Source organism: Polistes dominula, unplaced genomic scaffold (genome assembly GCF_049000335.1).
Source record: "Polistes dominula isolate Pdom_NZ unplaced genomic scaffold, Pdom_raw_medaka contig_18, whole genome shotgun sequence".
Classification (NCBI taxonomy): Eukaryota; Metazoa; Arthropoda; class Insecta; order Hymenoptera; family Vespidae; genus Polistes; species Polistes dominula.
The window spans coordinates 2521779-2593867 of NW_028301164.1; the positions used below are offsets into that span (position 1 = coordinate 2521779).

General features: G+C 31.8%; 5 long non-coding RNA genes across 5 annotated transcripts; 3 read left to right on the forward strand and 2 right to left on the reverse strand.

Annotated features, from left to right (window-relative positions):
• Window positions 1-21433: 21433 nt before the first annotated feature.
• Window positions 21434-27384, forward strand: LOC149030494 (uncharacterized). Its single transcript, XR_016178692.1, has 3 exons — window positions 21434-21932; window positions 22347-22441; window positions 27266-27384. It is a non-coding gene; the product is annotated as an uncharacterized LOC149030494 (long non-coding RNA).
• Window positions 27385-29553: 2169 nt separating this feature from the next.
• On the reverse strand, window positions 29554-33831 carry LOC149030495 (uncharacterized). The gene is made up of 4 exons (XR_016178669.1): window positions 33527-33831; window positions 33215-33428; window positions 32789-33117; window positions 29554-32658 (listed from the first exon to the last, which is right to left on the reverse strand). It is a non-coding gene; the product is annotated as an uncharacterized LOC149030495 (long non-coding RNA).
• A 481-nt stretch (window positions 33832-34312) lies between these two features.
• On the reverse strand, window positions 34313-35266 carry LOC149030496 (uncharacterized). The gene is made up of 4 exons (XR_016178743.1): window positions 35134-35266; window positions 34824-34984; window positions 34603-34690; window positions 34313-34450 (listed from the first exon to the last, which is right to left on the reverse strand). It is a non-coding gene; the product is annotated as an uncharacterized LOC149030496 (long non-coding RNA).
• Window positions 35267-37373: 2107 nt separating this feature from the next.
• LOC149030497 (uncharacterized) lies at window positions 37374-38327 on the forward strand. The gene is made up of 4 exons (XR_016178744.1): window positions 37374-37506; window positions 37656-37816; window positions 37950-38037; window positions 38190-38327. It is a non-coding gene; the product is annotated as an uncharacterized LOC149030497 (long non-coding RNA).
• A 329-nt stretch (window positions 38328-38656) lies between these two features.
• On the forward strand, window positions 38657-40019 carry LOC149030498 (uncharacterized). Its single transcript, XR_016178668.1, has 5 exons — window positions 38657-38859; window positions 38957-39110; window positions 39208-39421; window positions 39519-39847; window positions 39948-40019. It is a non-coding gene; the product is annotated as an uncharacterized LOC149030498 (long non-coding RNA).
• The last annotated feature ends 32070 nt before the right edge of the window (window positions 40020-72089 follow it).

Consider the following 72089-nt stretch of genomic DNA (forward strand, 5'->3'; position numbering starts at 1 on the left):
CTCCTCCTCCTCCTTCTCATCCTGTTCCACCTACCCCCGATTGTTGTTTATTTTTCCTCTTATTTTCCCTGGGCTCTCTTTCTATCTATTTTTGTTCTTTCCTTTCTCAAATTTTTTATTTACAGCTGTATTTTTAATGAAGATCAACAAGCACGGATATACGCACCCACGGATAAAAGCAAAATCGTTTGAACTGCTTTATTTATTTGGGGGGAATGGGATAGATGAGGCAAGGGGAGAAGGGAGATGAGGGAAAGGGGGAGGACCATCTATAGCGCGAGATTAAAAATGATGATGAACTTTATATGAAAATGGATCGTATAATTTGTTCCACGGTAAAAGTGAACGAAAGAGAATAAAATAGAAAATGAGAGAGAGAGAGAGAGAGAGAGAGAGAGAGAGAGAGAGAGAAAATGTATTAAACAGAAAGGAATATTTCGTTTGATTACAAACGAATGAAATGCATCAGATTACTGTGAGTTAATGACAATGACAACTACTAGGAGACAACAGTAAGAAGAAGAAGAAGAGTTCGGGGGGTGGATCGGGGGAGACAAGAGTAAGAAGGTAGGACATCAAATGGGGTGGTAGGAAGAAAATATACGACAGTACGTGGCGAAACGTGCTTAGAGAAAAAAATTCTCAAAAACTACGTTGGAAAAAGAAAAAGAATGGTAGTAAGGTTGTACCCCAAGATCGTGGGGTACTCATTTTCTAAAGAAACACGCGCGTGTCTTGATTTCGATTTCGTTACTCTACACATATACACATACACACACACACACACACAACTGTGTGAGCTGCATTTCTAACGAAAAAAAAAAAAGGGAAAAAATAAAAGTGGTCGAAGAGAACGAAAAGAACCAAACAAAAAAAAATAAAGAAAAAAGAAAAAAAAATCGTGAAATAAAATAAATGTAAAAAAAGAAATGGGAAAAAGGTCAACGTTCGATCCTTTCGCGGATACATTTCGGTCTCCATCGAAATCCTAATCAATTGTCGGATTTTAACCAAGGCAGAGAGGAGATCGATATATTTCATTTTTTTTTTATAGAATCACTCCCGAATACTTTCTCACGTAGGGGGAGGGATGATATTAGCTGAAAATATTACAGCTCTAAATCAGAAATTGATCGGAATTTTTCATTAATATCTTTTCCTTTTTCTTTTTTTTTTTTTTTTTAAATACTTTTTTCGATACAGATTCTTTTTATTTCATAAGAAAGAACGTTTGTATTCCTATTTTGTATTATTGCAATTATTTCTTAAAACTTATATTATTAACAATTATACTTTTAAAAAGTAGGGAATACATTTATATGTCTACTTTTTATTATTGCAATTACTTTTACAAAAACAATATTTTTCCATTTGTATAAATGAAAATGATCGAATAACGATTGGTTCCGTCAAAATTCTATCAAAGTACACAACGTGATCCCAAAATTGAACTTGTTCTATTAATATTTTTCACATATTTTTTTTTTTTTCGATATCAATTTTGTTCTCGTAGTTGCGAGGACAGGGGTGACTGACATCGAGAGAAAGAGTATGGATTGTTAATAAGTATTTCTTGTTTAATTTATTTTTTTTTTTTTTACAATACCAATCTTTTTTTAAGGGACGGTTATTTTTTGTTTCTTTTTTTATAAATGATCAAATGACGATTGGATTAGTCAGTATTCTATCGTATTGCAAACGAAATTTAAAATTAAATTAACAAGTTACCCAGTTTATTTTGATCTATCAAACTGTGTGTGTGTGTGTGTCATAGTTTATTTTAATTTTATTCGTTAAATTGGTAATCTTATAATTTTCTATTAATAATTCTTACGTTAGACGTTTGATTGATGGATTGAGTTTACTCTCTAATCTAATCAAATCTTTCGAGGATTTATTTCGCGTATTTATATTCCTGATAATATTAATATACATACATATCTATTTTTAAAAATACAAAAATATAGAAGAAGAAAAAAATAGGTAAAACGATAACAGTTACAAAACTGGTAGGTATATATCGTTTTCTCGTCATGACGTCACATTCGATCTTCTAGGGTACATCATGTTTTTTCTCCATGTGTTGGTAACGAGATCGATGATCATCCATGATCGTGAAAAACACATACCAGATAAGGATGTACCGTTCTTTCAGAAATTATGAGAATGACCATCTATCAATTTGTCATGTCTAGGTCGATCTTCTTTTGATCGATTAAATGCATCGATCCTTTCGATGGTAGAAAGGATGAGAAGAAGAAGAAGAAGAAGAAAAAGAAGAAGAAGAGACAAGGAGAAAATAAAAGGCTTCGAAATATTACGAGACAGGCGACAGTGATAAAAATCCCTTTGAAAGGGTTCTAACTCACTCCTATTACTTTACAACACAGTGTATATCTGCATTAAAATAATAAAAATAAAAACAAAGGATAAAAAAAAATTAATTTATACTATTTGTGAATTATAATATAATTAAAAAATAATAGAACGAAATTATATATTAATTATTATATTATTTAAGAGATTAATATAAAACACCAGCAAAATGTACTTTCGAGAGTTCCTATAATGCCAATTAATAATAATAATAATAATAATAATAATAATAATAATAATAATAATAATAATAATAATAATAATAATAATAATAATAATAATATAAAATATAAATTATAATGCGTGTCAAATTATTGTTATATTATAAAGTTAAAACCCCCTTTATTTTCTTTTCTTTTTTAACCTTATTTTTCAACGTAAAATTCTTATCCCTCGTTCGAATGTATCATCCACCCTCCTTTCCAGAAATATCCTACAAATATATACCTGTATTTGTATTCTTAAAATATCCTCGAATAAAAGAGATGGGAATGCTAAGTAGCTGTCGATTTAATGCTAACCTTAATGTCGAACCAGAGGATGTTGGAAAGGGAGGGTTGGGGGTTACAATAATTCTTTTTTTCATTGATGTTTTACTCAATCAAAATGACACTCGTAGCTAGCACCGATTCCGACCGTTTATTGACTCTTCGGCGTACATATCGGTTTCGAATTCGCGATACCACCACTACCATTACCACCACCACCATAATAAACGCGAAAGGGTAGAAGAGACCTGCTGTTTTATATTCATCGAATATTGCCGATTAAACATCGCGCGTCCTCGGTAGAAGTAAAATTTTCCTTTTCTCGAACAATTCGGTGTGATTGGAATTTTCAAGTGGATACTCTTGGCCGATCATCGAATCGTTGGAAAAGGGGAAACAAGAGGAGAGGAGAGGAGAGAAGGGGAAGAGGGGGAAGAAGGGGAGGAAGGAAGTTGCTTGCTATCACCCTTTTCTACTGGTCCTACCTACTACCATGCCACCTCCACCGTACAACCCACTCGTTTGAAGTACGACGACTAAAAAAAAGAGAAAAAGAACAAGAACAAGAAAGGAAGATAGATAGATATAGATAGTTAAAGATAGAGAGTGAAAGATAGAGAGAAAGAGAGAAAAAGAGAGATGCAAGTCGTCGGATTGTGACATCACGAACGCGCGGGATCTTCGAAATTAATGAAACTGAAATTCGAGGAGAGTTTTCTTTCAACGGAAATCAGGGAAATCTCTATCGATCCAGTTTTCTATAGGAAAGAGAATTCTCTCTCTCTCTCTCTTTCTTTTTCTCTGTCTCTCTCATCCTCACCAGTTGCAATTAACGAATCACGAAGACTTTACTCTTTCATGAGGCGAAACGAAGAGAGCGAGAAGGGCTTCGATAAAGGGCAGGAAGGGGTTGGAAGGTACGTAGGGGTGAGTTCGTTGAACAGAACTGGAAATAGGAGTGGGGGGAGCGGGAGGGAAGGGTCGAGGGATAGTAGGAGGATTGGGAACTTTGGCAGGGAGTCGAGGCTACTGCTGCTGCTACTGCTGCCTCTGCTGCTGCTGCTGCTGCTGGGTATCGAGAGAGAGAAAGATAGCGAGTTTTGGGGGTGGTAGAGAGAGAGAGAGAGAAAGTGGGCTTGGGTAGGAAGGGGTGAGAGACGCGAGGTTGAAACTAGTTGTCGCGGAAATCGATTTTCCCTGCTGCTAAAGGGACGTTACCCAACGGAATTTGTAACTTAATATTATTCGACGTTGCCATTCTCGTAGCGATTGTTACTTAACAATGGTAGGGTACCTTGCTTTGCTTGCTCGAGGTTAAAACTTTGTAGAAAATGAAAAAGAATCCAAGTCTGCCTTTCTCTTTATCTATTCTTTTCTTTCTTTTCATTTTTTTTTCTTTTTTTTTTGCGTGTAGTTCACCCTTTCCCTCTCTATTTCTCTCTCTTCCGATTCTTCTATCTTTTTCACTTCTTACTAGGGGTAGGGGGTTACAAAGCATTCTTCAAGCCATTATGTTTTTATCGATCTTTCACTGATTTCATTCTATTCTGAAGAGTGCATAATTGCCTTTTCAAAACTACGCGTTTCTGATATTACCGAAATTGGGGATATGTGCACACGGTTTACCGGATTGGAGAATACTCTCACGGATTTTGTTAAATATGTGAACCTGTCTTTTAATAATAAACTAATTAAATCAATCTGTTTTATTGTAATTGATAGCGGTTAGAATAATCCGTTTCATTTCGATCGTTTAGTCTTTTTGTTCTATTTTCTTCTTCTTCTTCTTCTTCTTCTTTTTTACTTTTGTACTTTACTTTTTTGTAATACAACTTTTCTAATTCCTTCTCGTTTTTTGTTTGTTTTTGTTTTCCGAGATATTGTTTTGAAAAAAAAAAATATATATATATCAAGAAGACACACGTATACGAAGATTTGATTTATAGTAGTGGTCACACTGATCAACTGGGGGATATTGTATCGTTGCTCACGAGTCACGGTTTAATCGTTTCAAATTGTTCAGATGTATCTCTCTCTCTCTCTTTCTCTCTCTCTCTCTCTCTCATTTTCTCTTTCACTCTCTAAGCATTTTCCAGAAATACCATTGTCGAGAATCAGAAATTGATCTTGCGGAAATAGGCTACATGAACGATTTATTTTTCCGATTGCCAGCAATACAATTTTATCGAGATCAACATTTCAGTCATCGTGATGTGACCTGAAAGATTTCGTCAATCCTTTTCTCTTTTCTCTTTTCTCTTTTCTTTTTCTTTTTCTTTTTATTTTTATTTTTATTTTTATTTTCCAGATTTGTTTTTCTTTCTTTTTTTTTTTTTTAAATTTTATTTGATATTATTTCTTTTTTTTTCTTGTTTGATATATCATATACGCACGCGTTTACCGATGAAACTCGTGAAATTTTCTAATTCATGAAATAATTATACCAACTTGTTAAAGTATGAAAAAAACTACCACAGAATTACATACTTTATCTAATAATGTAAGTAACATAAGAATTTATGTGAAAAGAATATTTCAAAAATGTAATTCTAATTTGATCTTTCAAATTAGATCATATGGAAATGAAAAAATTAACAGAATATTGGTTTTTTAAGTACAGGAAATATTTATTATTAAACCACAACTCTACGATGACGACGACAACGATGACGATGACGACGACAGATTGTTTTGCAAATTACATAAATGTTTTATTTTCTTTTTTCTTTCGTGTTAGCTATGCGGTATTTTAGTTAATGAAATTTCAAAGTTCATTCACTCGACTTGACTCGACTCGACTCAACTCAAACAGTTTTTATTTCATTATTTTATTCTTTTATTATTTTTATATTATCTTTCTTTATTTCCTGTTTTTTTTTTTTTTTTATATGTGCCTTGGGAAAAGAAGTTTCACTCGATGCATTATTTCATTTCCATAACAATGACATATCATTTTACACGAATAAATTACACGTTGTTTCTCTTCCATTTATTTAATATTTTAAATATTTCCTAATTCGTAATAACAATAATTAATCTTATTTATTATTAATTTAAATGTTATAGATGATAAAACAAAAGGATTATATAATTAATTTTGCAAATTATCCAAATTAAACTAAAGAAAAAAAAAAAAAGAAAAATTCTTCATTTCCTGTTCTTTTTTCTTTTTAATTTTCTCATTTTCATCGTTTAAAAGAGCATTGCAATCGTGTTTTCATTTTACGCGTCAAGAAGGAAAACTTTCGTTATAGCAGCAAGGAAGGCGGGAGTGAGAAAACTTGTTTAAAACTTGACATTTCTCTCTTGAAGATTATTTGCGTCAAAGTTAGTCTCTCGTAACGTTATGCAAAATGAGCGCACTCGAGTAGTAATTGTCATAATACGAAAAATATCATACTACGATTATCCATTTCTTATTTTTTTTTTTTTGTTGAATCATTCAATTATAAAACTGAGTGTATCCAACCCTTTTCACAGATCTAAATTGCACGTTCCAAAAAAAAAAATTTCTTTTTCGGTTTCGATATTGAAATTTTCAAATTGCTATTAAGCCAATGGGTAATTGTATGTTAGAATTTTCATGAGACATATATCTCGAATCAAAAATCTGTTTATACGAATTTTGAGGATCTCAAATCTCGACGTGAATTAACAAAATTGTTCAACTCGAACTTTTAATTTTTGAATACCGGTATTACACTAACCTATCCCATCCTTTTCCCATCCTTGGGTGTTGAAAATTGCGCAATTAAAAAAAAATCAAAAGAGAATCATGAGTGCCATTTGACAAACAAATTACAGTCAATTCTACAATTTAAAAGTAAAAAGGAATGAAAGTAGAAAAAAAAGAGTAAAAAAGAAAATAATAAAAAAAAAAAAAAGAATAAAAGAGAATCAAGTAGTAGAAAGTGTTTAATCGAGGTGGAAAATTAAACGAACAGTGGTAGGATGATGAATTTACGGTAAATCCATCGTTAGCGCTTCGTTGGGTTCGAGTTTTTGTCAAATTTCTCGTAGTACCTAAACGAAGTGGTTACAATCTAGCGAACAAAGAATAGTAACGATATATATATGCATTACTATACTGTTCATTGCTACAACTCGAAAAATCCTTTTTCTTTTTTTCTTTCTTTCTTTTCTTTACTTTTTTCTTTCTTTTTTTTTTTTTTTCGTCGACACGCTTCACCCATTTCACTGGCGTCGACTACGTCATTTATTTCTTTTCTTTTTCATTTCGTTCTTCAAAGGTAGGTAGCTACTAGCTAGGTAGGTAGATGGCCATTTTTCTATGCACATTTGACGATTTTTCTCATTTTATGCACCACAGACTGATCTCCACTTTGCTGATACCCACCGTGAAATCTTCTCTTCTACTCTGTTACGACTTTTTGTCGAACGTGATATCACATTTTTCTTTTTATTTTATTTCGAATGAAAACCAACGTCCTATGTTTGTATCCTTTGAAAGATTTTTCACGATTTAATAACATATTTTATTAAATATGTCTATTGTACCAAAAAAAAAAAACAAAAAAATGAATTTCTAATCGATATAAATATGTTCAGATATGTAAAAGAAACCTTTTTTTTTTTTTATAATACATATATTTTACTTATAAAATTTTATTATTATATTTTATTTTATTCTATCATTTCTCTAAAATCATATTTCGGGTTTAACCGGACGTATGATTTTCATTTCAACGAAAAGATTTTAATTCTACAAATCTTTTGGCAAATCTACTTTCATGGATTTTAATAAAAAAAAAAAAAAATTGTATTTCTATTGTACAAAAATATATTAACAACCGTCATATAAATCTTTCAAGAAAAAGAACAATTATATGCAAATACGAAGAACCGTTTTCTCTTATTTCATTGCGAGATTTGTTTTTCATAATAATAAGAATCCATTTTCTTTTTATTTCACTATCCATTTTTTTCTTTTATTTTTTTTTTTATACAATCCTAATTTCCAGTTCAAACTGGATAGATAATATTATTCCATAGGATATAGAAATTTTTATTTAACCGATTGATTATAATACAACACAACAAATATTTTCATATCAAAATCGTCGTGTAGGAGAGATAAAAGAAAAATCTCTCTTTCAAACGAATGATCCTTTTTATTGATATTATCGGTAATAAAATACAATACAAAAATACGAAAAGAATCCGAAAAATTTTTCGATAAGGAGAGGGACTTTTCTTTTTCTTTTCCTCACTCTTCAAAAAAAAAAAAAAAAAAAAAAAACATAAAATAGAAGAAGAAACGAAAGAAAAGGATTATCATACGTATATGCAAGCATGCATGCTGCATACATACATACGTACAAACAGTTATATAAGATTTAAGAACATGGGAAGGGGGTAGGTAGGAGGAAAAGTGCGTTTTACCTGTTACCGTAGCACATATTTTCTCGATCGTATACAAAAATCTTCAGGAAAAACTCTTGACGTGGAAAGCACTTTGTTTCAGTCTCGCATTTCATATCGTAAGACGCACCAAACGTTTCTATTCTGTATATATATTTTGTTGTTGTTGTCTTTTTACTTAGAAGAGTAAGTATAAACCTTTGCTTTATACGATTTTCCCTTTTCTAAGAACGTTCAAAAAGGGGATATGATGGGTGGGGTTAAGAGTAAGAGTAAAAGGAGGAGAGAAGCAGGAGGAGAAAAGGAATAGGATAGGTAGTACGATTCTTTCCTTTTACTTTTATTGGAAATGTCCTGCCTATAGAACGAAGAACGTTGACGATAAGATTGTATAGTAGGTAAAAAGATTCTATCGGATGCATCAAAGTGACCAAATGCATAGCACTTGTAGGAATACCTTTCAACCTCTCATGTTTTTCTTTTTATATCTCTTTATTTATATTTCTTTATTTGTATCTTTTTGAAACCGTACAAGTTCAATCTCTCAGCATACATATAGAGAGAAAAATATATATGTATTAAAAAAAGAAATTAGAAAAAATAAAAAATAAAAATAAAGAAGAAGAAGAAGAAGAAATAGAAAGGAATAGAAGAAGTAGGTGGTTATAAGTTGGCCAGGTTGATCCAGTCACCTATAACGGGGTTGGGGTAATCGATGACGTTCGTTTCCTCGACCGATCTACTCGCTCAAGTTATTGCACCTTTACTTCAAGAGCAATATTTTTCTGCGCGTATAGCAATTCGCTTCTTTTATCCTTCCTACGCTTCGTATTCATGCGATCGACGATGAGAAACCAGAAAGATAAAGATAAAGAGTGAGAGACAGAGGAGAAAAAAATAAAAAGAAAAAAAGGAAAAGTTGTTTGATAGAAATGTGTTAGAAAGAATGAACGAAAGAATAAAGAAAAAGAAAGAGAAAAAATGACGAAGAAGTCGAGACTATCGAGTATCTCGATATCATCACCCCCATTCGACGATCATCCATGAACGATCATAGTGAACGATCACGATTATTCTCTTGAAACAAGTACGAAACCTTTTCCTTGAATAACCTAAGTATGTTAGTAGTAGATTCTTCTATCTTTTTCCATGCACCTCTGGTTATGATAAAAAAAAAAGAACAAAATGTGTACGAGTTTGTTTTTCAGAAAAGAAAATGGTTTAGAAGGGTAGAAAACGTTGTCTCTTCGTGTTTTGTATTTTTTTTTCTTTTTCTCCCTTTCCGATAATAACGTCGATTTTTTATCTGATAAGATCCGATATTTCCAATTAAAGTTAACTAAGATTATTATCGGTATAAAACAGGGGAATTAAAGTTTAGAAAATAAATATCTCGATATATCAAATATTTTTTTTTTAATTGGTTCTAGGGAGTTGATAACAGTAATTGCGTAAATATTATATAAATCGTTAACAAGATAAAGGATTTTCACTGATAAGCGTTTCGTTTACGTATTTTATGGAGTGTACTATGGGTATGGATATAATTTATATTTTTACGAGGATAGATTGAAAAATTTCGAGTCTCTAAAAAATTACAATAAAACTTTTATGGTTCTTTTCTTTCTTTCTATTATTTTGTTAATAATTAAAGTGCATATGGATTATTAAATAAAATAGAGAAAATAAATACATTATATAAAAAAAAGAAAAGAAATTCAATTTTTTTAAATTCAAATACTACGAAATTTGTAAAATATTTGTTGTTGTACAACCGATAAGTATAATCCCAATAATTTTTTAAATAATAATTCAATACTACATATAAATAAATTATATGCATACCTTATAAGAACGAACGTATAACCAATCCATAATATTACATTTAAAGTTAATTTTGACAAATTGAAAAGAATACCAAAATAATACTTTTATCTATAGTAAAAACTAATAATATATAAGGAAATACCAGAAAACAACGTTTCTACATCTCGTCGCTTACTTTATAAAGAATTTCTTTTCCACGACGATTTATCTTATCTCGTTGCTTTTTTTTATCTCTCTCTTTCTCTCTCTCTCTGTCACTCTTTCTATCTATTTTTTTCTTACTTCTCTTCTTCGCATTTATTCTCTCATTCTCGTTTTGCGCCCTTCCATTCGTTTCGTAACCATCTCCCTCACTCCCGTCAACCCACCACCCTTCCTACCACTTCTTTTCGTCGTCCTTGTACAGAGAAGAGTTGCGCCGCGAATGGAAACAGGGGGGTGAAGTGGAGATGGGGGTGGAAAGATTAGAGAAGTTCGTTTCTCTCTCTCATGGATATTTCTTCAGGCTTGGGAGTAAAATGGGAAAGCAATTTTTCACCAATGCCGAAGAGAGGATTTTTACTTTTCGCTCCGTCATCTTTCAGTTCGATCGTCTTATCGAGAAATTTACGGTTCTTCTTCTTCTACTTTTTCTTTTCTATTTTCTCATTATTATTATTATTATTATTTGTTTCTTTTTTCATCTTACAAGTAATTATAATAAATTAATTCTTGAAAATTGCGTTTATAAAGCGGTGGGTCATACCGTTATTGATATTCTATGGGGGAAGTGAGGGAAGCTATTAGTTTTTTTTAATTATTCCATTATTAGTATTTTTGTTTTGTTTATATATTCTTCTTTCAATTTTGCATGTAATCAAAATGAAAATTAATTTTAATCAAAAATTGTTATTACAACGTGAAAGATGGAAATCGATAACAATATATTCTATTAGGAAATAATTATTACATTTTTTCAATTTTCTATAATTTCAATGATCATTCTCTCTTCCCTCTTTTCATTTTTTTTTTCTCTTTTTTTTTTTTTCTTAAACGAACAGCAGGAAAAAGAAACGTACTGTAAAACGGTACGTTTTGGATTTTGTTCGAGACAATGAAAAGATAATTTTATCGGTGGACAATGGGATCGACTTGATTCAATAGGTTGTCATCGATTGGCTCGTTACGAGTAAAACCGTGACCCTTTCCCCCTTTCGATTTTCCTCGAGTAAAGCTCGTTCAACTGCTTTCAAGACTTTCAATATTTTTCTCAGCTTAGCAATTTTCTTTTCCTTCCTTCTCTCTTTCTCTCTCTCTTTTTCCTTTTTTATTTTTTTTTATTTTTCTTGGTTTTAGATATTCAACAAAGAACTGAAACGCAAGGTGCAGAAATAAAAGTGATTTTTAAGAAACTAAGTTTACACATCTTTAAATACACCCTTTACAGCTTTACCAGTGCATAACTGTGGCATAAAAGTGAAATAACAGTTCATTTATTGATTTGAAGAAACCTTAGATATGCATATGCATGTGTTGTGTATATATATCCTATGTGTGCATATACATATTTGTATATAGGGTATGTAAGAAAATATAAAATATTTTGCATGAAAAATATTATCCTTAAGTCAATAAATATAAAAAGGTAGTGGGGTGTGCTGGGCTGGGAAATATATTTGTCCTATATATCTCGTCATTGGATAACTATCTATATATATATATACAGGGTATCCCAGTTTTGTTTTCACACAATATTTTATCATTTAATATTTTATAATTAAAATATACGAACAATAATGGTTCTATATAAACGTGAACTTTGAAATGTTTTATTAAAATGTTATTATAAATAATAAACAATTACTACGGAATGTTTTTACGTTCAATAATATTATATATAAGAATAGATTATCGGTGTTAAATTATTTGTAATATCATTTTAAATATTCTCATTGGTTTTAAAATTAAATTTTTCTTTTAACGTTAATCACAAGTCAAAATTTATTGGAATGATATCTGGTGATCTTTGAGGATCAAGAAATTGATCCTCCATGTCCTATTCATCGTTCGAAGGTAATGGTCGTTTAACTAGTATCGTATTGATACCGCATAATGTACTGGATAATCATCTGATTGGATCCATAAATGTTGACGAAATTATAATGGAATAATATTTCGGAATAATCCTAATTGTGTTTCATTTTATAAGAAATTGATTAGATCTAGAAATTATTTAAATAAATATCAATAATGTATTCTCTTATTTCGTGTCAATAAAATAACGATTCAGTATTATTTCGTATTATTATTATTATTATTATTATAACTTTTTAATAAAACATTTAATATCTTATATAATATTTTGTTCTCTTATATTTTTATTTATAGAATATGTTAGTAAAAAATTCTATCACACAGAGAATTAAACTGGGGCACCCTGTATATTTGCAGTAGTATTCATTTCTCTTTCTCTCTCTCTCTAGGAAAAGTAATAAATAAATAAATAAAGTAAAAAAAATAAAAGTAAGAAAGTAAAGAAAAAGATATAAAATAAAGAAGAGAAATAAATAAATAAGAAAAATGAAAAAGTATAAAATAGAAAAAGAATACCTTACGAAGAAAAATATGTCAGAGTGTCATGGTGGTGGTAGTATATATCGATTATCGATCTCCTAGCATTCAACCGATTGCATGTAAAATATCATTTCCTTCTCTCTCTCTCTCTCTCTCTCTCTCTCTCTCTCTCTCTTTATCTTTATCTTTATCTTATTTTTTTTTTAATATTTTCACTCTCTTTCCGTTTATCTTGAGGCGAGCAAATGATTCGCGTAAACATGAAAGAAGAAATAGGCGAAGTACTTCTCGCTAGGGATTTTTCTAATGGTGGTGGATGGTGAAAGATGATGGTGGTGGTGTTGGTGGTGGCGTGCATCGTGAGTGGATACGAAGCGAAAGGTAGAAAATTAAGTCAGGAGAAAATTTCCACGGAGACACGTCGTCTTTCGCAAGAAAAAGAAAAAACCCTGTTGCCCTGCCATGCGTGATTGCATTAAATGCAATGATTTTTCAATTCCCTAGAACCATCCTACTCTATTGATAAAATACGTTGGCATTTTCTCGATGATACGAAGCGAAGCCTGCCGACTTTTTTTTCTTTTTCTTTTAAATACATTTTCAACCTTCTACGTACTTTCTTTTTTTTCACTCTATATCTTGTTGACGAACGTGTCGATGATAAAAAAAAAAAAAAAAAAAAATTAAAATAATAAATTAAATTTTCATCTATCATGAATTATTTTTTTAATCCAATAAATATTTTTCTACGATTTTATTTTTATAAATGCAAAAAATTACTATTGAAAGATTTAGAAAAAAAAAAAAAAATAACAAAAAAAAATTTAGAAAGACCACCGTTGTAATGTAATCCAAAGATATCTCATGTTATTTATTTTCTTTATTGTATTTCTTAAAAAAAATATTTCTTCAATTAAATTTTATATAGAGAGACAGAAAAATAGAAACCAAAGATTTCGAAAAATCTCGTAAGACTCAATGTACCGTGTGTATATGTGTGTATGTGTATATGTGTCTAGGTATAAATCGATGTTAGTTTTTCCAACGCTTACCATCCGTTATCGGGGAAGACAAACACGTAAATCGAAACGGCAGAGTGGAAATAATAAAGTAATGTTAACGCAATGCCATATATCGGCTATAAATAATACATAAGCTAAGAAAGTATTGGTGAATTTGCTGTTGAAACGTAGAAAGGGCGGGAGGAGTTTATATAACTCGATGACTCGTCGTTGCTTCAATGCAATCATCCATATTGGATCCTATCTATTTCAGTGATATTTTATTTAAGAAACGATAAAGAGAGAGAAAAGGAGAGGGTAGGAGAGGTTGAGGTGTTAGAAGGTAATATAATAGTAAAAATGGTTATAAATAATTAAATAAAACGAAACGACTATTGTCATGAATGATAAACTACCATTGGTATTCATCAAAGATAACATTTTTAAACATGATATTATTGGTCATAATAGGACACAACACAAATAGGGGGAAAAGAAATAAGCAAGTAAAACTATGTTCATATTCCTTGTAATATACGATGATGTTTCGTTATGCTTTTCGATGGACGAGAAAGATAAAAGGAAATATGGCTGAATACATATCGATCCTATCGATATCATACATACGGTACCATATATACATATATAGAAGATACATAAATATAGAGTATAGCGCGTGTTCCTCGTACGCGTAGAATTACGTACGTGCTTTTGGCTTAGCTACTTACACGCGAGACGCCTTGCCACGATTCCTTATGTAAATTGCGTCGTTTCTGCTTGACGGATCACAGTGCCAGACTTGGAACGTTGCGTTCTCTATATGGGATATATCTACACTACCATTCAAAAGTTCCAAAATTATTTACTGATTTACGTCAAAATCTAATATACTGATCATTTTTCAAATTTATCGTCGTTATATGAAAAAAAAAAAAAATGTAGCATTTGAAAAGGAAATGTGTACTAATAACATTCTACTTTTTTTTTTTTTTAATTTGACACAAAATGTTTAATTTGTAGTTATGCATTTATTTCAAAATTAAAAATAATGTTACTTGTACTCTTGTCATTTTTCAACTATTCAAATATTAACAATTACGTTTGGTGTGTATTTTCTTTCGTAACATTTTTATGTACACTTTATATCTTAAGTTTTAACCAATATTTAGGATGAGTTTTCTTAACTAATTTTTTACAAGTTCTACATGAAAAGTACGGACAAATATTCTATTATCATACGTAGAAATGAATTTCCAGCATTTATAAAATAAATATATGAATATTGTCATCTTGTTTACTAATAGTCACTATCGTTAAAAAATAAAATTGAATTTTTTGTCAATAAAAGGACAATTTATATGATGTACGAAAAATTCTCGTTGTTCGATTAAAACTAAAAAAAAGGGGGAAAAAAAATAATATCAAATTTAAAACAAAACGAATCGATATAAAACGGTTATCACAAAAATTGCATGTATTTGTTTATATCAAAATATAATAATTCATCATATTAACGTATGAATTTGGAACTTTTGATCGGTAGTGTATACGAACATTCGTATATAACGTGCTCGAATCGATGCCGCTGCCTTTAGAGGAGTCTTCCTTCCATCTGTGCGTTTCCACTTGTGTCTCCACTTTCATGTTAATTCTCTTTCCCTCTGTCTCTCTCTTTCGTTCTCTCTCTTTAACTTTCTCGCGAATACACGCCCACGTATTCTCTTGTTTCACAAGTATACTACACTTTTGGTTCCAAGTAGCTACGTTAACGTCCCAAGTGGGGTTAGGGGTTGGGGTTCGGAGGTTGGGGGTTGTTGCCAGCTTTGAGAACATTTACTACGCGTAAGACGCGTACGAACGAGCGTTCTTTGACGCCTAGTACACATACTTCCAACCAGAAAAGCAAGGCTGCTAATTCAACGAAAACAAATTGCCACGTCGTTAGCCTCTCGAACAGAGACTACTACACTATCCCTCTCTCATACTTCTTATCCCCCTACCCTTTTTTCTTCTTTCTAGAAAGAGAGAGACTATCTCGTTTTCCCTCTGTCAAATTGCATCCAGAAGAGGCCATCCCCTCCTTCCTTCCCAGTCCTCTCCTTTGCACTCTTCCTGACGCACCAAACGGGTTTTTATCTTTTTTTTATGTTTTACCTAACATCTCTTAACGACTCGAGCATCTTTTTCCTCTCGTTTCGTTCAACTTTTCTCTTCCACATAATCCTTCTACGTCAATTTTCTTTCACCCCCACCTCATCCCTCCATTTTTTACGAACGATTCTTTTTCTTTTTATTCTTATTTATTTCATATTTTTTAATAAACTTACGATCGCGCTCGTTAATTTCAATTTGAACGGAACAACGTTGGAATAAAAATTATTGGTACTTATTAAAACATTTACCTGCTCATATATAGCCGATATTGTTCGTTATTTTAGCTGATATTTATCTCAAGAGAAACCCTTCCTCCCTCCCTTTCTTCTTCCTCATATTCCATACACGCGTGTGTATTCATTAATTTGAACAATTTTTTTCCTCTGGTATATATTATATTATACGGTATATTTTTATATACATACGAGAACGATCATCGGGGAAAATGGTTAAATGAACAAGTTAAATAGGAATGTTCGATATTTTCCCCCCTACCCTACCCTACCTTGCCTTGCCCAGCTCTTAGTTATTTCGAGTTTAACTAAATTTGTTTAACAATCAATTACTACTTTGCTACATTTCTTTTTGTCTGTAAATGACGATCGATGATTGGTTCCGAGTGCATCGAATAATGAATATCGATGTAGTTAAAAAAAAAAACTTTCATATTCCTCGAACACCGATATTACTATGGGATTACAATTATTATACAATAACTTTGTTATCTATACCTTTGTTAAAAATATTTATTATTAGATTTTGTTTGTAAAGTAATTTCATTTTTTTTTTAATCAATGTTTAATAAAAGATGTTTTTATATTTAAAATTCAATGAGTAGTTTTAAAGCGATCGTTAATTGTCAAATTTGATAAATTCAATATTTGTCAGTTATTTCACGCGTTATTATATAATAATTAGAATCCATTAGTAGTACCTTTATTTTGCTATTATCTCTTAAACGTGGTGCATCTCTTTTAAATTGAAATTTCGAAGAGTAATAAAAAATAACATTGGCATTCATTTGACGTTTCTTCTTTCAAATCAACACGTTATTCCTTGCACCGTATTATTATTTTACTTCGGCGGTAATTAAAAAAAAAAAAAAAAAAAACAGCGAACTTTTACGAAAATGCTGAACTTTGATTTGCTATTTCTAATCGGATTGCAAACAATAAGAAGAACTATTTAACGGATCGAAGCATTTATCTTTATCTATCTATCAATATCTGTAAGCGCCTATTACGGCACGTCATGTCTGATTATATATCGGTCGTGACTACTAACACATTACAACTACCACCATATTATATTTACACACATAAACGTGATCGTGCAACTCAACAATTTCCTCAAAGTTCTTCGATACTGTACGTGGCACGAATTGAATCGCGTGACGTCGAGCCGTCATTTTTATTATTTTCAGTATGTACAATGTTAAAACTAACAAATCGTATTATTACCTACCAACCGATTTGTTTTTTTGTATGTTACAGGAAGATAGAAAAATTTATTCCTCTATTCTTTTATCTTCCCACCCTTTTCTTTCTGTTTGTTTTGTTTGTTTTTTCAATTTCATCGATAGATTCTTTTACCAAAGCGGATTTGGTTTTGCCGTTCTATGTAACGAATACAATTTCTACTTTTAATCTTTCTGTCTTTCTTTTTTTTTTTAAATGTAAAAAAGCATCGATTTGAAAGAATGAGTATTTAAAAAAGATCCAAATTATTTTCCATCTCGAAGTGTCGAGCAGAGAGTGAAATTGACTTTTTTTTCTTTTTCAAATCGATTAGTTTGAAAAGTTAACAACGTGTGATACCAACTAGTCGTTTGTCTCGGTTCCTATTTGTTTGGAAACGTTGGTCGTCGAGTGGACGAACGTGTTGTCTCTTGACATTGCATTAGAAGTGCAAAGTTAATTGAAGGAAAATAAATCGTTTGTTTTTAGGGTACTTTGTCACGTTTTCTTTAGGAGGGTCAGAGATTACCACGTTTCTCTTGTTTTAGGGCCGATGAACGAGAATTAGGATCCTCTAAATTGTATCATAAATAAAAACCTTCCATGATGTATCGTCCTAAAGGGATCTTTTTATTTCTTCTCGTTGTTCGTCCCTTTACTTCTCGTAAGTATCTTTTTCTTTTGTATTTTGTTGTTGATAAAAATGATCTTACTGTTGAGAATTATTTCATATTCACAATTGTATATGATATTTTATATTATTCATAAATAGTTATAGAAATGCAAAATTATTTTATGATTAAAAATAAAAATGTTATTTAAAATATACATGGCAAAATATACATTTGTTACAGATTAATCAATAATATACGAAAATGTTAAAAAAAAAAAGAAATTATTGAGACGTCACCTATATCTTCTATCAGAATCAACAAAATAAATCAGTAATTTATATTTTCATATATCCATTTGTGACAGCTTTATAATTGCATGTATTTTAATGATTTAATATTTGTAAAAAAAAAAATATATATACATTGTTTTATTTTATTTTCAAAAAATCATAAAATATTCGTGAACAAATATTTCATACGAATAAAAATGAAACATCTTGGATTTCTATTAACGAATAATTTTTCTTCGGTTACTTTCGTCTCACCACTCTTTCGGATTTTATCAAACGATTCTCTACGTTCGTAGGGTTTATCAGTATGACAAAGAAAAAACATGACAGAAAAAAGAGTGAGAGAGAGAGAGGTAAATAGTAAGATACAGAGAATGGCAGAATACAGGTAGAAAAATTTTGAACGAGAAAAGGAGGAAAAACGTCCGGGTGATGTACGATGGCAAGGTTGTATGTTACCACAAGTGCATTTAAACGTATAATACGCGTAAACAACGGAGAACACACGCTCGATCGTAGCTATAGAAACGAGCAATATGTCATGCGGCAAACGAACATTTTTCTTCTTTTCCTACGTACATATCTATGTATCTACCTTCTCGTTACTTTGCTCGTTTTATAACAAATATATTTCTCTTCGTTTAGATATATACATATACATATATACACATATACACATATATAGATTTATATATATACATATACCTAACAGTATAGATGCATATACGAATTTGATTCTCCTATCGTTTGAAACGGACTTTTATATTTGAATAGAGGACACAACCCTCAAAAAAAAAAAAAAAGAAAAAAAAGAAAACGTAAAACCATCTTTTATATTTTTTCTGTATTTTCTTTCTTTTTTTATTTTATTTAATTTTCTTTCTCTTTTTTTCCTTTTCACTATTACACACAAATAGTTTGGAATTAGGAAAATGTAAAGAAAGATTACGCGTATGCTCAAACTTCCTTATGAAAATAATGTTTTCATCGCTAGAACAATTGGATATTTTTCGTATGTGGGTATTTAGTGGGTGTATGTGCGTGTATTTAAACAGAATGTATTTTGAAAGTTACCAATTACGTTTCTACATATTTTACATCGTCCGAATATCGCGGAGTTAGAAGAGAATTCCACAGGGTAACTTTGTTCGCGTGAACGGTTCTCGATTTATCGATGTGAACAGAGATTCTCGAACGGGATGTGATGAATGTGCAAATCAAAACGAAAGACAATGAATGGTGTGTACGGCAGCTCGTGAAGGCAGATTTGTGTATACGAAAGCGTACAGGAAGTATTTTTTTTTACTTCTCTCCTTTTTTTTTTTTTATTTGTCTTCCTTTTATATTTTTGTTTTATTTTTATTTTTACGTCTAGTTATTACAATATCTATAGTCAACGATTCAAGATCTTTGGGGAGAAAAAAGTTAAGAAAAATCATAGAAATTCTTGCGTTTAATGATACAGGTGTAATTAATTAACGATAAGGATAACAATGAAAATTCATAGATTACAGATAGATTCTGTAAACGGGTTCTAACAATGTGGATACAATGAAAGGGTAAGCTCGTTAATATCAGTCCAACGAATCGGCTCGTTATCAATCGTATACGTAATGAAAACCAAGGTGGTAGGCTCAAACGTAATAACCGATCTTGCGTGTTATTCACGCCCGAGTTTCGTCAAATTCACGGTATCGTGAACTATCTAATTTGATTCCAATTAGCGTATAACGCATGAAAATGATTGCCAATCCGTTTAGTTCCAAGCATTTTGCGTGTTTAACTTCTGAATCAAATGTGAGAAATGGAAGAAAGGATATTAACGTTGGCAGTAAAAAACAAGAAAAAAACAAGACAAATTTTAAATCCCCAATAGAGTATAATCTTTTTCGCGAGCTCTCTAGAGAACTCTTATCTCGATTAAAAGTCATTATCTTTGAAGTATTTGCATTTTCAACGATGGAGTACTCTTGGACATATTTTTCTTTTCAATACATTGGATGGTGAAAAGTGTTTTTTCGCATTTTTTGTTGATTAATAAAAATTGCATAATTCCGGTAATAATAATCGGATCAAATAATAAATAAATACGTTTAAAAGCTTAAATATCACAGAATATATAATTAAACAAAAAATTTTAGCATTCCCAAAACGTGGGAATATAAAAATAAAATTCAATAAAGTTTGCATCGCGCTGGTAAAATCGATGAAATGATGGAACAAATTGAACGATATTACCAAATTATTTTGTGTAGATAGATTAATAGTTTGAAATTGTTTTTACTATAAGGTACACATAAAAAAAATATGAGATAAAAGAAACCCTTATTTAACTTTTGTATTATATTAAAATGCGAAAAAAGTTCTTACCCGACCCAATATAATGAAATACATTTTATACGTCTCATTATAGTGATCCTACTTAAAAGTCTATATACTTTATACCACCTACATACATATTTCTCAAAAGAAAAGAAAACATTTGTACATCTTTTTAATTAGTTATTAACTTCAACGTTATATTTCGTTTGCAAGCGGCTAACAAAGTGCAATGGACCGAGTTGCATCTCATCTCGTCGACTCGTATCCCCTATTTGCATGCCATTCTACTCTGCCTTTTCTTTCTCTCTATCTTTCCTTCTCTCTTTCCTACTTTCATTCTCTTTCTCTTTCTCTTTCTCTTTCTCTCATTTGATCCTCACTTTTGTGAACGTTAGCAACACGAGCTAGCTCACTTCTTTCTGCATACTTCACATTTATTTCTCTCCAACCATTTTCTTTCTCTACCACTCGAGAACACACGAATCTAGCAGTGTAAAACAACTTACTTTTTCTCTCAACGTGTTTCTTTTCAATGCCCCTTCGACTATTTTTTTTTACCAAGTTATCTCTTACATCCCTTTTCTTAACCTTTGTATAAACCCTTTTTTATCATTTTATTACCCTAAGTTTCACCTCACTCGTTTTAGAAAAATTATCTGATTTTTTCTTCCAATAATGAAATCTCGACTGTTATATATATATAGATAAAATATTTTAAGATTCGCAAACGATTTAATAAGATCTTTTTTTAAACATAAATTTACCTTTATTACTTTTTTTTCAATTCAATCATTCCATTACTCTCTGCATTACTGAAAGTTATGCTAGTAAATTTTCCATTTTTTTATTTTTATTTTTTTATATTGAAAACGATCGTTCGATGTTCCCTTTCCTTTTATTATATAAAAAATCATCTTTCGAGCAAGAATTTAATTTAATTTTAGATTAAAAGAAAAAAAAGCAAGAGGAAAAGAGAGAAGAAGAAGAAGAAGAAGAAGGAATAAAAAAAATGAATAAACTAAATATGGATCATTATCCAATAAAAGGCACGCGCGATTTGATAAGAGAAATTATTGGAAATCTTGGAGTTGTTAGCGAAAAGAGGGTAGTAGCATCGTCGGTGAATGAGAGCCTGACTGAGTGAAAATTAAAAAAGAAAGAATAAGAAAAGAGACCAAAAAAATCAAACAGAATGGAAGAAATTTGGGGGTATGAAAGAAAGAAAAAGAGAGATAGAAAGAGAGGGGAAAAAGGGTGGTGGCAGGTAGGTATAGCTGGAAAATCCTCTTGTTTATGTCTCGGAATCGAGTAGTCCCAGGAGGGTAGGAGGAACGGTACAATGTAACGAGAGGAATTAGAGTCTCTGCTGTGGACTTCAGTGAAAGCAAGAGAAAGAGAGAGAAAGAAAAAGGATGAACGGGATGATAAAGGAGAGAAAAAAGAAAAGAAGGGGATGAATTATATCTGTGTAAGTATATATACGTGTGTATTTGCATGTTCAAAAGACGAAGACGAGTTAGTATTACTATTACGAGAAAGAGAATGAGAGAGAGTATTCGTGTGTGGTGTGAGAAAGTGAGTGAAAAAGAGAAGGAATAAGAAGAGAAAGAAAAGAGACTACGAAAGGGTTGAAATGAGTAGGAGAAGGGGGAGAACAGGTGGGGTATGGAGATGGAGTACCAAGGTAAATTTATTTGCATAGGCCCCCCGAGTCTCTTCCGAGCGGAAATACAACTAATTGGATTCTCAGGCATCGGCGTGTGTGAAACTCACCCATTGTGTATCTTTCGGGACTCACTCTCTCCTTCTCTCTCTGCCATTCGTATGTGGATGTATATATATATATATATATATATATATATATATATATATGTATGTATAGATACGTGCGCTCATGTGCACGCAAGAACGGACTCTCAGGATCAGCTAGGTTTTTTCCGTCCAGTAAAAAGAAGTTAAGAGGACTGACCAAGAAAAGTACATCGACTAATCTAATTCTGTCTGTATGCAGTTTTCTTCCTCGTTCCTCTTTTTTTTTCTTTCTCACTCTCTTTCGTCCTTCCATCGTAGTTGCTCGATGTCAACCGTCTAGATTTTATTTTTCCGTCCTAGAGTTTCGTAAGAACCCCCTTGTTAAACTGCGAAGCACTGGAGAAAGAAGGAGAAGAAGGAAGGAAGGAAGGAAGGAAGGAAGAAATGAATGTGGAAGGTTGCAATGGCGGCGAAGGTTTCAATGCGACCTAACTCCCTCTCTTTTTCTATTTTTTTTTCCTTTTTCTTTGCCCCCACCCTCTTTTCCTCTCTCTTCCTTTTCTCTAAATTTTTCTCTTTTTCATTGGTTTTTCGTGTGTACGACTGGTAAAACTATAAAATGCAGAATGCCGGCGCGGATATTATCCTGTATTGATTTTTGCGAGGTGTACTCTTCGAATCGTTTATTGCTTCGTGTGTGCCTACCACGAACATCCCTTTACGAGGTTTGGGAGCTTCATCTTGTATGTGTGTGTCTGTGTATTTAAACTATTTCTTCGTATGTAACTTCATTTATCATTTCACATTTTGTTTCATTAAAATTCACGTACTTTGGATATATGTAAAAATATTCCTCAATTCATAATAAATTTAATAGTAATTTAACAAAACTATTGATCACATACGAAGTTTTATAAAAGAAATGAATTAGTTAGATCTATTATATTGTTTCATAAATTCTCGTATTTTCAATTATTTTTATTATCATCATAATTTACGTGCATTGATTTTTCATAGGAAAAAATTGTTTAATTTTTTTTTACAATTTGAGACAAATTTAACAAAAAAATGATCATGTAAAAATACTAGAACAAACTAAATTAAATCCTTAACTTTGTGCATCATATTAATTTAAAATTATTTTATCTTTTTACTTTATCATCGTAATTAACGTGTATTGATTTCCGTAAAAAAAAAAAAAAAAAAAAAAAAAAATTGCGCATCTGTTGAAAATAAATTATGAAAAAAACTTTCAAATAAAAATTTACCGATTCGAATCACGTAAAAAGTTTGAAAAAAGAAAAATCTATCAGATGCCAATCCCCGTTATTATTACTTTATATATATATGTGTACAGTGACTCGCAAATGTTAGCACAAAATCTTATTTTCTAGTAACATGCGAACGTGCTATCTACGTAGAAGGAAGAACAATTCGTGCGAGAGGTAATAGAAAAAAAAAGTGGTAGGAGAAATGTAGGTGGAGGTGGAGGTGGTGATGAAGGGGCAAAAGGAGATGGGGGAGGGTTTGGAAAACGTAAACCGATAGCTAGCGTAAACAGACGCGTAGCGAGAAAAGGCGGTGGATTAGCGAGGTGAGTGGAGATGGAAACTGGCTACGGAAGGATGGGGGATAAAAAAAAGAAGAAAAAGTATTTATGTGTATACGTGTATATGTGAGAAAAAAAGAAAGAGAGATGAAGTAGATGAGAGGAAAGAGGTGAAAAGAGGGTATGGGTGGTTTGGGGAAGGGGGTAGGCGCTAGCCGATAGGTAGAATGAAATACCTGGTCACGCGGAAAATTCGGGAATTGAGTTCCCGATCGTCGTGCTAGCAACGTCGCCGATCGTTTTTCGATCGAACATCGAGAATTACGATCGAGTAATTACCTGGCGCGACGTCGTTACTCTGTAGTACCATTCGAAACCTTTTTCAACATAGAAATACAGAAGAATACTTTTACCTCGAGTTGTTGCTGTTGTTGTTGTTGTTATTTCTTCGCGCAATTCGTTATGTTAAAATATTTAATTGTATAGGAAAAAGTTCGTACCGATTTATTCAATTTATATACGAATTATATATAATGTTATATAATATTGTTGTTTTATTTTTTTGTCGAAATCTGGAGGAATTTCTTGGGTGATCTAATGTACGAGTCTATCTGATACGAAATAATTCAATTGAATATTTTTTAATAGAAAAAAACCGAGATGAGTTCTACAGGTAACTCGATACTTGCACTTAAATTAAGATAAATGTATTTTTAATAGAAATATAAATGGAATATATAATTACAAATTACCACTAATTTTTTTTAATTTAATTTATATGTAGGTGTATTGGATTTCTTTGAACGTTCTCCTCGATGTAAAGAAAAATATATGTTAATTAGAAATATCAAATCGATAGGGATTGTTTAAAACAATCCGTCCAATAATTATTTATTTTGTAAGAAATAAAAGAGAGAAGAGAGAAAGAGAAAGAGAGAGAGAAGAGAGAAAGAGAATGAGAGAAGAAATTTACGTCAATTTAAAGGATTAATTTTTCGAGTTATTAGTTAATGCGTATCATAATACAGTTCCTCACGTAATAACGAAATATGATTTATGCATAGTGACAAAGAAAAGGGATAGAAAGAGAAAACGAGAAAGAAAGGGAGATAAAAGAAAGAGTTTGTAGATAGAGTTCATTTGCGGAAAAGATCGTCCCAGCTAATGCCACCTGTGTCTCTTATGTAAAATACACTCAGCCGTGCTTGGAAGATACGGGGCTAGGTTCGTTGAAAATATAATTCAGTCTTACGGCCACGCCAGCTGTGTGACTTTAATAAACGTTGCTCTCACGCGTGCTTCGCTGATACGCAAGAATTACGACGTTTTGAGATCATCCAAGTGAAAACGTTTCAATTATTCTCTTCCCTAGAATGCCTACTTACCTACTTGCATATATACATTTTAATATTTCCATTGATATTTTCATCAATAAACCATTTATCCACGACATTTCTTTAATTTAACACGATGTAATATTTATTGATAGAAAATTATATATGCATATATATGACTGTGTCATCTCAATTGAATATTTAAACAATTTATATTCGAATTAAAATCGAAACTTTAATGCATTGTTTTCCCTTATTGTTAGTTGGAAATGAAAATAGGATTTGAAAAGTACCGAGAGAGAGAAAGAAAAAGAGAGAAAGCATGAGGAGATTAAAAACACGAATGTACGCAAAACATATGTATATATGGTTGGGTTGGTTATATGTTGTTATAACGTATATCGTACATTTAAATTTATAATATTTTCATGTCTCGACTATCCGATAAAATAGAAGCTTTTCAAGTAAAAGTTTTAGGTAACTCTCCTACTCCATACTCTTCACCTCTTTCTCTATAGGACTTTGAATAACCAGAAAGCTTCGTTAAGTATGTTACCGGTCAATGACAGCTTTGAGTTTCTAACGAAAGCCAACACGGGATCTCTGGAAGCTCGTTAAAATTTTACCTTCCAAACTATACATACATATATATATTTATACACGTCTATACACACGCGCGTGTCAAAAATAATATTAAAGCAATTATATCCGAGCACAAAAATTGCGAAATCATTGATAGTTCGTTTCACGCCCTTAAAAGAAAGGACAGAAGATAAAAAGGTGTGTGCGAGATGAAATCGATGACATTTCCGCGATAGTTGCGAGACGATATTATTCAACGTTACGATGAAGGAACTGAAGAACAAAAGAAATAAAAGAAACCAAATTCCATTTTGCGGGATATCGTTGACGATCGAAAAAACCATCGGATTGCTATCGGAATACACTTGACCCTTTCGTGATTCTCTACGATCGATATACGATATATTTCAAAATGGCACAGCTCCCCGTGTTATCAACTTTTCTTTTAGATGAATATTTAAACTCGTGCCAGTTTGAAATTTTATCCTAGATATGCATATATACCCGTCCATCGTTAGATATCATCTAAACACTTTTTACCAACCTCCCCGGCCTCTCTCTCTCTCTCCATCTCATTAAGTCGATCAATTTATCCGGTTTGCTATGATTATTTATATCATAAGTTATTGTTAAAACGTTTCAGATAAATATTAAATCGTGTATTAAAAGAAAACTTTGAAAAAATTAGATGAATCTTCAAAATGAAATTAAACTCGATTGTACAATTTTGCATGATTATAAAATACGAAATAAATTTGATACGAAACATAATTAAACGATAAATTAATGAAAATATAAGGAAAAGGATGTTATTATGCAGTCATAATTATTATCAATAAAATTAACGAGCAAATTTTTATCGGAAAGAGAGAGAGAGAGAGAGAGGAAAACCAAATTGAAATAAAAAAAAATAAATAAAATAAGTTTATCTTTTAATCATTTCCATTACCAACGTGATATAGATCGAAGTAACGTGTTAGATAGGTATCGATAGTCTCGTAAATAAATCGTTTAAATCGTCTCTTGTCCCTGGTAGACATGCACTAATCGTGCCGGGGTCGTTCTCGTTGCCCATTAAGCTCGACTACACGATGGAGAAAAGAGATTGGAAGGATCGTCGAGGTGTCGGTCGATACTTACGGTGCTATCCGAGAGAAGGTCATTGAAACGCATGCACGAACGAGTTCGGGGGATGATTTTCTCTCTTTTCTTTTTGGCCCGTGCAAATACAGAAGAGAGAGAGAGAGAGAGAGAGAGAGAGAGAGAGAGAAAGAGAGAAAAAGAAAGATAAACTAACTAAAGAGAGAATAAAGAAAAGATAAAATGAGAGAGAGGGAAGAAGGCACGCGCTAGGACGATTAATTTTCTCGTTTCGTCCGTCTGCTTCCTTTTATTTCAATTACTTTACGTCATCATTCTCACCCTGTCGCAGATTCTCTTAAGTCACTTGACTATCTATCTATCTGTCCATCTATCTATCTATCTATCTACCTATCTATCTACCTATATATCTATCTATCCTATATATATCTACATACACTTATATATCTATATCTATATCTATATCTATATCTATATATAAAGGAAGGAATCACGATTAATCCGAGCGTGGGTGAAGTAGATCAACACCAGCTCGCGCAAACTTTTAACTATCAAGGAACTGGGAGCAGGAAGACGGTAGGAAAACTTTCCTCGAGTTCGTCTATCCGGTAAGTTTCAAGAGTCCAAGATATCGTCGTGCCATCAGCTGCCCTCTTCCCTTCCCCCTTCACTCCTTCCCTCTCACTCTCTCACTCTCTCTCTTAACTACTCTCTTCTTCCTTCTCGCGTTCAACATAGTCTCATCCTTCGTTTCGTCCTTCGCTTCATCGTCTATCTTCTTCCATCTAGGTCTGCTTCCTACTTTTACATCTCCCTCGGTTCCATCTACTCACTCCCTCTCTCTCTTTGTCACCCCTTCCCATCACTCCTTGCTGGTCTCGTCTCGTATCCCTCTGAACTACCAAAGTACTAGCCACGATTTCGTTCCCTTCCAGCCATGTCCTTTCGAGAACTAAATCCTTGTTGGGTGTTAGACGAGACCGTAACACACGTCTGCGGTGATTTCTGGTCTGTAGTGAGAAAATACAACACAACGGAGAAAGGAAGAGAGAGATAGAATGAGAGAGAAAGGAAGAGATGGAGAGAGAGAAAGAGTGTCGGCAAAGGAAAAACGGAAACACGATTGCCATATCAAATTCCATTCCCCTTGCCCCACGATTTCGATTCCGTTCTTTTTACTCACTTTTCGTTACGTTTTCTTGTTTTTTTATCTCTCACTCTTTTTTTTCCTTTATTTAAAAATTTTTTTTTTTTTTTCGAATGCAAAACCATCAGTTATATATGTTCCATTACTGTGTGAGAAAGAGAGGAAGAGCAATAGAGACAACAGTATAATTTATAATTGACGAGAACCGTCTCTGTTCGGATTTTATTTATTTCTTTTTTGTTCTCTTTTTTTTCTTTCAAAGAATGAAAATTATTCATATCTAATACGTTTTTTTTAATAATAATCAAATTATATAAAACAAAATAACATTTCTATTCATAAATTCCGCACACTAAAATTGTCTATTTTCAGTCAAAAGTATCAAGACTATACTTTTGTCTAAAAATGACTTATAAAATAAACGTTGTTTAAAATTTTATAAAGATATTATTTACCCTTATTCCTTAAAAGGTATTAACAATAGTCCAAGTGAAGTTTTAATTATAGGTATTTTTGAATTCCACTACTGTCTGAATCTCATATGGTAGGAGATAAATAAAAAAAACGCCGAGTTTAAAGTGTTTATCTAAATTCTATTCTATATCATATAGAGCAATATCAGTTTCCCACCCAAATAACGTGGAGTTTTTGAAATATAATAGTAAATTTTTAATTGTTGATTTATATAATGACAACTAATAGCGAGTGTTGAAATAGGACTTATAATTCTCAGTATAATTGAACGCCGGAGTGAATATACATTTGTGTACTCACTTGTTACATACTGTTATATCACATATATGTGGCATTTTAGAATTAAAATAATGCATATATGAAATATGAACAGTTTGCATTAGAAGTTCTACGATGACTCCAAAACAAGAATACTTGGTGCAGTATGACGATTGGAAAGTTCCTCGATTTGTTATTGCAGAAGGTCCATCGAAGAATTCATTCCACATCTTTTAAAAGGATGAAAATTCGTCGGTAGATCTATAATATAAAATAAAAGAAAACGATAAATTATATCTGCAAAATAATCCATAATCATATAAAATAAAATCGAATAAAATGTAAATAAAAATAGATACTTACAATGCATTCCAATGGGATGCAGCTCTATTGCACCATGGCGATGCACCTCGCGTGAATCTAAAAACGCGGTATAAACGAAAATAAGAAACTATAGATGAGTTTCTTATCGCGAAACCGAAATTTTGTTATACGACGAACAACACTGACTCTAATTCGCGTTTGATTTTAATTTAATACTCGCCCGATCACTGATTCTATAACTAATTCAAAATGAACTGCATTGCACGCAGTCAATTCAAACAAACACATTTCACACTTAAAAAAAAAAAAAGTAAAGACAACACATTTTTTAAATAAATAAATAATACTTCTATTTACATCCCATAAGAAACCAAAATTCTTGATGAAACTCTTAATATTCTATTTTTTTCTTTGCTACACATATCTAAAGATATTTAAATTTATATTTGTTATAGAATTTTAGATAATTATATTTTTGATTCAGTATATAAATAAGTGCCTTCAGAAATGCCATTACATATATATATATATATATATATATATATATATATATATATATATATATATATATATATATATTAACAAGTAGTCATTTAAAACATTGAGATAGAAGAAAATCTCAAAGATTTGTTGTTAAATCCAACGATGATCACCTGCAACAAGAAGAAAACTATATTAATCATACAATCAAGTGATACAGAATAGCCTAACATATGAATCGTCCAATTTACAGATGCACTTTTCAATTGAATTCATTATTTGTTTCATTCAAATCTCTATTTACCGATGCAATAATTGTAAATTTAAACGCGTATAATTTTAAATTTACATAAAAAAATATATATATATAAAAAAGAGGAAAAGTACAGATATCAAGTTACAAAAACAAATATCTATTAATTATTATAAAATACTTTTAAAGTGTATTATTCTATAGAAAAGATATTACAAGTTTAATAAAATACGACAAAAAACAGTGAAAAAATTTAAAGACAAAACAAGAAAAGAGAAATTACTTTAATATTTATTGAAAGTTATTTGAGCTTCAAAATTTAATAATAAGGGAATTTTAATGTTTTTGATTCTAATTAACTAAAAACTTCTGCATCTTTTTGATGATTTTGGGACACAAATTTGATGTCCCAAGGAGATGGAATGGTCCATCATCTCCAATTACAACTAGAAATTAATGACGAGCAAAGAAATAATACAATTAAATATAAAATATGACTAAAGAATCATTCTCAAAAGGTTCAAACATGATGTTGAACCTTTGAAAATAACTCAATAGTCTGTAGTTGCCCTCTTGAGCCACAATTAAGTGGGGGCCTCTTCGGCATTAAGCCTCTTCTTTCTTCATTCCCTGAAAACTGCATTTGGACATTTCCTGCGTGCCAGAAAGATAAGATTTTTCAAACTACTTTTGCAAATAAACTCGTACTTTGTTATGATTCTAGTTCTCAATTATTAAAAAATGAATTTATATTTCCCGTATACTTTTCTAATTCGTGGACCATCAATAAACTAAAAGTTCATTGACTATACACGAGAACATTTAATCGAATGTCCAAGCAGATAATATTTTCCCTCGATGACCTAATAACACTTCGCACTTTTAACGTCGAGTAATAAAATCGAATTGAAATAAATAGTGCAATAAATGTAATGCATTTTCTTGCAATACTTTTATTTCATTAATTCGTTATATTTAATTATATCAAATATTTCTAGTTGTACGAGGAAATCGCGATAGTGCGTAGTGCTAATCCTGAAATACTTAAAACTAAGTATCAAATGCATCAAAGAATTTGCGAATTTGATTCGACTCTATCTCGTTCGAGATAAAATCGAAGTAGAAATGAATCTTGCAAATGGTTGCAAATACCTTTGAATCATGATACATAATAAAGATCACAGAATAGTTACAAAATAAATTAACAAATCAAACATAATATAGAATGAGATGATCAAATTTTGTAACAATTCTGTATAAACCAGGAGGCGGAATTTCCACTCCGGAGTGGAAGTAAGAAGTCTAATACCTTTCCTGGATCCTACCTACTTAAAATTAAAGTTTTCACATTCATTCAAAGAAGTATGCTACCTGCCTGCCTATTATCCATATTTTTACCCCTTTTAAGAAAAAACATTCATACCCACCCACTCACTCCACGGTTCTCACACATACCACCAGGGTGCAAAAGCCTAAACTAGAGAGCATGCCCCGGGGCACCTCCGACACCCTAGCTCAACCACGTTTTCTAAACTTATATGCTAATGGGTATACGTACGTTTTGCTGTAATCGACTGCAAAGGCTAATGATTATTGCATAAATAACTAAAGCAAAAATACAAGTATACACTAGTATATATGTATGCATACTAGTAATATACAAGTATATCAAAGTTTCCACAAATAAATGCAGTAACTCTACTATGCAAACGATTATCAAAAAAATTAGAAATGTTTAATATAAATATAAGAATGAAGATAGATATGTAGAAGTAATACTTTAAGTATTTAATGATGTATTAAATGAATAAAAAATAACGCGAAACGATGTACAATACACACTACCTAATACGCACACACAGGTGTAAAGTACATCGTGCAATCACTAGCACAATAACAGCCGCCAATAGGGGAAAAAACTACAACTAAACCCACGCTAACTGTTTCTCACCCATACGTGTAACGCCTGGGCACACGCATAGATGAGAACGCAGAAAGTATGGGGGGGAGAAACGGGAGATTAGTATATTAGAAGCTGAAAATCCTGATCTAAAAAATATGATTAACACATATATAAATATATCAAAAGATTTTAATAAAAATTCATCTAAACGGGCTAAGGACTCTACAAGTCATTTGGTGAATAATGACTTAAACAAGCGAATGAAAAAAAAAGTTACCCCATATGAAACAATTATAGTTTCGAGGTAAGGATGTATTAAAAGACTCTACGATGATGATGAATATTTTTTGCAAACCTCGGACGACTTTTTCATTAAATGGCTGTTCTAATGAAAGAACTGGGCTTTGAGCCGCCACTTAACTGCCAAAGTCTATCCGTCGCGAATAAGTTTGTCTTCTTGCTCATTTATTTAAAATATCGAAGTATCGATTATTTATTAAATATCAATAGATTATTCTCGATTAGATAAACTATGTACGAAGCAATGCATGTAAGACATTTATTACATACTTTTCTGGACGAAAACGAGTAAATTAATGCTCAATTTCATCACTATTGACCACGAACAAAACACGTAATAAAAAAGAGAGTGCATTTATTAATTGCATTATTAATTAAATGAATTTAACCGATGAGACAAGAAAACCTATCCTAAACTAATAATAAAACATACAATAAAATATACAATTTTCATGAGTAACTCCTAAAAAGCAATTACTCATGTGCTCGTCAATAATTTATTTAAATAATTACAACCAGTAACTCGTGCCGATTAGGACCTTTCATCCTCGGCATGATTGAGCACTGGAGGGACTTTAAATAAAAACTCACGGTTTAAGAAGTTCTGCGATGGCTCCAAAACACTCCTACTTCGCAGCAAGTATTGTAGTCAGACGATAGAAGACGATACTCGATTTACCATTGAAGAAGATCCACCAAAAATCCATCGAAGATCCATCGAAGAATTCATCCAACATCTTTGAAAGGAAGAGAATCCATGGTTATATCTGTAAAATAAAATAAAACAAAACAATAAGTTATCTGGAATATTATCCAAAATCATATAAAATAAAATCGAATAAAATGTAAATAAAAATAGATACTTACAATGCATTCCAATGGGATGCAGCTCTATTGCACCATGGCGATGCACCTCGCGTGAATCTAAAAACGCGGTATAAACGAAAATAAGAAACTATAGATGAGTTTCTTATCGCGAAACCGAAATTTTATTATACGACGAACAACACTGACTCTAATTCGCGTTTGATTTTAACTTATTACTCGCCCTATCACTGATTCTACAACTAATTCAAAGACTGCCTTGGTCGCAGTTTGATGATACCACCATTACCATTGCTTTGCAAACTGTCAAGTTTCTTTACCGAAAAAACGAAACTTTAATATACGACGATCAACACTGACTCTACTATATTCTGCAACAGAAAAAGAAAAATAACAATTAATATCATCATCTTTATGAAGAAACCATTAAATTTATCATAGAAATGTTTGATAGGAAAATATACTCACTTGTAGTCTTCATTGATGATTGCAGGATGGGTATCCTACCCTTAGGATGACGACGTAAAAAATAAAATTAAATAAAAAATCTGAAAAGCTGAAACATACTAAAAAATATAATGCAACATTTCCTGTAAATCATTTCTGAAGGCAAGATACATTAAAAGATGTGTTGTCATAAAACGTTCAAAAACTCCCGTATTGCTTCGCGCACGATTGCAATCTGAAACAAAAATAAAAAACAATACTGTTAATATCATTACAATCAATGAAAACCATTGAAATTTTTTTTGTAATTATTCAATATAAAAGTATACTCACTTTGAATCTATATCGTTGAATACACGATGGGTCTCCTACCCTTAGGATGACGATGAATTAAATGTTTAAAATGAAAAAAAGAAACTGTGGCGAGTTCCTTTACCGAAAAAATGAAACTTTAATATACGACGATCAACACTGACTCTACTATATTCTGGAACAGAAAAAGAAAAAGTACAATTAATATCATTGTCTTAATAAAAAAAAATTATTAAAATTATTAAAGAAATGTTTATTAAAAAATATAATTACTTTTAATCTTCTATGATGAATGCACGATGGGTATCCTACCCTTAGGATGACGATGAATTAAAAAAATAAAAATATAAAACCTGAAACATACTAAAGATTATAGTACAAAATATTTCTTGAAAATTATTTCTCAAGGCAGGACACGTTAAAAGATGTGTTATCATAAAAAAAAAAAATCAATGTTCATTATAAAAAAGAAAGTGAAATAATCTATGAGAATTGAAATTATTAAAAGTAAAAGTTATTAAATATTTATGAAATTTATCAAAATATGCAACTATTTGCTTGCTAAATTACATACCAAGTATGTAATGTTAATAAAAATATTAATTAGAAATCTTTAAAGTTGTCTAAATAAAACAATAATTGTATCAGCAAACTTAATAAAGAGTAACATAAAAAATAAACCAGTTTTTATACCATTCTATGCAATGAAAAAGTATTAAAATCAAAACGATAACGTTAGAAATAAAATTATTAAATAATTTAATACGCTTTATTTTCGTAGATGTTGTCTTGTTGAAGAATGGAAGACGAATACGAGGTACGTTACTACATAACCTTGGTAGAGGAGATCTCGGGAGTGTCGAACGCTCGGCTATTATACCTATGTTATCGGCTGTTTACGTTTTGTTGTTGGAAATTCGACGAAGAAAATTCCTCGAGAAATTCCTGGAAATAAAAATACACATTTATATAATAGCTTATATGTCGAGTGTATTGTTTTCTTATTCTTCCTCTCTCTCTCACACTCCTTCTCTCTCACTCTTTCTGTAGTATTTCTATATGCTTATATGCTTATACTTAAAAAAAATAATGCTCACCTCGCCGTATATGGAGAAGATAAAAAAAGTTGCCACAAGATTAAAAGGTTAGTGAATTCGTATTATAACTCTTCCCATGTTAAGAAAACTACAAGAAAGTAAAATATGAAAACACATATAAAAATTATGCATGTAGTATGCATTTGATATATAACATTCGTTATATATCATTTAATATATAACAGGAAGGTGTACATAAAAATATTAATTGAAACAATTACCTGAAATTAACGGGATAACAAAATCCGCTGCACCAAGTATACAGATCGCAGATTAAAAAATTCGAAAGATTCGCCATATTGCAGTGCATAAAGCAGGCGCATAAGACTGGCGCGAAAATACTGCATGCGCGAAAATGATGCGCAGTAGATTTTCTTTCCACCTATAATAAAAACAAATTTCGAATGATTAAAAATACGATATAGAAGCATAAAAATTGTCAAAATATACTCAAAAAATCAAAATTGATCCTTATATCCTTTATATATTATAATAGAAAGGTGTAAACCTTACAAAATATCTATTAATTACCTGATCTTAACGGGACGATGACACTCCGATGTGTTCTCCACGAAAGACGCCATGAAACTGAAGAATTCGGACGAAAGCTTGGCCGTGATTGGCTAATTCATTTTTTTGAACAAGAAAAGGGTCATCACGGCTTCTTACACGGACACAATCTGACCTTCCTCATGACCACGCTGGTCAAACTACATATGATAATTTATTTATTAAATAAATTAAAAATCATTTCTATTTTTCTAATAAATGTACACAATACTTATAAATATTCTAAAAATAATGAATAGAATAAAGACAATGTAGACATTAAGAGATCTTTGTCGTTTTGCATAAAAGAATACAATCGTATAGAAGAGAATTGTCGATAGAAAAATGTCTAATATGAAATGTAGCATATGAAAGAATAAATTCCTAAAATCTGTATCGATAAAGAATCCTCACAATTGAAATACTTTCAGAGATGCATAATTGTTTTAAAAATATTCATAATAACGTTTATACACGATTCACACACGAAGATTATTCCACATGCTTTTCTATGCTATAAGATACTACATGCTCTTTATTCTATTCATTATTTTTAGAATAATTATTAATAACGTGTACGTTTAATTTCTAATCAACAAAAGAAACATAAATTTAGAACATATCAAAATTAGTTTCTATTTAATGTACCTTAAATCCTATGAAATGTTTAAACCAATGTATATGCATAGAAACAATCTGAAATGTAATTAGAGAATATTAGAATGATAAAATAATTGTTAAATAATTAATATAAGTGCATATTGTTATCTAATAACTTATTACATATGATCTATGTACCTTTCTTTTCAAGATTCACCTTTTAACTGAGGCATTATCCTCTGTGAAAATGCTTTTATTTTAATGTTGTTTAGGTTATTTTCCAAATGTTGCCCATGTATGTAACAAAATAAAACATTCCAATTAAACAGAGATTAACATTATAACTCTCTTCATGTTATTACTATTTTTATTAAATACACATGTAACTTGTAATCATTATAAAAATAATGAATACAATAAAAAGAATGCATAATATAAACATTATCTCATTGCTCACGAGAAAACAATCATGTAGAAAAGAAATCTTGTCAAAGAAATTTGCAAAACAATTGACAATCTATCGCTTGCCACACGTATAAAATTAAATCTTTATCATAAAGGCGAGTTTTTACGTTGAAGAAACAAATTATAGGGACTTTTCTATTGTTGGCAAGCGATAGATTGTCAATTGTTTTGCAAATTTCTTTGACAAGATTTCTTTTCTACATGATTGTTTTCTCGTGAGCAATGAGATAATGTTTATATTATGCATTCTTTTTATTGTATTCATTATTTTTATAATGATTACAAGTTACATGTGTATTTAATAAAAATAGTAATAACATGAAGAGAGTTATAATGTTAATCTCTGTTTAATTGGAATGTTTTATTTTGTTACATACATGGGCAACATTTGGAAAATAACCTAAACAACATTAAAATAAAAGCATTTTCACAGAGGATAATGCCTCAGTTAAAAGGTGAATCTTGAAAAGAAAGGTACATAGATCATATGTAATAAGTTATTAGATAACAATATGCACTTATATTAATTATTTAACAATTATTTTATCATTCTAATATTCTCTAATTACATTTCAGATTGTTTCTATGCATATACATTGGTTTAAACATTTCATAGGATTTAAGGTACATTAAATAGAAACTAATTTTGATATGTTCTAAATTTATGTTTCTTTTGTTGATTAGAAATTAAACGTACACGTTATTAATAATTATTCTAAAAATAATGAATAGAATAAAGAGCATGTAGTATCTTATAGCATAGAAAAGCATGTGGAATAATCTTCGTGTGTGAATCGTGTATAAACGTTATTATGAATATTTTTAAAACAATTATGCATCTCTGAAAGTATTTCAATTGTGAGGATTCTTTATCGATACAGATTTTAGGAATTTATTCTTTCATATGCTACATTTCATATTAGACATTTTTCTATCGACAATTCTCTTCTATACGATTGTATTCTTTTATGCAAAACGACAAAGATCTCTTAATGTCTACATTGTCTTTATTCTATTCATTATTTTTAGAATATTTATAAGTATTGTGTACATTTATTAGAAAAATAGAAATGATTTTTAATTTATTTAATAAATAAATTATCATATGTAGTTTGACCAGCGTGGTCATGAGGAAGGTCAGATTGTGTCCGTGTAAGAAGCCGTGATGACCCTTTTCTTGTTCAAAAAAATGAATTAGCCAATCACGGCCAAGCTTTCGTCCGAATTCTTCAGTTTCATGGCGTCTTTCGTGGAGAACACATCGGAGTGTCATCGTCCCGTTAAGATCAGGTAATTAATAGATATTTTGTAAGGTTTACACCTTTCTATTATAATATATAAAGGATATAAGGATCAATTTTGATTTTTTGAGTATATTTTGACAATTTTTATGCTTCTATATCGTATTTTTAATCATTCGAAATTTGTTTTTATTATAGGTGGAAAGAAAATCTACTGCGCATCATTTTCGCGCATGCAGTATTTTCGCGCCAGTCTTATGCGCCTGCTTTATGCACTGCAATATGGCGAATCTTTCGAATTTTTTAATCTGCGATCTGTATACTTGGTGCAGCGGATTTTGTTATCCCGTTAATTTCAGGTAATTGTTTCAATTAATATTTTTATGTACACCTTCCTGTTATATATTAAATGATATATAACGAATGTTATATATCAAATGCATACTACATGCATAATTTTTATATGTGTTTTCATATTTTACTTTCTTGTAGTTTTCTTAACATGGGAAGAGTTATAATACGAATTCACTAACCTTTTAATCTTGTGGCAACTTTTTTTATCTTCTCCATATACGGCGAGGTGAGCATTATTTTTTTTAAGTATAAGCATATAAGCATATAGAAATACTACAGAAAGAGTGAGAGAGAAGGAGTGTGAGAGAGAGAGGAAGAATAAGAAAACAATACACTCGACATATAAGCTATTATATAAATGTGTATTTTTATTTCCAGGAATTTCTCGAGGAATTTTCTTCGTCGAATTTCCAACAACAAAACGTAAACAGCCGATAACATAGGTATAATAGCCGAGCGTTCGACACTCCCGAGATCTCCTCTACCAAGGTTATGTAGTAACGTACCTCGTATTCGTCTTCCATTCTTCAACAAGACAACATCTACGAAAATAAAGCGTATTAAATTATTTAATAATTTTATTTCTAACGTTATCGTTTTGATTTTAATACTTTTTCATTGCATAGAATGGTATAAAAACTGGTTTATTTTTTATGTTACTCTTTATTAAGTTTGCTGATACAATTATTGTTTTATTTAGACAACTTTAAAGATTTCTAATTAATATTTTTATTAACATTACATACTTGGTATGTAATTTAGCAAGCAAATAGTTGCATATTTTGATAAATTTCATAAATATTTAATAACTTTTACTTTTAATAATTTCAATTCTCATAGATTATTTCACTTTCTTTTTATAATGAACATTGATTTTTTTTTTATGATAACACATCTTTTAACGTGTCCTGCCTTGAGAAATAATTTTCAAGAAATATTTTGTACTATAATCTTTAGTATGTTTCAGGTTTTATATTTTTATTTTTTTTAATTCATCGTCATCCTAAGGGTAGGATACCCATCGTGCATTCATCATAGAAGATTAAAAGTAATTATATTTTTTAATAAACATTTCTTTAATAATTTTAATAATTTTTTTTATTAAGACAATGATATTAATTGTACTTTTTCTTTTTCTGTTCCAGAATATAGTAGAGTCAGTGTTGATCGTCGTATATTAAAGTTTCATTTTTTCGGTAAAGGAACTCGCCACAGTTTCTTTTTTTCATTTTAAACATTTAATTCATCGTCATCCTAAGGGTAGGAGACCCATCGTGTATTCAACGATATAGATTCAAAGTGAGTATACTTTTATATTGAATAATTACAAAAAAATTTCAATGGTTTTCATTGATTGTAATGATATTAACAGTATTGTTTTTTATTTTTGTTTCAGATTGCAATCGTGCGCGAAGCAATACGGGAGTTTTTGAACGTTTTATGACAACACATCTTTTAATGTATCTTGCCTTCAGAAATGATTTACAGGAAATGTTGCATTATATTTTTTAGTATGTTTCAGCTTTTCAGATTTTTTATTTAATTTTATTTTTTACGTCGTCATCCTAAGGGTAGGATACCCATCCTGCAATCATCAATGAAGACTACAAGTGAGTATATTTTCCTATCAAACATTTCTATGATAAATTTAATGGTTTCTTCATAAAGATGATGATATTAATTGTTATTTTTCTTTTTCTGTTGCAGAATATAGTAGAGTCAGTGTTGATCGTCGTATATTAAAGTTTCGTTTTTTCGGTAAAGAAACTTGACAGTTTGCAAAGCAATGGTAATGGTGGTATCATCAAACTGCGACCAAGGCAGTCTTTGAATTAGTTGTAGAATCAGTGATAGGGCGAGTAATAAGTTAAAATCAAACGCGAATTAGAGTCAGTGTTGTTCGTCGTATAATAAAATTTCGGTTTCGCGATAAGAAACTCATCTATAGTTTCTTATTTTCGTTTATACCGCGTTTTTAGATTCACGCGAGGTGCATCGCCATGGTGCAATAGAGCTGCATCCCATTGGAATGCATTGTAAGTATCTATTTTTATTTACATTTTATTCGATTTTATTTTATATGATTTTGGATAATATTCCAGATAACTTATTGTTTTGTTTTATTTTATTTTACAGATATAACCATGGATTCTCTTCCTTTCAAAGATGTTGGATGAATTCTTCGATGGATCTTCGATGGATTTTTGGTGGATCTTCTTCAATGGTAAATCGAGTATCGTCTTCTATCGTCTGACTACAATACTTGCTGCGAAGTAGGAGTGTTTTGGAGCCATCGCAGAACTTCTTAAACCGTGAGTTTTTATTTAAAGTCCCTCCAGTGCTCAATCATGCCGAGGATGAAAGGTCCTAATCGGCACGAGTTACTGGTTGTAATTATTTAAATAAATTATTGACGAGCACATGAGTAATTGCTTTTTAGGAGTTACTCATGAAAATTGTATATTTTATTGTATGTTTTATTATTAGTTTAGGATAGGTTTTCTTGTCTCATCGGTTAAATTCATTTAATTAATAATGCAATTAATAAATGCACTCTCTTTTTTATTACGTGTTTTGTTCGTGGTCAATAGTGATGAAATTGAGCATTAATTTACTCGTTTTCGTCCAGAAAAGTATGTAATAAATGTCTTACATGCATTGCTTCGTACATAGTTTATCTAATCGAGAATAATCTATTGATATTTAATAAATAATCGATACTTCGATATTTTAAATAAATGAGCAAGAAGACAAACTTATTCGCGACGGATAGACTTTGGCAGTTAAGTGGCGGCTCAAAGCCCAGTTCTTTCATTAGAACAGCCATTTAATGAAAAAGTCGTCCGAGGTTTGCAAAAAATATTCATCATCATCGTAGAGTCTTTTAATACATCCTTACCTCGAAACTATAATTGTTTCATATGGGGTAACTTTTTTTTTCATTCGCTTGTTTAAGTCATTATTCACCAAATGACTTGTAGAGTCCTTAGCCCGTTTAGATGAATTTTTATTAAAATCTTTTGATATATTTATATATGTGTTAATCATATTTTTTAGATCAGGATTTTCAGCTTCTAATATACTAATCTCCCGTTTCTCCCCCCCATACTTTCTGCGTTCTCATCTATGCGTGTGCCCAGGCGTTACACGTATGGGTGAGAAACAGTTAGCGTGGGTTTAGTTGTAGTTTTTTCCCCTATTGGCGGCTGTTATTGTGCTAGTGATTGCACGATGTACTTTACACCTGTGTGTGCGTATTAGGTAGTGTGTATTGTACATCGTTTCGCGTTATTTTTTATTCATTTAATACATCATTAAATACTTAAAGTATTACTTCTACATATCTATCTTCATTCTTATATTTATATTAAACATTTCTAATTTTTTTGATAATCGTTTGCATAGTAGAGTTACTGCATTTATTTGTGGAAACTTTGATATACTTGTATATTACTAGTATGCATACATATATACTAGTGTATACTTGTATTTTTGCTTTAGTTATTTATGCAATAATCATTAGCCTTTGCAGTCGATTACAGCAAAACGTACGTATACCCATTAGCATATAAGTTTAGAAAACGTGGTTGAGCTAGGGTGTCGGAGGTGCCCCGGGGCATGCTCTCTAGTTTAGGCTTTTGCACCCTGGTGGTATGTGTGAGAACCGTGGAGTGAGTGGGTGGGTATGAATGTTTTTTCTTAAAAGGGGTAAAAATATGGATAATAGGCAGGCAGGTAGCATACTTCTTTGAATGAATGTGAAAACTTTAATTTTAAGTAGGTAGGATCCAGGAAAGGTATTAGACTTCTTACTTCCACTCCGGAGTGGAAATTCCGCCTCCTGGTTTATACAGAATTGTTACAAAATTTGATCATCTCATTCTATATTATGTTTGATTTGTTAATTTATTTTGTAACTATTCTGTGATCTTTATTATGTATCATGATTCAAAGGTATTTGCAACCATTTGCAAGATTCATTTCTACTTCGATTTTATCTCGAACGAGATAGAGTCGAATCAAATTCGCAAATTCTTTGATGCATTTGATACTTAGTTTTAAGTATTTCAGGATTAGCACTACGCACTATCGCGATTTCCTCGTACAACTAGAAATATTTGATATAATTAAATATAACGAATTAATGAAATAAAAGTATTGCAAGAAAATGCATTACATTTATTGCACTATTTATTTCAATTCGATTTTATTACTCGACGTTAAAAGTGCGAAGTGTTATTAGGTCATCGAGGGAAAATATTATCTGCTTGGACATTCGATTAAATGTTCTCGTGTATAGTCAATGAACTTTTAGTTTATTGATGGTCCACGAATTAGAAAAGTATACGGGAAATATAAATTCATTTTTTAATAATTGAGAACTAGAATCATAACAAAGTACGAGTTTATTTGCAAAAGTAGTTTGAAAAATCTTATCTTTCTGGCACGCAGGAAATGTCCAAATGCAGTTTTCAGGGAATGAAGAAAGAAGAGGCTTAATGCCGAAGAGGCCCCCACTTAATTGTGGCTCAAGAGGGCAACTACAGACTATTGAGTTATTTTCAAAGGTTCAACATCATGTTTGAACCTTTTGAGAATGATTCTTTAGTCATATTTTATATTTAATTGTATTATTTCTTTGCTCGTCATTAATTTCTAGTTGTAATTGGAGATGATGGACCATTCCATCTCCTTGGGACATCAAATTTGTGTCCCAAAATCATCAAAAAGATGCAGAAGTTTTTAGTTAATTAGAATCAAAAACATTAAAATTCCCTTATTATTAAATTTTGAAGCTCAAATAACTTTCAATAAATATTAAAGTAATTTCTCTTTTCTTGTTTTGTCTTTAAATTTTTTCACTGTTTTTTGTCGTATTTTATTAAACTTGTAATATCTTTTCTATAGAATAATACACTTTAAAAGTATTTTATAATAATTAATAGATATTTGTTTTTGTAACTTGATATCTGTACTTTTCCTCTTTTTTATATATATATATTTTTTTATGTAAATTTAAAATTATACGCGTTTAAATTTACAATTATTGCATCGGTAAATAGAGATTTGAATGAAACAAATAATGAATTCAATTGAAAAGTGCATCTGTAAATTGGACGATTCATATGTTAGGCTATTCTGTATCACTTGATTGTATGATTAATATAGTTTTCTTCTTGTTGCAGGTGATCATCGTTGGATTTAACAACAAATCTTTGAGATTTTCTTCTATCTCAATGTTTTAAATGACTACTTGTTAATATATATATATATATATATATATATATATATATATATATATATATATATATATATATATATATATATATATGTAATGGCATTTCTGAAGGCACTTATTTATATACTGAATCAAAAATATAATTATCTAAAATTCTATAACAAATATAAATTTAAATATCTTTAGATATGTGTAGCAAAGAAAAAAATAGAATATTAAGAGTTTCATCAAGAATTTTGGTTTCTTATGGGATGTAAATAGAAGTATTATTTATTTATTTAAAAAATGTGTTGTCTTTACTTTTTTTTTTTTTTTTAAGTGTGAAATGTGTTTGTTTGAATTGACTGCGTGCAATGCAGTTCATTTTGAATTAGTTATAGAATCAGTGATCGGGCGAGTATTAAATTAAAATCAAACGCGAATTAGAGTCAGTGTTGTTCGTCGTATAACAAAATTTCGGTTTCGCGATAAGAAACTCATCTATAGTTTCTTATTTTCGTTTATACCGCGTTTTTAGATTCACGCGAGGTGCATCGCCATGGTGCAATAGAGCTGCATCCCATTGGAATGCATTGTAAGTATCTATTTTTATTTACATTTTATTCGATTTTATTTTATATGATTATGGATTATTTTGCAGATATAATTTATCGTTTTCTTTTATTTTATATTATAGATCTACCGACGAATTTTCATCCTTTTAAAAGATGTGGAATGAATTCTTCGATGGACCTTCTGCAATAACAAATCGAGGAACTTTCCAATCGTCATACTGCACCAAGTATTCTTGTTTTGGAGTCATCGTAGAACTTCTAATGCAAACTGTTCATATTTCATATATGCATTATTTTAATTCTAAAATGCCACATATATGTGATATAACAGTATGTAACAAGTGAGTACACAAATGCATATTCATTCCGGCGTTCAATTATACTGAGAATTATAAGTCCTATTTCAACACTCGCTATTAGTTGTCATTATATAAATCAACAATTAAAAATTTACTATTATATTTCAAAAACTCCACGTTATTTGGGTGGGAAACTGATATTGCTCTATATGATATAGGATAGAATTTAGATAAACACTTTAAACTCGGCGTTTTTTTTATTTATTTCCTACCATATGAGATTCAGACAGTAGTGGAATTCAAAAATACCTACAATTAGAACTTTACCATTCGTTTCGTACTTGTGACTGTTACAATGTAGAAATGTGTTAGGTTGATAACGATCTACGGTAGAATCACCAGGGTCCTTCTACAACGTTCCGGTTGTCTCTACCTCTTTCCCTCGTTCCCTCTTGTCCCCCCATATTTTATCGGACGAGACCGCGGTTTTCCTAGTTCGTCGGACAACTATAAATTTTCGCGGTGCGTTCATCAATATTCATAGGCCACATTTCATATTCATCTTGTTTCCAAAGGGAGAAGGATGACGGGGAGGGAGATTGCTGGTGGATTCGTCGAGTTGTGAAGGACGAGGAGGTGCAGGACGAGGAAGTCCTGTCTCTTTTCCTCTCTCTCGTACTTTATCGTACTCTTTCGTACTCTCTATTCTTCGAGTAAACAAATTTTTTTTATAGCGGCACGCTCAGTGCGACAAAACAGATCGTTTTCCATAACAACGAGCGAAAAGCGATCGAAAAAAAGTAAAAGTGAGAACTTTGTTCCATTTTTTCTCCCCACACCCTACTCTCTTTCTTCCTTTCTTTCTTTCGTTATATCTTTCTGTCGTTTTTTTTTTTAGTGATCTATTTGCAATTTCTCGTTGTTCCTCCTTGCGCTTGGTGAACCTATTGTGTCTAGGAAAATCGTGCCATGTAATAAACCGATTGATCGGTCGATCAATCTTTCGATCTATCGTTTCTTCTTCTCTCTATTTTTCTCTGTTATTTCACTCTTTCGTTTACGCTTATCTCCTCTCGCTTTTGTTCGTTCCAGTCACACTCGCTTCGAAGCTGCATAATGTTCCAACCGGGTAGTTGCATAATTGATTCGTCATGCTTCAACCCCTTTCACGCCTTTCTACCCTCACCCTTTTCGAATATTCCTTCTCTCTTTCTATCTCATTCGCTTATTTGCGCGCTCTCTCTCTCTCTCTCTCTTTCTTTCTGTTTCGCTCTCACGTTCGCTCTTGGATTCCGCGCTGCTTTCTGTCGATCTTCTCACTTTGGGATTAATCACGCGAGACTCGGTCGTAAAATCGGTGGTGTCACCAACACGTCGCGTCGTCCACCCGGATTCTCTGCCGATCGAGGGCACGTTTCGTCCCGGAATAATGCATCAGGACGCGGGTCCAGCTAATTCGAATCTTTCGCGGTGGCCTTTATTCCGTCACATTCTCTCTCTCTCTCTCTCTCTCTCTATTTCTAGTTCTATCTTCTTCTAACACGTGAACACACACACATGTGTGGACGTACGTATGTACATACATTGTTTATACATAGGAATGTATATATACACACGCACATATACATACACACATACAACACATACATTCTCTTTCATTATCCATCCATACTCTATCTATTCCTATTCTACGTTACCTGCCGCGAAAATAAATCCTAGTAATTCTATTTTACGCTCGGCATGCACACGTGTTGTTCTGTGCCGTTTCGTTTGGGCGATCGTTACGAGCATGCCGAATTATTTTAATCACTTTTTCCCCTATCGACAAGAGGAAAACAAAAATTTGCTTCGGAGTACTGATACCTAGAGATATAGATGTATGCATATAGATATGTACGTAGATAGAAAAATAACGCTTGGTAAACTATCGACTTGATGTCACGTTGATATCCTGTTTGTTGATATTCGATAAAGGATAACTCGTTTGTTTTACATTAACAATAAAAGTTGTCGCTCTTTTTTCTTCCTTTTCTTTGTTGAAAACATTTTCTATTTTATAGTTAATTGTTATATTTTCTTTTTTTAATAAAGATTTCAATGATTTCCTAAAATAACAATTAAGTCGAACTGGTTATGATTTTATTTAGACAAATTTTCTTAATATTTTAATTAGAATAATATCTAAATTATATATATAGAAAGGAATGCTTGTTATCGTAAAATAATTCAACGTATCGATGTTTCGAATTTTCTGGTTAGTACTCAGGAAACACTATCCCACATATCGCGCTCTCTTTCGCGATCGAGTTTCCATTATCGAGCCGGATGCACGATACGAATCACCAACGAATTTTCTTCTCTACGTGGTGAGAACGCGTATCATGTTTTTCTTTTCACAGGATTTTCACCATAGATACGAGATTTTAATAAAAAGAAAAAAAAAATGAAAAAAAAAACAAAGAAAAGAAAAGATCAAACTGTCTTCGAAATTTCGTGCCAGATTTTTTTTACAATAACGAAGTCGTTTACATAGTTGAGGATAGAAAAAGATGCGGTTAGATGTATAGTAAATCATGAGATTTGTGAGATCAAAGCTCGGATATATATTATTTTTATTTTATAATTTTTTTATAAATGCAATATTAAACAATTTTCAATTATTTATTATATTATAGAAATGAAGGATTTTAGAATAAAATGTGTCGTTTAATATATTTCCTTTTTAAATTTTCAATATAAATCTATAACATTTAATATAAATCTTTTCTGCAAAAATATTTTTATTAATTGTTATACTAAACATATTTGAATTATCGTATCTGTTATAGAATTTTTATTAAAACAAACGTTAATTATTAATTAGTTCGAATTAATCAACTTATGTATCTAGGGAAATAATTGGATTAAAAAATTGGATTTATCTGTTATCTTTTATTCGCAGTTTAGAAAGTATATAACGAAATTCTTGTAGACGTAAAATGGGCGAAAAGTGCGATAGTAATACGGCATTCGGATATTGCATAATTTCATTCTCGCATACAGATACGTTTACTGCGTGTGTAATTCATCTCTGCTTGGCTTCGTGATATCGTTGGATGGCTTTTCGTTCGGTACCGTACAATCGTGGAAAGTGGAATCGCGACAGTTTATGCCTCAGGTGCAGAATTATAGCCGTACCGGATGTATATTGTCTCCGGCTGTCCGCTTCCGCGGTAAAATCGCTCTATCTTGATTATACTGCTTCGCGTTATGTAACAATTACTTTTATCGTGTATTGTTTAGAAAATGGAACAAAGGAACGTTATTTGCTTCCTCCCGAAAACAAGAATATCACTTTCTTTATCTTTATCTTTATTTTTCTCTCGAGAAAAAAAAGCTATTTTTTTATATGATAATTTTGAATTTATTATTAAGGCTTACTAACTTGTACACACGATATCGATCAAAATTATTTTATCGAGTTACAAAATGATAAAAAGTTGCCTCATAAGTTAATGCCCTAAAATTTGATCTGTGATGATTATTTATAATACGATATACGTGTCACACGTATTTAAACTTCTTCTGTTCTTTTTTTCCCTCCCTCTTTGGGTAGGAAACAATAACGACGTGACTCCGTGATTTTTTTCTAATTTTGAATAATGATCCTCCTGTGTAGAAAGTATGTTGGTTAGTTCGTAACGCGTTCGTTCGATAAATTTAGTTTAGAAACGAGTTTAGGTCCTGTGATAGGTCCCGAAGTATCCCTTAGCTCGAGAAAATTGTCTTCTTTTTCTTTTTCCTTCCTTTTCATTCTTGTTGTTCTCTTTGGTGCACGGTCGTCCTCCCAGAGAAAAATCCAATGAAGTCTCGAGTAGTACGAAGATGAAGGGAGAAGATCGTGTTTGTACGGTCCACTTTTGCCAATCCATCTCAAGGCGGCACAACCAAATGCTTGTTGAAAAGTTTTCTTGACGTTTCCTTGGAAATCCACAAGGCACGCATTTTCAACTTATAGAGTTGTATTCTTTCTTCCCACCTTTCTTTCTTTATTTCTTTCTTTTTTACGGGATTCACATGATAAAACTTTTCTTCGTTCTCAATATGTTTAAAAATTTTTTAAAATAAATAAGCTCAAGGGTGATATTTAGCATTGCATCGAATGGTTAACATGTTCCAGTTGATAACACATATTCCGTAAATATGTGACTAAAGTTATATATCAACTATTCTGAAATAAATATATAATCGAATTTTTCAAATAATTTAACATAAATTTAACTTCGACGTATTTTCGGATTGGTACGGTAGATTTATAGTGTTCCAATTAAATATTATTATAATTTATTTATGTTTTAAATACGCGTAGATGAAGATTAAGACAATTAGAATTACTTATTGCTGTGAATAATTATGATTAGTATAAACGTTGAAGAAATTTTAACGTAGGCAGATTTCGCTGTGCGTTTTTGATCTTAATTTGATATGTGGAAATGAAATACAATTTTAATTTATTCCCAATACAAGTAACCGTATTTATATGAAGATAATAGAAGAAATGGACGTCAGTTATATAGCAGTGAACTTTAGCGATTGCTATAAACGTTCAAAGAATCATTCGTTCAAATCGATTCCGGATATCAATCTCGACAAGAAGTATCGGTATTCGAGAAATTCTCTTATTATCGAGAGTATCGAGAGATACTCGCTCGACTTCTTCTAATATTCTTGGAATGACGTTTAAGTTTTATTTTTTTTTTAAGTATTCCGATAGAAATATTTTATCATGACGAATCTTTGATTGGTTAAACAAATTGCAGAAATATGAGAAATCTTTGATGAATTGAATAAAATTAGATTTGATCATTCACTTGGAAAAATAAAATGATTCCTTTGAAATTCTTTTAAAACTTATCCAATAGAAAATTCATCAATCGTTTATTATATTCTTCTTTCACGAGGAACGTATAGCGAAACCATTTAACGTACCACCGGGATGCCATAATCTATTTGGTTGGATCTTATCAAGCTCACGGCAAACCCATAAAATTTCAATTACGACGCACGTTAACCATGCAATTTTCTTTGATGACATCGATATTATGGCTGACAGATTGATTCGATGAAAAATTATTTTCACAATCTTGTGTTGATGATGGAAGGAAAAGAAACATCAATGATAAATACGATCAAAATCCCATTAATAAAAATTTGTCTTTTTGATCTAGAGTTTAAGTAAAATGTAATCTTGCGTATTGAAATCTCCAAGAAAATAAAATAGAAAGAAATAAAGAGAGGGGAAAAAGAGGACGATCTAATCTTGGCATTGGTGCAAACGCGTGTCCCCATCTTCGACCAATCCAAGACCTGATAAAGCGTGTAATACAGAAAAAGGGCTCGATTGTACCCAGTTGGTTTGGAGTAGAGTTTCTTCCCTCTCTCTTTCTCTCTCTCTCTCTCTCTTTCTTTTTCTTTTCCTTTCTATTTCTCTCCTTCTCACTCGATCTTCGAACGAAACCACGAAAGCATCACTTCCATTGTGGTTTTAGTTCAGAGTAGAGTGCAGTCTTCCTTTCTAATCGTTCTTTTCCTCTTTCGACCTTCTTTGCACCGTCTGTTTCTCTTTCTCTCTCTCTTTCTCATTCTTTCTTACTCTCTTCTTCATATTCTCTCTCTTTACTTTTTTTTTCTCACTCTCTTTAACCCTCTTCTACACTTTCACAGATTTTCTCTTTTTTTCCCTTTCTTAATCTCTCTCTTCTTCTCACTTTTTTTTTTATTTTTCTCTTTTTATCTTCCATTCTTTCTAATTTTTTTTCCTATCTCTCTCTCTTTGATTTACTCTTCCTCACTTTTTCTATTATTCTCTCACTCTTTCTTATATTAACTCTTTCATCTATCTCTCTTTTTAACTTTCCTTCGCTCTTTTACTTTTTTTTTCTTTTTGACTTTCATTCTCCCTTATTCTTTTTAATTCTTATTCTTTTTTTATTATCTTTCTTTCTCTTTGATTTCTTTATGTCATCAGAAAAGTCTATAAAGTTTTTTTTCTTTTTTTTTTCAAAGAGTAAATTATGCAACAAAATAAACCATGTACGGAATGAGCAATTAAAAATGTAAATATTTATAAAAACAATGAACAGTATTTCAAAAATTTAAAAATTTTCATCTCTTGATGAAGTTAAAACGAACAAAAAAAAAACAAACATGAAGTAGATCCTTTAATAATATTATTTAATTTTCATTAAAATTTACAAAAATCAAACAATATCACAAAAATGTACTCAACTGCATTATATTTCTGGGCTAATCTCGTATATACATTTCTCTCTCTATTTCTCTCTATATTTTCGTATTTCTCCATCCATCGTTCACACATTTCTCTTTTCCTCCCTAACACTTTACATTTCTCTGGATCCGTCCACCCACTTTCGTTTCTCATCCTACCTCAGTTTTCCCAGGGAAGAGCGTTTCTCTTTCTCTTCTCTCGTGCTCTCTTGGCGAGTTATACTCCGTAAACCGTGGTAGTTTGTTGGCTACGGTGTGCGATCTCACGAAGGACCAGCCCAGCCGTGACGGCAGCTACTAACACTACCACCACTACTACTATTACTACTACCACCATAACCACTACCACCACTTCTACCACCATCACTACTACAACTTCTATCCTTCCTAACGCAAACTCCAATTTCTATGTCAGCCTATGTACCCTTCTTTGTATATACATATAAATTTCTGGTCACATATGTATTAGAATACATACATATATATATGTATAAATATAATGTATATATATATATATACATTCACGAGCACGTATTCACATCAGATCCGTAAGATACGTGGAAACGCGAGCGGTTTGGTTTCACCGACACATTGTATGCGATAATGGCATGTAGGGTTGTTGCAAGCGCATATACAATCTGGCACTAAACGATACGTTCGCCTGTGACCGACGCATTTCTCGCTAGTTGGTTATACGAGATATATAAAAAACGTCGCATGTCGTGAAATTGGGTGAAGAAAGAAAGAAAGAAAGAAAGAAAGAAATCAAAGAAAAAGAAAAAGAAAAAAAAATGGTTACGTGAAAAGGGATCTAGAACGAAAAGAAATAAAGAAAAACAGAGAAAGTACTCGATAGGTTGGTAGGTAGGTAGGTAGGTAGGTAGGTGGGTTTGCAGGTAGGGTTTGTCGAGAAAATGGCGAGTTGGAGTTAAGTTTATGGCTGAGAGGTAGAAGAAACCTGAAGAAAAGTCGAAGAAAAGCTGAACCCCAAACGTACGAAAGAGAGAAATAGATAGATAGATAGAAAGAAAGAAATTGAGAGAGCGAGAGAGAAAAAGAAAGAAAGAAATCAGACGATGTATCGCGAGTTGTTAAGCGTAACCTTTTGTCGAGAATACGAAAGCTTTTTCAAAACGATCTTTATTTTCTCTCCTCCTTTTTCTCTCTTTCATACATTTTATTCTACCTTTTCATTTCTAACGTTTCTATCGTTTCTATCTAGAAAGAGGAAAACGTTTAAACGAATGGAGTTTGGAATGCCAATTATTACGAACGAGAGGGCCTGATTACATTTGTAGAAGAGAGAATTATGCTCGTGCATTAACTCGTGACCTTTTGGTATCTCCGTAGAGAGAGAGAGAGAGAGAGAGAGAGAAAAGAGAAAGAAGAGAAAGGGAAGGGTGGTGAAGGGAAGAAGAGGGGATCCTCTCGATGGGGATTTTTGTCGGTGAAAATAATTCGTAGCCAATGTGGAGAACGCATTTACCGAAGATCAATGCGTCGTTGGTTTAGAGATGATGCACGGGGTCCGACAATAGGCGAATACCTATCCTGTCTCTGTCTCTCTCTCTCCAAGTTTAACTATGCTGCTAGCTGGTAGCTTTTAGTAGCACGTAGACCACGAACATTCGACGATGTGAATTCTCCGTTAATAAAGATACGTTATAGCGTGTGCAACCGTGTCGCGATATGATTAATTACGTTCGCTCGATGATCGTCGACAGGAGTGACGCTGATCCGTGACGAATAATCGCGTTACTGGTTGAGAAATGAAGAGTAGAAAGAGAGAGAGAAAGAGAGAGAGAGAGAGAGAAAGAGAGGGAGGGATTGTAAATGAAAGAGGTAACAATAAAGGGTTCTATCGATTTCGTTAAAGAAAAGCGGCGTCTTCTTGGAAAGTACTTAAGGTACCTTCCAGAACCATCAGCGTGTTCTCTTAATAAATTTCCTAGTTACGCTCGAGTGGACTTTAATACTTTACGCGTGTCGTACTCTCTTTCAGAAATAGCGTTGCTTCGATGGAAGCAAGGACCGTCGGTAGGTGGGTGGCGGCTCCTCCTCACCTTTCCGTACTTCCATCCTTCTTTGCTTGCTTCCTTGCTTGCTTACTTCTTCTTCTTCTTCTTCTTTGAAATTCCTTCTCCGCAAACGCGTTAGAACTTCTGCACCAGGGTTGACTCAACTCTCTCACTCTGTCTCTTTTTCTTTCGCAAGCTCCTATATGGCGACAGAATGTAAAACGTTTTCCGATAGGAACGCAAGCCACTCTTTAAGAAATTAAACGGGTTGCTATGCCGAAGTCTTTCGAAAACTACTTCGAGAAATATGTTTTATACGAGATAATATTTCTTCTCTTCTTTTCTTTTTCATTATTATTATTATATTAAAAAGTGTAACAATTTATCGAAGCTAAATGGAATTACTTCAAAAGAGATTGTCAAGGATTTAATTTAACTTGATATCATTGGTATTAATTGGTATTGTTTGTTTATAAATTTGATTAAAACTAAATCAATGTAATATCTTAGTTTTTGATAGTTGAAAACAAGAAGGAAGTCAATAGCGTTTCAATGATTATATCAATTGTATTGTATTCTATTCTGTATCGAAAGACGTGATATAATAGTTCTCGCGTACTAACGCTTATAACATCTAGAGTATAATCACTTTATCATCCAAATTCAATTGTAAACATCGGAACTCGATAAGAACTGTGCATAGAAGCTCAGTTCTCTGTATTATTCGTATTGGGGGAGAGTTTGTGCCGACACCGGTATTAATTTGCTCCTGGCCAAGTTTCCGGTTCTACCGGAATACATGGAACAACGATAAATGCAAAAACTCTACACGCGTATCGAACTCCCGCATAGAATACATTTGTTAGTTTCGTAGAAATCAATAATATTTAAAATGTAAAAAGAAACTTTTGGAAATATCAATAAAAGTTCGAAATAAAAAGAGAGAGAGAGAGAGAGAGAGATGTAGAGAGATGTTCTTAAAAATGTATGGACTTTTAACGCCTGAAACGTTTCAAGCAAATCGCAGACAAAAGAGTTTAAATAGAATCCCTTTTGCATTTTCGTCTGTGTGTGTATACCTACCATTGTTGAATTATGTCGTGCTACAGCTTCGAGGCTTGTTTGCTTTCATCTATCCATCCATCCATCCATCCAACCATTCATTCCAACTATCCACCACCATTACCAGCACCACCACCAGCACCAGCACTACCAGCAGCAGAACCAACCTTCAAAATTGTAACGTCAAAAAGCATGTTCACAATAGACATTGGCCTTTAACGTCATCCAGGTGTCCGAATAGTTCGCTTTATCGATTCATTGAAAGTGATTTCCATGATACTAATAACGCAACACATCGTTTATGTTTGATTAATGTCGAATAATCGTCCTATCGAATTGATATTGCCATAAAACTTATTTATATATTTTTCTTTGAATATTAAATTTACAGTTCATCCAAGTTTTACGATTAAATTTTCCTAGATTACGTGTATAGAAAATATTATTTATTTGTAGAATTCAAGATGTCTAATGTTTCGAATAAGATCTTCGTATAAATTCATGGAACATCGTACTTAAATGGATATATCGAATCAAATTATTCGCGAAGTACGTGATAAAACGATATGACATGAAACAGCAGCAGCTTTAAAGGTGCTGCTTCTGCACAGTTACTCCCGTTGCTATATTTTTTCTAACTTTTTAATTTAATTTATTTTCAATTACTCGATATTTTAGTGAGCCTTTTTGTACAGTGAACAAAAGGCATTCCTTGAACGAACGAATGAAATTATTATTATAACAAGATTTCGAGGAAAACGAGAGCGGTATAGGAAGAAAAATCGTACAAGTTTCACCTGTTGACCAGAATAGACGTGGATGAAATAGTTATATATATATATATATAGGAAAGAAAGATAGTGTGTTGTCCCTTTGAGAGTGCGATTACGAGATCGTGGTAATCTAAAAAATTTCCTACTTGGTATAGTCCATCAACGAAACTCAACAGAAAAAAACACTTTTTCTTTTGATACTTGACCACTATTTTGTTGTGTATCGCTTTGAGTCTACCAACATAACCATACACATATATTTATATAAATATATATGTATGTACGTGTTCGTTTATGTATTCTTAAGTATTTAACGTACATATGTAGGAGCCTAATAAAACCCAATAGCGTATTCCAGGGGGAAGAACTGAGATGGAAAGTAGATAGGGGGAAGAAAAGGATAGAAAGTATCAGGAATAATCGAGCCACGATAAAAAAGATAGAATGAGAGAGAGAGAGAGAGAGAGAAAAGTAGGGGAAAAGTTTCAAATTGAAGATAAACAGAGATCGATTAGTTGGTAGAGTTGATGGGATTGCTCTATGGTGACTTGCGTAGACAAGAATTGTCCAGTAAGGATACATTTAGCTACATAATCGAACATTCTGATCATCGGATTTATTTCGGTATTTTTTCTTTTTGAACTTTTTTTACACATATTGATATATATATTCGTTTTTCTTTTTTTTTTACCTTCTCTTTTTTTTCATAGAATAACCCTTTCCATCTCTTTATCTTTCTCTTGCTCATAACAAACTATCTACCTTCCTTCAACTCTACCACCTTCCAACCTCTCCTCTCCTCTTCCAACCTCTACCCTAACCCCGTTTCTCCTAGTACTCCTTTCGAGAGCCGAAACGGCAATCCCCGTAAGCGAGGAAGTTCATTTTGGGTTTTACGTCCGTCACGAGTGTGTTCCTCCACTCGTGCTGTGGATTTAGTGCAGTAACCTGGACTGATAAAGCCACTCAACCTCCCACTCTTTGAACCACCACCACCATTGCCATTGCCAACACCATCACCATCACCAACACACAGGACTCTCCTCTTCGCGTATTACCCTTTCCGGTAACCATCCACGTTTTCTATATTCCATTTTAAGAGGAGAACGTACGTATGTACGTATATATGCGAATGTGAAATGTATTTAACGTGTGCTAGTAATCGTTCTCTCTCTCTCATATTTTTTTTATTTTCTTTTTTTTTTAGAGTTTACTCTCAGTCTCGGCTAAGGCTGTTGCGAAAACTCGGAATAACAATCTTCTTTCTCTCTTTTTTTCTCTCTCTCTCTCTCTCTGTTTCAAGATCGTTTAAACGACGCGATTAAGAGAGCTCGCAGCGCGTTAATCGCGAGGAAATAAATTCGACCGGAGCTTATTTTCTCTCCCTACCGTCGAATAATTTATATCTCGTTCGTGGAATTAATTGATTCCGATTTTCGTACGTTACGAGAAACATTTTATTATTTATTACTTTTGCAAGGATCCTTAGGATTTTATTGTTGTTGTTCCTTCGTATAAATTTAAATATACAAATCCATAGTATTACTTACTTTTCTCCCCGTTGAATTTTATTCCGTTTTGTTATAGATATATGTATACGTTTTCTTTACACAAGAAGAATGGACAAATTATCAAAGAGAGGTAGCAGCATTCGTTCGTTTTCACAGTAGAAAGGCGTTAGTTAATTCCTAAAGGATGAAGGGAAGTGGAAGAAGATTCCCTTTGATATGAAATATATATGTATATAGATATATTTAACTATGTAACAAAGCTTGTCTCAATGTATTAATAATGAAACGTTGTAGTTGGCCTGTTGTCATATTTCTACGTTTTGTCGAATTCATGAGTTGGTAGAATATTATCGCAGTGGTCACGTGTGTCAGCTAGTGGTTTATTCGAGAGACGAACGGAATATGGGGCTTAGCTGATAGGTAAAACCTTCCCTACACATACATATATATTTATGTATATATATACACGTACATACATATCGGGTGGAGCATTTAAAATGGGTCAAATAAATTATTCGATTACTATTGGCACATTTCGGTACGTAAAAAGGCATTTCATTTAAATCAACGGAGTTAACCCTTTCGTTACTAACGACTCCATGCAAATGTTCTTTATAAACGACCGACCGACCGACCGGTATAGTTGGTCGTATATTATTCATTGATGCACGTAATATACGATACAAATTTATATGTAACGATAATAAACGATAAAATGAAAGAATTTAACTATCAAAGTTTTTTTACGCGTTTTACGTAGACAGAATTGATACGCATGCGGTTAGATTATTGTTAAAATCAAATTAGTTTTGTTTAATACATTTGTTTCTATGTAGAGTAGTAATCGAGTCGATTAAGGTGACTTGGTTTAAATGTCTCACCCGTTATATACACATACCTACCTACCTATCTACCTACTTATCTACGTACCTGCATATAAGGGTAGCTAAGCGTGCGTGAATCGTAAACGCTATTCAGTAAAGCTTTATCCAGCTCTTTTCTTCGTCGTTCATTAGGGTTTTATCTGTTGAGCTGCAGAAACAGCGTGCACGAAGGCGAATAGTAGGGTGGTAGTGGTGGTGGTTGGTGGTGGTGGTTGGTGGTGGTGGTGGTGCTTCATCCGTTCAAACTTTCCCTTGTTTCCCACGTTTGTAGCGCCTATTTAAATGGAAACGTTTCTCGTTCCAAGTCGACCGGCAAATTCCATTGAAAACGTATGCAAAATGTATCTTTGGATTTCGTAGATTGCATCATTTGCGAAATGGAAATAACGCTTCGACTCAACGACGATAAGAACAGTTTTTCCTTTTCTACTGAGGAGTGTTTAGGTTAAAGGTTTGCAAAAGGAAGAAAGAGAGAGAGAAAGAGAGAGAGAGAAATTGGAATTTCGATTTGGTTAAGAGAGGAAGATGCTTATATAAGAAGAGCATCGTTAATTTCTATCTTTTGTTTAATCCAAAAATTATACAGCAATTTCTTAAACCGCGATATCGTTGAAATATTAGGTGCAGTAATTAATTCTATGTTTTTTTTTTTTGTAACGAATATAATATTTATTTTTTGATTACTTTGATTTATCCAACTTCAGGCAACTGCAATATTCTTTGACGAAAGAATTATGTCAATTTTAATATCACGGCATTGAATTAATTCCTTTGTTTTTCTTCATTTTAATGCCGCTTCAATTTTGGTCACAATTTTTATTTGACAAGAGAATATTGTTTAACTTCGCGTATTTTTTAAAAACATGTGTCTCATTTTAATTTTATTTCGTTTCGTGTCAGAGAATACATTTCGCGTAGTTAGAAATCAATGAGGAGAGAAAGGTGTTTTTTGTTTGTTTTTTTTTTATTATGAAGCAATGCATATACTTGTGTACACATTTAAATGCATAAATACAAGCGTACACACGAATATTCCCCTTTACGCGTGGTACCATAGGGTGTTGTTGTTCTTTTAAGGTTTCGTTCTATCCTATCTTATGTAGTCTTTTCTCAGCAGGTCGTAATATCGAAATGATAAAGGCTGTATCACGTAGTCTCCAAAGAATTGCTCGTTTCACGAAATTACGACTTTTCTCCTTGTAGAGAGAAATAAAGAGAGAGAAAGAGAAAGATAGGATTTTTTGTTTGATTATGAGTGTCTCGTGACGAGGATAATACGAGTTTAGAGGTATTAAAGAGAAAACAGTCTTCTTCTTTACGCTTTTATATTTATATACGCTTTATTTGTTATTTTATTGGATAGATAAAAAAATAAATAAAAATACATAAATATTATTTGATATTTTATTAAGTAAATAAAGAAAAAGAGGCAAATAATTTAATATATATTAAATATAAAATTAATCATTTGTTTTTTCTTTTATGTAGTTAATAAAAAAAGTATTCAATTAAATTTCAAGAAAAATTTCTTCAAGCGTATTGTATTCGGTATTTTATTGAATAGATAAAGCAAAATGAAACATCGAACAATGTGTACTATGTTAAATACATTAAAATATAAATTAATATAATTATTTTATCAAAGTCAATAAAAAAGTTATACAATTTCTAGATGGCAAACTATCACCAGAGATGTAAGAAATAACCTAGGATCATTTGTTGGAATCCCCTCATTTCGAATTGTTGAGATATTATTGTTATTGTCGTATTTATGTAAATGTAATTCTAAGATACCCTTTATCTTATATACCCGTAGTACCATTAGTCGATGTAGATAGTTCATACGTTTCGAAACTACGCTATGAAAGAAAGAGAGAGATAGATAGATAGAGAGAGTTGTCAGCTCGCAAAAAAAGAATATGTTAGCTTTCATATATACGTTTTCCACCTAACTCTATTTCTCGTGCTGTATCTTCTCGTAAACAAGAAATTTCCTACGTCAAGATAGGTTCTTTGATAGCCAGAGAAAGTATCAATAGGTGTGTTAACACTTTCGGATCACGAAATCGATCTTTTTTGTGATAGTCAAAATGTACATGCATTCAGAAAATTTGTCCTAGATTTACGATCGACGAGAAAGGATAGATGATCAATTTTTATAATAAATAACTGTTGTATTCGCGATATTTCCTATTTTTCTTTTTATTTTTTTGTTTTTTTTTTTTGTTTTTTTATTTACTTTTTGTTTTATTTTTACACCGGACAACAATTTACGATCATCGATTTACGAGTAGAAACATTTTTTTCTTTTTTTGTTAAAAAATATAAATATAAATATTTTTTATTCTACGATGACCACGAAGCATCTAATTTTTATACATAAAAGAAAAGAAAAAACTAAGAAGTGGAGAAGAAAGAGACAAGGGGGTAGAAATATTTGTCAATGGTTTAAATAATTGTAGTCATTAAAGTAAAATGTTTCAAACGATATATTATGACAAATTCGTTCTCGTTGGATGGATCGATTATTTGTTAATGACTTATTACTTTAATTGGAAATTGTTGAAAAATATATGCCAGAAATATGGACTATAACCTATTATTCGTTAATGTATCTTACATAGATAAAAAATATATTTTTATTAATTTAACTGTGCATTTTTAATTGATTATCAATGATTTTTAACTCTACAATTTTGATTAAAAACGGGTTAACGAGTTGTTAGTACTTTTATTTACAAGTTTCATTTGCTGATCGTCGTTTATATTTAACAGAGAAAGATGAAATCAAACTTGAACGTTTTAACACGCTCTTTTTGTATGAGTCAGCACCTTTCTTGATGAGTTTTGGTCACGACGAGGGTTGTTTTAGAACGGATATTGAATTTAATCGAAAGGAAACTGTCAACAAGTTCGTCACGTTAAAAAAAATCAACATTTTAACTGTAAAGCAATGACAGTAATAGTAGTAGAAATAAATTCAGTAGTCGTAATAGTTGATGTATTAGTATGAGTGTGTTAGTAGTAGTAGTAGTAGTAGTAGTAGTAATAGCGCGTAGTAATTTCAGTGCTTCTACTCGAGCGAAGACTTTTTATTTTGTCGGCAAAATGGGCCAGTATAAAGCGAATTACATCGTGGTTTCGTCAGAAAGGCAGCACAACCATTGATTTGTTTCACTACAGTTACCTGCACAGTGAAAGAGAGAGAGAGAGAGAGAGAGAGAGAGAGAGAGAGAGAGAGAGAGAGAGGCAGATGAAAAAAGAAAAAAAAACTAGAAAGAACGATGAATTTACTCTGAAGTGGTGCCAACGAGCCGGATGCTCTGTTGAATGAAAACTGGGACTGCTGCAAAATCCAAATGTAAACTGGGAAAGCAGAAAATCCGGAGTAACTTGCGCTAAATTTCATAGATATAATCATAGTATGTTCGATTGTTATTTGCCCTTGTCCAAAGTTTTTCCACCCTCTCTCTTTCTCTCTCCCTTATATCGTTTCACGAATAATTTTCTATTAAAATCTGTTTTATTGTAATTTCTCTACTTTTTCTCTTTTTCCCTCACAATACAAGATATATTTCATAAATATATCTTATCTGGAGAAAAATAAATCGTCCTAGAACGTAGGAATAATAATTTATCAGTTATCTATATTAATCAATTAAATTAAGAATATAATATATTCTTCTTCTTATTATTATTTATAGATATTCGATAGAAGAACAATTAATAAGCATCTTACGTGAGTAAATTATAGCTACGTAATTAAAATATATTAATTAACAAATTTTTTCAATACATCAATTAACGTTGCACACATACATAATGTTTGTCGATGAAATGACGTATTTTAGTTTTATCGTGTTTCACGGTTTTCCATTTCACCGATTTCCAAATCACCTTGATTGTAAAGAAGTTTTCACTGCAAAAAGTTAAAGTCTTCTTTTTTTTTTTTTTTTTCAAAATATTCAGGAAAATAAGAATAGTCAAATGTTGGATAATAGTCGTTAACTTATACGACGTCAACGCAGTCTTTTAAGATCTTTACCTTCGATTGAACAATTTCCTTGATTTTTTTTTCCTTCTTTCTTTCTGTTTCTTTGTAGATTTAAGCATACAGGCGCGCACATACACATAGATAGATATAGTATAGATGCGTTTACTTTAACCTGAAACGTACCTTTGGCTTTAACAAAGTTCGAACGGTGTCGCGACATTCCTGTCGTCGGAATGAAACTTGTTACTCGAATACGGTAGAACGAACAGAGATTTTCGAAGCCTCGTAGAACTCTCTACTTTCCTGTATGTAAAGAAAAAAAAGAAGAAATGAGGGAAATACAGAGAAAGAGAGAAATGAAAGGAGTAAAATGAGAGTTAGAAAATTCGAAACGGGGGATGAGAAAATAAAGGAAGGGTGGTGTGGATGTAAGAGAGAACTAGGGGGTGGGGTGGTATTGGTTACGTAGAAGTAACTAGGATTCTTTCCAGCTTTGCTTCTTCGCGCGTGAAAAGAATTACGCGAGGATTTACGATCGCTAAATTGTAGAAAAGTTCGGTCGTTTGCCGCAGAAACATTGGTGGTTGTTGGGAGTAAGGACTCTGGGATAGGGTGGTTGGAATCGGGTGAATGGGCAGAGAAGGAAAGAAAGAAAGAGAGTAGGAAAAAAAAGGAATAAAAAAAAAGTAAAAGAGTATGGAGTAATGCTTTTCCTCCATGTAGTACGGGTTAAAGCAATTTGAGCCAGAGCGTTTAATTTACTACGGACCGTGCGGTGGTTTCGCATACGTGTAGTGGAATCTCGATTATATGGTATCGTCGAACGATAATTTTAACTTTTGCATATGCCCTGCATTATCTTCGTGCATACGCGTATGTTTTACATGTATTTACGCGTGTATATATATGTGTGTGTTTGTGTGCGTGTATATACGTATATATAAATATGAATAGAAGGGTTTATATACATTTGTACGTTCATATAGTTACATATGTGTACGCGACGGGTGTATGTATTAGTTATATGTCCGAGGTACGTGACGAATCTGTTCACTTAAATGTAGACGACGCCAACTGTAATTATTTTTAATTGTATTATATTGGAAATGAGACCAGAATCGTATAATTGAAAAGATTGAATGTAATTGGGAACTATAATGCGAGAGAACCATGTAGCCGCGAGTAGTAGATGATGATACATACATACTCTATCGTTATTTATATATGTATGTAGCTTTTGTTTCCATGATATATGATCTCGTCGAAAATATCTAGAGAAAAGTTACACTTAATGATTTATTAAAATCAACTTTTTGGAAGATATTATCGAGAAAAATATGCAGTATTTAAATTGAAAGCTTCTCGACTTTTTCTCTGTAAATACTTTTATTTTTATTTTTATTTTATTTTAAGCCTTTAACTTTGGATACGTAAATTTGTGGGGAAGATTTGAAAATTTTCACTCATCTGAATTTGATTGTTGACGTTGCATTAGGTCGTTGCATAATTTTAAACGTATTTGAAATTAATTTGAACCATTAGAACTCTGGAAAGACATTTACTTAATTAATAATATAGTGAACATTATTGTCAACAGTTTGTTTTCATCTAACATAAAGTTTGTCAATTTTCAATGGCTAAAATTGTTATACATTCTTGACGCAATAACAAGTTCAGACATTGTAATCAAAAAAAAAAAAAAAAAAAATTATACAACGATCTGATAAAATATGAAATGGTTTAAAAAAATAAAAAAAAGTATTTTAACAGATTTTATGGTATAAAGTATTAATTATTCATTTACAGGAAAATACTTGATTTTTCTTTACAAAGATACTTTTGATTTATTTCATTGTCGTTTTGATTTTTGGGATATAGGAAAACACGTACATATACGTAGGAAAGATTTAAAAAATTTCACATATACCAAAACTTGACTGATAGTATTATAAAACTTGGACTGATTTTTAACAGTTAACGGAATGTACCAACCTGAAACACATCGAGCGTAGTTAATTTAAAATAAATACAATACCGTTCACTCGGTGCTCGCTTACAAGAGCGCTAATAGTTTGAAAGCCAATTTTATCGAATGTTTTTTTCCGCATTGTCCAATAAATTTAATGCGTTTTTCATGCCGGACGCGTATACGGGATTTCATCGGAATTCGGCCCGCGGTCAAATATTTTTTCGGAACTCATTCGAAACGTAATTTATATACGGGCTTTTATTCCCTGTCCTTTTTCCCTTTCCCTCTCTTTCTCTGTCTCTCTTTTTCCTCTATTCTATTTCTTCCCTATTTTTATTTTCTATTTCAATTGATTACAGTCCTTCGAAAGAAACGAATACGATCTTGCAGTATTATTTTATCGAAATGCACAATATGTAATCGTAATAATAGTTCGCAGGTCATACTCTAACTTCAATCTCAATTTATAATTAAATTCCTTATAATTACATTTCTAAATTTTGTTTGTACGTACGTTTATTTTATTGTTTGTGTTTTCTTTTTTTCTCTGTTTTAAATAAATCAAAGAAATAACCGTGAGCTTATTAACTCGATTATTAATTTATTCCTCTTTATACGTATTTGTCGAGAATCCTCTTCTACATTGTTTTATAATTACTTCGAATTGTAATAAAAAGTTGACAATATCGTCTATATAGATTATCTGCAAGATCGATGTACTTTAGATTATTGGTTTTTTTTATTTTTTCATCCCATCTCACCTAGTCCAGTTTCTCCCTCTTTTTTCCTCTTCGCATTCATTTGTCTTTTTTGGTATTTGTTTTTTTAAATATATAATTTTTTTTTTTTTTACGTATTTTGGTATTTTTTAATTACGTAGTTTGAATCAATACAAATATACGTGGAACTTACATCAATATATTTATATGAATCCGCCAATACGCTTGAAAAGCGTCGTTTATGCGGCGATTCTTTCGAAAATGAAAAATTCATCGGCCATCCGTCGATCTGTATATTACCTAACGCGCTTGTAAAGAATCAATGGGAACCCGTTCTTATGAAAATCTCTTATATGGAATTCGATTTGCAACTGGCATATCCCAACGTGAGATAGAATTTTCGATGATATTTCTATGTATATATATATATATATATATATATATATATATATATATATATATATATATATATATATCGTTTTTATACTACAAATCCTACGAGTTAGGTCGTTTTGACCACGAGAAAGAATATATATCTATATATATATGTATATGTACTTTTTCAAAAGTGCAATACGAAACATCAATACGCAATTTTTTATCGATCGGAAAATATAATTCGAAAAAAGAAAAAAATACTAGTAATTAATTGGAAGGAGAAATAAAATAGAAAAAAATAATAAATTTTTAAGTATTACATTGTTAAAGTAGTGGTTTCATTTCAAACTCTTGCGTCAGAATTTATTCAATGTTTAACAATTATTTGTATGGTTAGAATTTTAATAATAATGATTCAAAAAAAAAAACAATATATAATGACGAGTTTTTTCTATTAATTAAAATTCATAATGTAGTTTAATCTCTTGAATGTTTTGCGTCAAAAATATAAAACAAATAACACACATATATTAATACACATGATAATTGGCCAATTAGCATTATACTTGTTATAAAAATATTGTTTACATATATCAAACGATATTATTAATATTCTCAAAATTTATTACTATTATTTAAATTAAATTATTATAGTAACTTTTAATGAAACGTATATTAACTTTTATTATACAATAGAAACAACCAAAAATGATGTGTTTAATATAAATTATATAATGTAATAGGAACGTGTAAAATACGTATTCTTTACGAGAACGCATGAAATAGCCCTATAACGATCTATTTCTAGGAATATCTGTATCCATTGGATTTCTACGTTCTAAGAGAGAAGCAGGTGGTTAACAAAACTCGGTTACTTACTTCGAGGTGTTAGATAAGGATGAGAAGGTTTGATGTGTTGATCGTAACCCAAGGGTTTGGTTTCGAAGCTTTCCTCTTAAATCTTGTGTTGCGTTAGTATCGAAATTCCGATGCAGGAGCATCGAAATAAAAGATGAGAAGAGGAGTGTATGGATAAAGAAAAAACAAGAGTGAGGAAACAAGTGAGAAGAAAAATAATAAAAAGAGGTACAGGAAAAAGAAAGAAAGTTTGTGGTTGACTGGTTGGTTGGTTGGTTGGATGGTTGGTTGGTTGGTTGGTTGGTTGGTTGGTTGGTTGGTTGGTTGGTTGGTTGACCAGTCAGTGGTTGGTAGTAGTCGGTGTCGATAAATCGAAGAGTAGAACTCTCATTGTTGAGTGGTCGAGGAAGACGACAAATCAAAAGCTTGCTTTCCCTTCGGAGATCAGCCTCTTTCCGCGATCTCTCCAAACGAAATCTCCGTGAAAGGAACCTGAATGATAAAACGAGAAAGAGAAACTTAGACGAGACGAAACGTAAGAGATGGAAGAAGAAGCGGAAAGGAGGAAAAGTGCTGGAGCATTTGAGCCTTAAAGCTTCTCTCGATCCTTGAAAAGGGTATGCTGGCGTTGAAGTAGTAAGAAAGCTGAGAAGGAAACGAAATAGAAAAAGAAAGAAAGATAGATAGATAGATAGATAGATAGATAGATAGATAGATAGATAGATAGATAGAATGAAAGAAAGAAAGAGAGAAAAAAACAAGCTGGTCCTTTCGTTTCTTCGTTGAGGGGTTTGCGTCCTTTAAAATTCAACACGATTCGGGCGAGGTCCCATTGTTACTTGGTCTGCTACCCTACCTTTAGCCATATTACTTGCTACTCGAAGCACGGGTTTAACGTGTGCCCCAACTGTAAATTGTTCAACAATATTTATAGTACGCGTACGGGAGTTCAATGCAATGTTATATTCGTTGGCTCGATGTTGGTCCGACGTAAATCGTGTACCTTCTATCTCTTTCTCTCTCTCTCTCTCTCTCTCTTCCTTTTGCTTTCTCGTCTCTTTAGATCTATGTACGGGTATACCGAAAACCACAGGAGAAGGAACTACGAAGGTGAATACGCTTTCGTTTGGAGACAAAATCGGGACACCTTCGATCCGTTTGGAATGCAAATGAACTTGTTGCCAGAAGTTATTGAAGCTTCCCGTTCTACTACGTCGTCGTGTCTCTCGTACAACTCTCTTACTTTAGCATCGATATATATATATATATATATATATATATATATATGATATACTATGTATAGATATATGTATCGAGAAGGATACACTTTTACCTGTATAACTTCCTATAAAGGTGGCACCTGTGTTGATTAAGGTTCTATGTAATTAGTAAATCGGTTAGTTTCTCGAAGATCGTTTGTTACACAAAGTAAGAGAGTTAGTGAGAGAATGAGAGAAAGAGAGAGCATTTCCTATCGATTTATATCTATAGATACTTATTTTGATATATGTGCACACAATAGGGACACGCTTTGTATATGGTGTTGAGTATTATATATATATTCATGCCTGATTGTGTAACGTTGGGATTTTCTTTTCGGTCTTTACCTATGAACTATACAATAACTCCTTTTATTTGCATTGCATTTGATAATGCATTTGTTTAATCGTACCATCATTTCTGTCTAACACGATGATTTCGTTCATTCAAGGGTTCAAATTTGTTGATCGGCTACTTTGCAGTTTTTTTCTATATAAATTATATTTAATTGTTTCTAATATTCTATTATACTTTTATAAGTTATGGCAAATTTGTTTGAAAAATATCACATTTATATAATACGTGAATAAATTTTTACAAAGGTTTTTCATTTCTATTTTAGGTATGATTTATCCGTGAACTATCAAAAAGATAATAAGGTTCAAGTAAAGATTAGATAAGATCGTTGATCGGACTATCTAGAGAACGTTGATAACGAATTAATTATGGAATCTCTTTGAAGTAGGGTCAAGTCGTGAGAATCTTATCCTAAATCTGATCTTACCCTTTTCTTAACGTTCCTTCGTTCACGAGGACCTTTCCAGAGATAGCCGAATTCTGTTTGGACAGCCGTTAGATCGAATCCATTGAACGTTACAATTGAATATTTACAAAAAAAGAAAAAGAAATTCTATCTCTTTTCCAAATACGAGATTTTCCACTATTTCAAACGTCTATTTTAAAATTTATGTAATTTTTTTTTTTGGAACGGTTAATACTAACCCTTTGCACTCGAGGAGGCCCTTTTATTTCGCTCGGGCGAACCAGCAACTCCGAGACGATTATTTCGCATATTTGCTGAATTTATTACAGTTATTTTGAAATGATTTTACACGCAATTTAATTTTTAATAAAATTTAACAAATAATTATCAGTTGCGTCAAGGATAGCAAATTTAGATACTTTAAGTGTTTTGTTAGGATTTTTCTTTGAAGTATTTCTGAACACATACTTTGGTGTGTGAACTTTAAAACCCAACGATTGACATAACTTCTTTCGTTGTATAAATTTAAAACATAAAATTAAATCACAATCGTAATGTTAATTACTTTGATTCGTTGTTTATTTTAATTACTAATATTAAATACCATTTCTCAAGAAACTATTTTATTTAAGCAGTAGATTTTGTTTTCTTTTTATATAAAAAGAATTAATTTTTCGTATACGTTGGTATAATTTTCTTTTTTTTTTCTTTTTCATTAAATTATTATAAATTGTAAAAAGTATTCCGGAAATAGAAGTTTTTCTGTTTTTAAATCTGCGCCTAAAGCATCATATCACTATCTCACGTCACGGTTTTCTCTTATTTCACCTTGTTCTCACATGTTTTCGTGTTAAGAGCAACCAAGTGCCGCACGTACACGAGGTAGGAAAAAGTCGATTGCGTTTCTTTCTTTTTCCATTTTTTGTTTCTTTTATTTTTTTCTTTATTTCATCTCTCCCTTTACTTCTCTCTTTTTATTTTTTTTTATTTTCTTATTTTTCCTTCATTTTCTATTTCATTCTTTTAGTCACATACAAATACATCCTAGGTTGTATCTAACATCTTAGGGGTAAGTAAATCTTACAGGTTAGGACGGTGTATCTTAAGAACATTGTACAATTTTTTTTCATTCTATGATTATCGCATTCGGCATTCTATCTTAATTGATATAATTTGATAGCGATAGTTTTTGTTAGCTACCCTCATCCCATGATCATACCGGAGCTCTCCTCCTTCTTATGGATCTTATTCAGTTACCATTATTATCCATAATCATTATTATTTATTTAATTAATATAGGAGATTTTATTCTATGTTATTGGCTTAAATTTTCTCAAAATATTGTTTTTTTGTTGAACTTTTTTCTTTTTCTTGTTCTTTTTTTCTGTACTTTCAATTGCAAATTTGTACAAGGAACGTTTCGTGTATGAGAAATATCGTTGAATTTCATCGCAATTCGAATTAATTTTCTGCATCAAGAAGTTCTCGTTGTTTTTTTCTTTTCTTTTTCCCCTATTTTTCTTCCTCTTCTACCTTTCTTTTTCATTTTTTTAAATTTCCATTTCACGAATATAATTCGTTTTAATTAATCCAGATATTTAACGTATTAATATTTATTCAATGGATTTTTCTTCCTTTTCTTTGGTTTCTTTGGGATGATCATCTTGATGGATGAGTTGTACAATATGAGAAAAATATTATACGAGTGGGAGTATATGAGTCGTTTATTTTCAAAGTAGCCTAAGTCCACTTGTCAATTATTATTTTCCAGTTGTCAGTGGTTATTTGTAATGATAGAGATTTTGGTGTAACAGAAATGTCATAAAAAGAAATAATTTATTGCTTGTACCCCAAGATTATTATTATAGGGACCGAAAAGTAATCAAAATGTATTTTTCTGGCGAAAAACATTTATTTATTAAAAAAATCTTAAATGCTAATCAACCAACAAGTTTTATTATAATTTTCTAATAGTTTTTGCCATATGTAAAGAAAATTATTTAAAAAGTAATTCGATTTTTCATTGATACAAATTAAATGTAAGTGTACTAATCGAAGAAATTTTGATTACTTTTCGGTCCCCCTTAATATAATATTATCAAAAAATGCAGGAGCGATAAATAATTAAATTAGAAAGAAAAAAATGCTAAAATTAAAACGTTATAATTTCCATTTATCCCATAGAATATTTCTTTTATACACATGCATATATAACGTGATTTATGCAATTAAAAAATGTTTTAATTTGCCTTAATTATGTTTTTAAAGTATTATATAAGTATATCAAATTAATTTAGTATTATTTATTTCAATTTGAATCATCTTAAAGAATGTTGGATGAACTTGGGTTTCTTCAAATTTTATAACGAATCTGGTTGTTAATTTTGAATGGTAATTATAAATTAAACTCTTTTAGATTTAGCAGTAATACTCTGTAATATCCTATACGTATATTTTGAATTGCATTGAAACGTAAGTCCTTTGATATCTCGATTCGAACATAAATATAGTTAGACCACTTTTAGAATAAACGGCTCATATGGATATACCATATTTTTATTTTTGTCCTTCTTCTTTTTTTTGTACTTTTTTTTTTGTTCTTTTTTCTTTTTCATACTTTTTTGCTACTTCTCCATTCCTCTCTTTTCGTTGATTTCGCTTCCTTTCTCGAGAACGACCCTCTCTCTCTTTCACTCTCTTTTTCTTCCTCTCGGGACACTTCTTCCTTCTAAATTCCAGGGTAAGTGTTCGTATGGAAATTTTAGGATACGAGATTCCTTCGGGATTGGACTTATGTTCTCTCTCTCTCTCTCTCTCTTCTCTTTGTCCTCTTTACCTCGTTTCCCTTTTTTACCCCGTTTATTCTTTCCTTTCTTTCTTTTTTACTTCTACTCTTTATTCTCCTTACTCTTCTTACTCTATTTTTTTTTCTTCTTTTTTTTCTCTCTTGTTCACTTCTTGTTTTTTGTACCTTTCATTTTGCTTGGTCATGTTTCGCGTTTCATTAAACTAAATTCATGCGTATGGTGCGAGGAAGGGGGGAAGATTATACGCGTTTTAAATTTTTATCTTTCGAAAGACGAATTTCATTTCATTCTAAGTATGAGATCTAATGTATTTACGAAGGTAAGATTTCAAAGGGACTAGGTCGAGAATTGAGATCAAATAAGAAAAGAAATGCTGAAATAAATATAAAAAGGAAGTGTTATTTGAACCGTTTCATTTAACGTCGTCTTTAAAATAATATGTACAAAATAAAAATAATAGTAATAATAATACAAATAAAAATCGCGTACAAATTTTTTTAAATATAATAACATACAAATAATAATTTATCAAAGACCAGTTGCAAACAATAATTATACGAATTATCGAATAACATGCAAATTAAAATATGCCAACTTTTAATAAGAAAAAGAAAAAAAATGAGAATAAAACTAGAGTTTGATTAACGTTGATGAAGAAGAAACATTATCACTAAATTGGAATTATTCTCACTTCAATATTTTAACAGAAAGGATCACTTGTATTGGAGTAAATTTGTAGGTAGAACGAATCGGCGTTGAATCGTTGCATATTCTGATGGACAAAAATTTTGTATTCCCAGACCGTGATGGTGTGGTTGTGCGGTATAATGTGGGGTATGGGATAGGTGGGTTGTATGTTGCAGGGTGTGGGTAAAAGGAGAATGAGAGAGAGAGAGAGAGAGAGAATAACACTAGTAGTAGTAGTAGTAATAGTAGTAGTAATAATAGTAGTAGTAATGCGTCTTGGAAGAAGAAACGAGCAAATAGACGGTACACAAGTTGAGATAGAGAGAAGAGACAGTAGATTAATTCTCCGTCTTTCTTCTTTCCCTTTTATATTCCATCTCTGTTTTATTCCTAGCACCTAACTCTTTTCGTCTCTCTGTTATTCTTGTTTCGAGGTGGCTTCTTCTTCCTCCTTCTCTTACTTTTCCTTCTCTTAAATCCTAAGGAAAGAGAGTCTGCATTGAAATTCCGGAATGCAAGAGTCCCTCGAGATTGAAGCTAATTCTTTCTTCCCTTCTTTCATTTCATCTTTTCTTTTTTTTTTGTTTTTTTTTTTTATGTTTATATATATATAGAATATATATTATTCTTCATCCTCTTTTCTTCCTTATTTTCTTTTATCTATTTTGCTCTTCTTACGTCCACCCTCCGGGAACTCGTTCCAACCACTACCACTACAACCACCAACATCTGCTCACCTAGGTGTAGAAATATGTTAATTATTTGCTATACCTTACAAACGTTTCTACCATTTGCACAATTCTTTTCTTAGTACGTGTATACATTTTTCTTGCCTATTTTCTCTGTTTGTTTTGCTTTTTTCTCCTCTTTCCTATTTTATTTTTATTGAAACATAGTCAATAACGTTTCTATTTATCCCTGTATCGACGTTTCGTTAGAAGAAACTTTTTTTAGACTTTCTTTTTCTCTCACTCACACACAGACACACACACTTAACAGTAAATTAATTATTTGTCACATCTCTGGTTAGAGGGAAAAAAATATACCTAGATAAATGAAATATTTCAACGTTGAGATTTAAGAACTATATTTATAGTGGCGATAATATAAGCAAACGTAGTAGGTATACGCGTTCGAAACGAAAAAGCTTCCCCCTTTTTTTGTATCTTTTGTTGCTTTTCTTTTTTTTATTTCTATTTTATTTTATTTTATTTCATTTTGTTTGTTTGTTTTTTTTTTTGAACCATAGCACTCGCACTTTTTCTCTTCTACGTTCTACCTTTTACCAACGTCGTGCACTTTTTCCAACCACTCCCACCAACTTCCCTTCGTTTCCGCCTCTTTCTCCCTCTCTCCCTCCCCCTACCTGACAACCACCCTGTTCTACTCATTTTCTCTCTTCGTCTCGCTACCCTTCTCGTGTTTTCAGGCAGCAGCTTTTTCTCCCTAAATCCTGCGGGCGAGAGAGTACAGATGGAAATACCGGGATACAGGATTTTCTCCAGATTCGAGATAATGTTTTTTTCCTTCCTTCTAAACCTCCCTCTCTTCTCTTTTATTCTTTTTTTTTATTCTTCTTCTTCTTCTTCTTCTTTTTTTCTTTCTTTATTTTATTTTACCACTATTTTCCTCCCCCTTCTGTAACCACCCCTCTTCTCTGTTTCTTTCTTTCTTTCTCTCTCGCAACAGCAACAGTTTCCCACTTTCACCCTGTTTCATCCTGTTCCTTTACCCCCATTCTTAAACCGACCCATCACCCCCTTATCCATCCCTTCCTTCTCCCCTTTTTTTCCTTTCTCTCTTCTCCTAGCCTCCACCCCCGTCACCTCTTTCGACGTTCTTCTCACAACGTTCTCCTGCGTCTTCCATCGATGTTAGAGGTAAAAGAAGGGAAAGGAAGGGAAAAAGGTAGAAGGGAGAGCATCATGGAAACTCGCTTCAGTACGAGAGTGAGTGCCGTTAAATCGTCCGTAAAAATTCCAACCGTAATTGGCCGCTGAACTATTTTCAGCTTTCCTCGGTTCTTCTTGTTACGTCCATCCTTTTCCTCTTCTTTCTTTCTATCTTTCTCTAATATTTTTTTTTTCGTGTCTCCCTTTCCCGTTTCTTTTTTTTTTTTCTTCCTATCTTTCGTCCATCCAAATCCCTAACTCTACCCTTCAACCATCCCCCCACTATCCCATCACCACCACCACCACCACCACCAAAACCACCACTACATTTCTGCGAGTACCTT